The sequence below is a fragment of the Watersipora subatra genome, chromosome 1 (assembly GCF_963576615.1).
Source record: "Watersipora subatra chromosome 1, tzWatSuba1.1, whole genome shotgun sequence".
NCBI classification, from domain to species: domain Eukaryota; kingdom Metazoa; phylum Bryozoa; class Gymnolaemata; order Cheilostomatida; family Watersiporidae; genus Watersipora; species Watersipora subatra.
The window spans coordinates 40703048-40775136 of record NC_088708.1 but is presented as its reverse complement, the minus strand read 5'-3'; the positions used below and the strand labels follow the sequence as shown (position 1 = coordinate 40775136).

At 36.3% G+C, this 72089-nt stretch overlaps 5 protein-coding genes across 5 annotated transcripts; 3 read left to right on the top strand and 2 right to left on the bottom strand.

Moving 5' to 3' along the window:
* Positions 1-20766: 20766 nt before the first annotated feature.
* LOC137387591 (solute carrier family 13 member 2-like) lies at positions 20767-36689 on the top strand. The gene is made up of 9 exons (XM_068074061.1): positions 20767-20901; positions 21500-21626; positions 25435-25846; positions 27596-27724; positions 30532-30717; positions 32098-32305; positions 32620-32781; positions 33957-34094; positions 36534-36689. The coding sequence occupies exons 1-9, from the start codon at positions 20770-20772 to the stop codon at positions 36687-36689; spliced, it is 1650 nt and encodes a 549-aa protein (XP_067930162.1). The 5' UTR covers positions 20767-20769.
* A 6613-nt stretch (positions 36690-43302) lies between these two features.
* Positions 43303-44118, top strand: LOC137387581 (uncharacterized). Its single transcript, XM_068074050.1, has one exon. It carries the CDS (start codon positions 43303-43305, stop codon positions 44116-44118), a length of 816 nt encoding a protein of 271 aa, XP_067930151.1.
* A 3198-nt stretch (positions 44119-47316) lies between these two features.
* On the bottom strand, positions 47317-48483 carry LOC137387566 (uncharacterized). The gene has a single exon (XM_068074031.1). The coding sequence runs from the start codon at positions 48481-48483 to the stop codon at positions 47317-47319; it is 1167 nt and encodes a 388-aa protein (XP_067930132.1).
* Positions 48484-48566: 83 nt separating this feature from the next.
* LOC137387558 (uncharacterized) lies at positions 48567-49502 on the bottom strand. Its single transcript, XM_068074020.1, has one exon. The coding sequence runs from the start codon at positions 49500-49502 to the stop codon at positions 48567-48569; it is 936 nt and encodes a 311-aa protein (XP_067930121.1).
* Positions 49503-50838: 1336 nt separating this feature from the next.
* On the top strand, positions 50839-67200 carry LOC137387550 (solute carrier family 13 member 2-like). Its single transcript, XM_068074007.1, has 10 exons — positions 50839-50910; positions 53084-53233; positions 53832-53958; positions 54882-55293; positions 57992-58120; positions 59387-59572; positions 61022-61229; positions 63389-63550; positions 64880-65017; positions 67045-67200. The coding sequence occupies exons 1-10, from the start codon at positions 50839-50841 to the stop codon at positions 67198-67200; spliced, it is 1740 nt and encodes a 579-aa protein (XP_067930108.1).
* The last annotated feature ends 4889 nt before the right edge of the window (positions 67201-72089 follow it).

Genomic DNA, 72089 nt, shown 5'->3' with positions numbered 1-72089 from the left:
ACCCAAATGATTTATTGTGTTTTTAGCTCCTTCGGCTTTTGCCAAAGTAGGACACCGTAGCAATGCTCTTCATCCTATGCCACCCAACCTATGCTCGTAGTAAAGGTTGATAATGCAATCAATTTGGTTCAAGTTGCTAATTTGCTGTTGGCTGATTGTTGTACTGAACGGAATGAATAGTTGCCTCTATCACTAACAGAGCACTACAAATTCCTTGAAAACAACTAGCTCATTTCTAGGCTTGGCGAGAAACTTGTGGACCAGCGCATAAAATATTCATTTATGACAGACTGAGAATAAAAAATTTTACTAAACAATCTGGCCAGGCATGAGTAGTCTAGTGGACACAACACCTCTACAGATAAATTTCACATTCTCAAACTATGTTGTGAACAATAAAAATTGTTGAAGCAAACTATTTTCTACACTTGTTATATTAAAAATTGAGATTGTTTTTGTGACTCCAGTGCTTTATAATAATAATTTACAAACATATATTTTGTCATAGAGTATAATAACACAACTGTTGCAGGTTTTGGTGACCACATTTGAAAAGCTTGGATTACTTCCAACAAACAATATACAGTGAAACATGGATAACTCGCCCTCGGATATAGCGAACACATGGTTAACTCGACTGGATTTGCTTGGTCCGTTCCCACGCAATGATAAATGGCTCTATATAACTCGAACTCAACACTGTTAATTCGAACTGTTTTTTGCCCAACGGCTACTGAAACGGTTGCTATCGCCTTAGAAAATCACTTTATTTCAAGCCATAGAGGTAAACCTCAACTTTTCGTAATTCATAAGCGTCGTTACTACCTCCATCGGCAAAATATTTTGGTCAACGACTGTTCTAAAGGTTTGGTGAAATTTGATTTATACGTACTACTATACGATGAATAGCACGGGCTAGCCGGGTCACGGGCGCAAGGATTTTCGCCACGCACATACAAAACAAAAACAGCATGTTGTTTTTGTTTTGTATTTGCGTGGCGAAAATCCTTGAGTGCGTGACCCGGCTAGCCCGTGATGAATAGTTTTCCGACGTGGATTCCGAGTTGAATCAACGTCGGAATGTTGAATGTTTAAAACGTCTTAAAAATTGTGATTAAACGTATACGTTGTCTTAGCTAAAAAAAACTATTCATCGTTTGACCTAAACACAGAATACGTGTGTACATTCAATAAGTATCCATTCAAAAAACGTTAGTGATATACAATGTACCGTTAAACCTCGTAAAACTTTTAATTGAACTGCCTCGGAGTGTTGCTCTTAACGAATGCCAGGTAAAGTAAGGTAATCTTTGGATAAACTTCAAGAAAAATCGGCAAAATTGATCGTGGGTAAAACGCTCAAAAGAAAAAGATGTCTTTTCTTTTGAGCATTTCAGCAACGATCAAGTTTTGCCAATGTCAATCTAAAAAACGTCCTGGCAATAACATCACCTCAAACAACAAACCAATCTCAAGTGATAGAAAAATCTCTATACTTTTTGATAAAAAACGTTTTAAACTTTACATTAGAAGCATTTAATTTGAAACAAGCCATTTGTGCTTTTGATTTATATTATAGTTTGTATATGTTCATGTATCTACTAATAAATAAGTAAATACATGGACTTGTGACAGTGCTCTGATAACTTGAACACTCTGATAATTCGAACACTTTTGCTCGGTCCCTTGAAGTTTGAGTTATCCGAGTTTCACTGTATATATATAGCTATAGGTTACAGGCTACATGACGAAGCAAGCTAAATCATTGATTATATTTAAATTGTTTGCCTTTAGGTGAACCAAAAAGATGAGTTTGTAGCTCTTGGTCTTCCATATGCTTGATTGCTGGTTGTGGATACATGAAATTTATTGTACTACTACTATTTTTTACTTGATTCAATTGGAACTGAAGGAGCATGAAATAGTAGCCTATTTAGAGTAACAATTTCAAGGAAATGTTGCATACAACTAGCAAACCTAGAAGTTAAAAATGTCTTAATCCTATTTAATTACTTATATTGCAACAGTGGCGACTTTCAACCAATCGCTTAACAGGTAACGTCAAAAAGGATTTGTGCAAAGAGCGACGATTGTACGAAAACGAGACTTGGCTGGTCATTTCAACTAACAGTTGCTAGTTAAAGCATAACCAATGTCTAGAGAAAACGCAAAAGGTTTACACATTATCCGTTCATCAATTACCGTTACAACAATGCTTAAAAATACACTCGGCCATGTAAGTCTAGTGTATTGTAAGATCCAATAAGTAACATCAACTCAAGGCGTTAATAAGAAGCTGTTTGTTTAATAGAAGAATAGATAGACGAAAGTTGGTGAATATATGACTACACACATTTTCTTTTCATATTAGAACACTCGGTGAGTTTAAACGTAAACAACTTACTTTCTAGCAGACTATACACTACCATCTGAATCCGAAAAATCTTATATTAATGTAATTGCACAATCTTAAAGTAACACCACTAGAAAAGCTGCAAGATGTCTTTTTGCAAGTTAAGAGGAATAAAAGCACTCGGTGATAATTTTATGTGATGATCTGATACCTTGGGCAAATTTACAACCTACGGTGGATTATAGAACAAAATATAAATTTCTAACAATAATAGTAACCTCATGAATTGTCTTTTCCAATCAGCGTGAAAAAAACGGTGTCTTCGCTAAAACCATGGCTTAACGATGTGTGGTCTAGCAATCGCACGCGAGTTGAGACACTCGCTTTGACAACGCGTATTATTGGTCAATTTAGTAGCTTTTCACTCGTGATTGGTCATTTTTTCGACTCTCAAATAGTCAGTCGGCACAAGTAGCGGATAACTCCTTCCCCAAACCGTTGAGCGAGTACATCAAGCAGAAAAGGTAGCTCTGTGATCGAATCAACGCTACCTGTTAAATATCTGGCAGCAACTTTACTTTGTTGAGTTATCTAACTATTGTAAATGAAAATATAGCAATTCCATACACCAGCAAATAATGCTGACAGTGTTTGAAATGATTTTTTTGATTGTGATGTTTCACCATATCAACAGACAAAGCTAACACTGGCAGCTCTCTCAATAATTAATTAATTATTATCACAACTTTTTTGTTTAAGTGAAACAAAAAATAGATAATATTGTTACGTTCTCACAAGTACTTATATGCATTAACTGAACCAAGCGTACAACGGAAGGGTAAATGATATCCTACTCATATATTCAAAGGTAAAAAATTTGCTTTAATAGCCTTTAAGAAGAGCATTAGCTACATAAAAGCATTTTGAAAGCTCTAATGTAAAATGCAGCACTTTTACATGCACAAAATTTTTTGTAATCTATTGTAGTTTTCTAACAGATACTATCAACAGTTTTAGTAAACAAGACAAAAAACAGTGGATCTTTTGTTGAATAACTTTCATAAACTTTGCTGTCTTACTAAAACTAATGTTCAGCAAAAGAAGTATATAAAATTGTGTACAACAATTTTAGTTTTTACTTGTATATCAATAAATGAACAGCGAGCAAAAAGTTAGAGATTAAATTATGTCTCCAAATGTCAAATCACAGTTTGAAGAACAGATCAATATGTACTGTAGTAATTCTCCTTGCTGTTTAACTAAAATGCAACGCACTCTTTATAACATCAAACACAAAAAGCGATGATCGATCCTTTGACTGTTTGAACTTATTTAGGTCTCTATTCAGACTTGTGGCTTTATTAAATTTACTTTCCTTCACCGATAGCAAAATAATTTACTTTCCTTCACCGATAGCAAGATAATTTTAATCAGTAATATGAAAAGAATCATCACTGAAAACTAAAAATGGATCAAAGTGCATCAAAAACTTCTAGCCGAATATTCTTTACACTTTACAAAACTTGCATTTCCAGTTAAAACTTGAACTAGTGCCAGCTCAGAGAGCTGCAGAAATTATGTCATAACAGATGTGAGGATCTGCATTTCTTCTAAAGTTTGTATGTGTTAGCTCATCCTAGCTTTGTAATGGTTTTGAACACCAGGTTACTGGAACAGTCTACTAGGCAAATTGTTGGTCAATACCAAGCGTAGTCTTGGTATGAGATACACTTGTTAAGTTAACAAACTTTGAAAAAGCAGTAGTAAGATTGCAAAAATCTATATGTACTCGATAGAATTTAGAAAGTTATCCTTTTTCAACAGAATAACACTGTAATGTGAAGACAACTCTCAATAATAATTTTGAATACAGTTAATTAGTGCAGAATGCGTTCAAAGGGTGAGATTATAAATAAAAAACGATAACTGCAGCTGTGGTTCATTTTGCAGGAGATTTAGAAATCAACGTTAGCCTCAGTTCAGAGCTATTGCTTCTCTTTTTAATTCTGTTTGCATGAATGCAAACAGAAACACTTGCAAAATTTATATATTGTCTATTTGCTTGGCTCGCTGGAAAAAGTATGAAATAGTATTATAACAGCAGTTGCTATCACTGTTAACATAGTTATTATTAGCTAACGATTATGAATAGAGAGAAATGACTCGGAGCAAGAAATTGTAAAACAATTCTGTTTATTATGTTGCTCACGTGTTGCAACATCCTTGGCTTTCAAAGGTAAAATAGTTGTTGAGGCAACAATGCATCGGACAGTCAAGTATTTCTATTTTAAATAGTCAGTTTTCTGTATTATGTATTTGATCTTTTACAATTTACAGTTTTGACATGAATAAGATGACAAGCTTTGTTTCACTTGTCTGATAGGTACAGCATGCTAATAGTTTAGGCTGTAAGCCGAGCAGGCAAAAGAGCTCTAGAAAGGATGTTCCGTTGGCACTCCCCTTTCAGTGGCAACTTTTGCAATGATTTAGACTAATTTTGGTATGGAGAATTAAAAACTGAAGAGTTGCCGCAGCTGCCATTCCCACTTCTATGAGACATTTGATAAAAACCGATATTTTAGGGTTTATCTCTCATGTAAATAAGATTGCTTCCATAGAAGCATCAGATTTTTAACTCGTTATCATAAATATTTTGCAATGATTTAGGATGTCAATGGTGAAGTCAAAATTCATTTTCTATCTATTTTCGAACATTTCATATCCTACAGTTGTTACACGCACATGTAAACTATATACATGGGTATACATATATGTACATGTGTATATTATTGTATGGTTTAATAGCTTTATTTTACAAAAAAATTTTGAAACACTATAACTATGTTTTATAGCCTGACACTGATGAATCATAGAAACTAATAAGATACAAGATAAGCGCATTCCTGGTTTGAGCTTTGACATGACTTGTGTAGCCCACATACATGACTCTCAAGAAATTAGTTTGATAAACATTGACAAGCACACAGGTCAAACACTTAGTCACTGTCTAGAAAGCTGAAAAACACTTTTTAAAGAGCCTGAAAGGTCTGTTTCTAATGGTGTATGCCTTTAAATTGTCTGCAAGGGCTCCCAGATTCACAGAACATGTTATTAGAGACTGACCAACCACAGCAAAATTGAGCTTGCTCGGAGAAAACACAGTGAGGTGAGTGAGTAGTTTTTTAGACTTGTGATACTTGTGATACCAATCAAAAATTTAAGGTGAGTTAACTGGACTTATAATTATTATACAAAATAATTATTATGTCATTTCATTACATAATAATTATTTTATTATGTAATGAGATAATTGGGCAAGATAAACGAGGGCAAGATTACTGCTGCAATATGTCTTGACCTCGTTAGTCAAATGGACAAATCATGCATGTATTCACTCTAGTTTATTGGTCTAAGCTGACTAAGTGAGGATGATTTCTTCAGTCAATGTTGTCCTGGCATTCCTTTAGCCACAAGAAGAAAGTCGGAAGCCTGCTACTCAAAATACGCCTTGTCAAGATGAAGATGAGCCACCAAAGAAAATCACAAGATCTAAGTCTGCTGTCCAATTATATGCACCAAGACCTATATTTTAACATATATGCATAATTTTTGAAAAGAAGGTGCGGTACTACTCACACAAATCAACTACTCGCAAAGCTGTCCTTCATGTGGCCAAAACTGTGTTTGCTGGTATGTCCATTCATCCAGTAAATTAACCTAAGATATTATCTCTTCAGTTGTTTTGACTATGATTAACTGATAAGCAGTGCCCTGTATCGTCCAACTTGTACTGGTATGGTACCAATGATTGGCATCATATTGCCCTACAAGCAACTATGGCCTTCACAACTGATTTGAACTTCTATTGACATCTTCAAGCATCATTTCACATAAACAACTTGCTAATTTTTCGATCGGTGCACCTGTCTACACATGCAGATGGATTGGAGAATGCTGCTACCATCAAACAGGAAGAACATGTACTTTGTAGAGCTTTGATCAAGATGTGGTTGCTTTAGAGATGGCTTCTCATAACAAGTGTTATGACGAGTATATCTGCGTAAGGCTCGATACACACCTGAGTGGTGAAAATGTTGATCAATTTTGCCTCTACAGAGTCAATTAAGATTGTTCACTGCTTACCTATGGTATCTTGGAACTTTTTATGTAAGGGAACAAGCAGAGAGCTGTGCCTCTAACTGCAGTTTGTAGATATTACAGTCCAGGTTCCCTGAGGGCAACTGAGTTAGAAACCTTGTCAGAGGACTAGTTCATATCTATAGCTGACATGATCAAACTACCATAAATGCAGTGACTCCAAGCTATTGAGCATGTGGGGCCATCCTTGTGGATGCCATGGCACTTATCTAAGCCCTGCCTGTCAGTGCCATTCCTTCAACGTTTTGTCAACTTGTTGATACCATTCTTGATGTGCTTATTGCTCATGCTAAGAAGTACAAGGCTGTTTGTGTGGATTTTGTGATTGAAAACTATTGCAAGAATAGAGCTACTAAGGCTACCAAGCTCGGAGATGAACTTCCAATGTGAAAATCTCATAGGTTTGCATGGTTTCTCTGGCTGTGATGCAGTTTCATCCTTTGCAGGCAGAGGGAAAAGGAGTCATAGGAAACTCATCAAAACTGAAGTCGACTTTCAGCAGGCAATGAAAGGACTCTGAGGATCATTTAAGTTTCGGGACAACTTTATTCTCTCTGTGGGACCTACACAGCAGACTCTATGGCCAAGAAGATAGCACACAGAAAAATGACCCAGACTTCAACTGACTAAGGGACGGGCTTTTTGTGTCTAGGTCTAGGCCAGTCAGTCCCTCCCTACAATCGCTGAAAAAACATGCGCATTGTGTCAATTATGTAGCAGCTACCTACATGTATATGGAAAGAGTCAACAACACAACTTGCCAATGTATCATTTCCTTCTTTACATGGGTGGATACTGGGTAAGAAAAATGATGAGTATGCTTTAAAGTGTCAAACCAGAATCATCGCCCTACCTGATATTCTACAAGCAGTTCTATGGGAGTGTCAAAATTTCAGGTGCCAAGGAAACTGATGTGCCAGTATCACGGCAAAGTTGCCTTTCACAGAGCTTTGCAAATGCTTGCACTGAAACAAAACTGAAGCGAGAATAGCAGAGGATGCCGATGGGGAGGACAATGACTAAGAACTCAACATATCGAACAAATAGTTAGGATATGCGATATTTTGAAATATCTCAGCTCGTTTTGTAAAACTGTTTATATTAGCTACTAATAATACTACTAATAATAATGCTAATAATAATCACCATGCTCACACTGCTTGCATCGTTCTTATTATTTGCTATGATTCATCAGTGTCAGGTTATAAAACATAATTATAGTGTTTCGAATTTTCTTTGTACAATTAAGCTATTAAACCATACAATTAAATACACATTAACATATACGTATATACAGGTATATAGTTTACATGTGAGGGTAACAATCGTAGGATATGGAATGTTCGAAAATAGATAGAAAATGAATTTTGACTTCGCCACTGACATTCTAAATCACTGCAAAATATTTATGATAAAAAGTTGCAAATCTGATGCTTTTATGAAAGGAATCTTATTTACAGCAGAGATAAATCCTAAAATATCATTTTTATCAAATTTCTCATGGAAGTGGGAATGGCAGCTGCGGCAATTCTTCAGTTTTTAATTTTTCATACCAAAATTAGTCTAAATCACTGCAGAAATTGCTACTGAAAAGAGGTGCTAATGGAAATGCAAGATAAACTGCCTTGGCCCACGGCCTAGTTACTAAAACGTGAGAATCACCAAAAGATTGTTCTCAATTCTTGTAGCTATCGAAAAGAGGCATGTTTAATCATGAAGGAATCACGAAGAAATGTAACCTGCTCAATAGTGATGTGATCATATGTTCAGTTTATGCTATGCATGTACAAAACATGTAGTTTAGACATGGTATAAAAAGGAAACTCCGATGTATTTTGTCAAATTACAGACATTCAAGTTGTAGAAGTTTGTCACTCACTTTGGTGCTTTACAAGAAATTATATTGGTTGTTAGCGAATTACTTGTTTGAACAGTTTTTTTTACATATTTTCATGCCTCAATTCACTGAAGTAACGGAGCCAATTACAACTACGTACGCGCTTATTATAGTGGTAAACTATTAAACAATAAACCTTAAAAACAAAACCGTTTTTTTGTTAAAAATTTTGCTAGTGTCCGAGTCAAAATTGTGGCTTAGTTTGTTTTATTTTGGGGCACTAGACGGATGGCAACGTATGTTTTCTTACATTTTGAGCATCTTTTGTAAAATTCTATCTATTTCTGGATTAAGGTTTATGTCTGAAGCTTATTCTCAGTTGACTCTGTTGACTTGTAGTTTCGAATTATTTTCTAACAGAATGAGTATAACACTATTAGAGTATTATGATTTTGGGACAGATTGAGACATGTTCTGTACTGCTCTGACTGGCTTGTCCCAGTTTACATAGTGAGACCATTAAACGAAAAATACAAAAGAAACAGCAGCCATGTTTGAATAGGTTAGATTATTTTTATCTTCAGCTGAGTAGGTTTCAATAAATTGTTGTCAAGTTGAAGGATAATAGGACTTACTTGTCAAAATTACTTGGCATTTTACGTTAAAAAAAGGGGTTTTATGGTTACAATTGGTTTCCTAATCCGACTATCGCCTATCAATTTGCCATGTTTTATAATTATTTTAGTATTAGTGGCAGACTCATGAATATAATTATTTAAAGCTAGGTTGTAATACTTATTTTGTTAAAAGCTTGCATCCTCGTTAGGTTTAACCATGCTTGAAATTATTTTTTATTTTCGGAAAATGTTAGTTACTTTCTTATGTATTAGCGTGCTAAAGACAGGCTGCTGCAGAAAGGCAAGACATTTTTCTTGTTATGTGCTATGCGCTTGTTGAATCGAGTGACTGCTGAATCATTATATGGTTAATTTTTAGCAGTTGGTATGGTCAAATATGCTACATATAGAGCAAATAAAGCTCCGCTGATCAAGTGCAATGCGGTCTCAGAACTACTGACAGTGCTGAGTTCATTTTGACTCCATCTGATTGATCAAACCTAACAATTTTAATCTAAATGAGAAAATATCAGCTTGAATTGGAATGTTGATTGTATTTCTGTGAGGCATATTTACAGTAAATGCATTTATGTTTGATCTCATAAATTTTACTATTTTTGGGTTATGTCCACATACATATAATTCTCTTTCTTTTTTCACAGGAAGAAAAAGTGAAGATGAGAGAAAAGCTTAGTTGATGAGATTAGTGGGCTTTATTTGGTATTTCTTTCAGTAGATTGCGGTTGCTCGGCAACTCGTTGGTTTTTTGATATTGCTGGCTAAGCAGGTGTGTTGTCTGTCATGCCTGCTGTCAAAAATATTTAGTCAATCATGATGGGATTGAGCAAATGTTACCTCATTTAACCTTTTTTTCTGATTAATGTTCCGGGATAAAGAAATTATGTGGCTTAATTATGATGGGATTAAACAAATGTTACCTCATTTGACCTTTTCTCTGATTAATGTTCCAGGATAAAGAAATTATGTGGCTGGAAGAGTAACCAAAGCAAACTTTGACTATGATTTGTGTTCAGCCATTATAGTATGCCTTATAGTAATTGATTTATAAGCTACAGCTGGTAAAGTAGCTATCAGAGAGGAATCAAATAGGGTGAGAGAGAGAAACATCTTGAGAAAATTTTGGCATTTAAATTTGAAGAAATTATGGATAAATATAAGTCTATCAGTTAACTTAAGTTCTCATCTCAGCTGTTAAATAGAAGGATAAGATTTGACTAATGAAGGATATAAACTGCAATCAGTTCACAGCTGGTACAAAGTCTGCCCAAACTAGGTCACTCATCAACATTCTGTCACAATAGTTCAGGCATTTGCTTCATAAAAGAATAGATCGGTTCGGGTCAAGTGGTTGAACTAAAAGATTAACCTATGCAGAGCATAAGGCTCGTTGCTAGATGTGATTTGAACACTGCAGAAGTTCTGAAGATTTCCACAAATCTCAGTATTATCTCGCAACAGCGAGTTGCAAAAAGCTTAAAAGTTGACTTGCAACAAAATTCACATTACAGTTATTTGGCATCATAAGGTTCACCATGTCTTACTCTGCTGTTTTGTAGGTTTAAAATATGTCGAAATGTGATTACAAGCTTTTAAAAGCTCAAAAACCAAGAGGTAATTGCAGCCATCACAAAAATGTCGTAGGTTGGAATCCTTTTACTTTGATAACGTAGTCAACTCGACGTGGTTATTGTTTTGACACGTGATGTTATCACATGAATTGAAAGACCAATAAAAGGCTCAATATAAAACGTCTCGTAGCACTAGTTTATGACAAACACTTCGGGTTCTACTGGAACGCCCTTATCAGCCCTCGCTACTTTACAGTTTCGTTTAAGCTTTGTCTAATCTTCTAGTAGTAATCTGATCATGTGACCTATACTTCCTGCCAAATGGCGCAAACAATTTCTACAACATTTTTCTACTATAACAGGTGCCCAACAGGCTCGTCATGTTTATCAGAGGATGATATGCACTCCTTCGAGCTAAGGTGAAAAAATTATACTAACCTTTAAACAAGGTATTGAGATATCAGTGCTCAAAGTGTCAGCATTACAATGATGATGAAATAGAAGCTTAAGGACAATAGACATGGTTTTATTCAACGCATGAAATATATTTGTGAAAATATTTTGACGAATGAGGTTGCATGAAAGCTTCAGAAGTAGCAAATAATAAATCAACCACGCATTGATAAAAATGCATGACTTGCTGTCTTGAATAGCATTTGACAGCCGGAGCGGGTATGACGGAAGGAAGTATCAGACTACATGCGCTAGCCTGCTAGCGACTAGCCTGCTAGCGACTAGCCTGCTAGCGACTAGCCTGCTAGCGACTAGCCTGCTAGCGACTAGCCTGCTAGCGACTAGCCTGCTAGCGACTAGCCTACTAGCGACTAGCCTGCTAGCGACTAGCCTATTAGCGACTAGCCTATTAGCGACTAGCCTATTAGCGACTAGCCTATTAGCGACTAGCCTACTAGCGACTAGCCCATTGGTGACTAGTAGGCTAGTTTGGACATTTGGTTTGGTAACTATGGAAGGTAGCCATCAAAAAGCAAAACAAGAGCATATGAAAATATCGGTGATGTCAATGATTATTTGTTTTGATCTGCCTAATTCTCTCACAGCTAGTTTCCCTTGCTTACTAGCAATTAAAGACTATTGTTTAGAGCTTTACATTTGAGTCAATCCGGAAGGACAACTTCTGAGTGTGACCTATACATGTACTATACGTTTGTCTGAACCCTTATGACTGCATAAATGCATAACTTGGTTTTGAAGCAAATAAATATTAAAGACAAGAACAGTAAGGTACTCAGGCTCTCAGGAGAAGTCTATGATTAGGCATATGAGCTTTTGAAGAAGCATTTTTTCCTCTAGAACATCAAACTGTCATCCATCTGTTACAGGAAACACAATGACAAATGAATAGGTAATAATTTCAGACATGTGGATTGTTCCCAGAAGATTAAGTGGACAGTCACACATCAACCTATTGACTCAATAACTTCAGCCATCTTTCATGCGGCTCAAAGGCAGACATTACCAAACAGGCACTTTCAAACATGAAAGTGTGCTGGGCTTGTCTAAACGTTAAATACCCAGACAGGTTGACCGTTTACCAAATAGTTCATCACAGAAACAGAGTACGCATTTTATAAATATCAAGCTAGCGTGAAACCTTTGTTTGAATGTCACCTTTATTTGAACGTCACTTCTATTTGAGCGCCGCTCTGGGAAAAGGATTGAAAAATAGAGCACCACCCTTTAATTGAACGCCACTTCTATTTGAACGCCACTTCTATTTGACTGCCTCTTCTATATGACTGCCACTATTTTTGATCTTTACACACTCATAATAACAAGCGATCAGTAGAAAAGTGTCTACAGAACAGTACTAATAATGATTCGATTACATCAATAACAATTAAGTAATTTGTTGTTTCTGTTCCTACTGAAGTCCGTTTTCCAACTTCAAGTCGTTGCAGCTTTTTAGTTCAAAATTTAAAAGCAAGACCATAAAAATATTTAGTAACAGTATCAGGCTAATAGTAGTTCCTTGTTTAACACAGTCTGATTACGTAGATATATGTGAAGAAAAGTTTGCGCACTAACTATGGAATCTGTGCTAATACTTAATTTGAGGCTAAAATTTTGAGACTATTCTGATTACATGTGGTTTCTCTTTATTTGCGCAAGAAGTGTATATGTATTTTAAATTGTATCACATAAAGATTTTGATCGGCTAAAAGATTATTTGGACGCTGATATCGACTAGCTTAGCTGTTCAGAAGATGATTTGAGGTCAGAAGAGACTGGAAGAAGTTGAATAGCCAGAAGAGTATGAAATTGTTCCAAATAAATACAACAATCAAAACGGAACCGCCAAGCACATGATGTAAAGTAAAGAGTAAGAATGTTCATCCAATCTCGGTGTTAATGCAAAAATAAAAAGGAAATGTGCAAACTACTGCTAACAGTTGACGACGACCTTGTTAACACATTTAAATTGTAGTTTGATAAACGAGTCAGAAATGTATCTTTAAAAACTGTGTGCTACTACTTTACTAAAACATTACATGACATTGCATTCCTATAAACTGTGCATTCCAACAAACACTACATTACTAAAAACTGTACATTACTAATAACTGTACATTACAAAAAACTGTGCATTACAAAAATTGTACATTACTAAAAAATGGTCCATTACTAAAAATAAACTGTACATTACCAAAAACTAGAAACTACAAAAAAAATTTATTACTGAAAAATGTAAATTAAATTTGTACATTATAAAAAGCAGTACATTTCCAAAAATTGTACATTACTAAAAACTGTGCATTACTAAAAGCTGTACATTACTAGAAACTGTGCATTACAAAAACTGTACATTACTAAAAAACTGAAAATTACAAAAAAAATACATTACTGAAAACTGTAAATTAAATTTGTACATTATAATATTCAATACATTTCCAAAAATTGTACATTGCTAAAAATTGTACATTACTAAAAACTGTGCATTACTAAAAACTGTACATTACTAGAAACTACATGACTACATTACTGAGAAATTATACATTATTAAAAAGTGTAGATTACTAAAATCGGTACATTCCCAAAAATTGTACATTACTAAAAATTTTGCATTATTAAAACTGCACATTCACATTACTGAAGAATTGTCTTCTGTCTTATTGAGTTGAGCTTTATCAATGTTAACAAACAGACCGTGACCTGAGCTAAATGATTGTCCAATGAACTCGAACTCAACGTTCAGCTGAACAAGAAAGGTATAAAAGATTGGTAAATTATTATCTGGCATTTTTCACATATGGTTTTAAGATACAAGTTCATATAGTGTTACCGGCAGCTTTCACCACTGAAATATAGTTTTCCTATTTCATCAAGTTGGAAAACGATTCAAGCTCCACTTTCACACATCATAAAGTTATATTACAGCAGAAGAGATCTTGTAAGTACATATATACATGTACCTACAGTGTTTGTTATATAAATATTTGAATAGGCTTGTGCTTAAACATGGAGTTTATATGCAGAGGTTTTTAGTGAGTACTAGTGCTTGCATGTTATATGAAAGCAACTGCATATCTCTTAACCTAATCATAGATTTATAAAAACACATAACTTGGATTACACTTTCACAACAGTATTTAATCTCAATTAGTGTAAGTGTTTTCATAAAAGAGATAAAGTTGCTGCTTTTAGTAAATATGCTTTTCGTAAGTTCTAGAACCTATACTGTACCTGTAATTTGTGTTTGTTTTTGTGTTGCTTTACTACTAACTACTAACTCTTCCTTTATTTGTACCCTACAAGTTTACAAAGTTTGTACTCTAGCAAAAACATTTTATACTTATAATTGACAAATGATTGTTAGTCTAAACATGCCAGGTTTGTACCCTGTTTTATTGGATACATTGTAACTGTGTTTATCAGCTATTCCTAACGTATATTGCAGCCCAATTTATGTTATTTTCACTCCTTTATTAGATTGTGATAATAATATTTCTGCTCTTGTACTAGTTGGGTGTAATTTATACTCAAATATAACTCTGCACTACCTGGATTACCTTAGAAACTTACAATAGAGTTATTTAATAGAAAGTTATGATACAAGTTATGGTTGCAGCGTTCAAGTCTAATATAAACACTGTATACTGTAAATGTAAGTCAGTTCAAATATGAAAATCTAAAAACAGTGTAATTTGAAAGAAAGTCTCTTGTCATGACCATTTGTGGAAATATTTTAGTTAACAATATAAGTAGGTAGTTGGATAGGTAAATAGGTGAGTTGGTCAATCGGTTGGTAGGTAGGTTTGTGCGTAGGTCAGTAAGTAGGTATGCAAAAAGGTACGTAGGAAGGTAGGTCAGTAGGTAGGTAGGTCACTAAGTAGGTAAGTTAGTAGCTAAGTAAGTGGACAGGTAAGTAGATAAGAAAGTAAGTAGTTACATAGGTAAGTAGTAAGATGAGGGCACTCAAAGTAATAGAATACATAAAATAGATGAACAATATGTAAGTACAGTAAATAGGTATACATGTATGTGTTGAGAGGAAAGAACCCAGTTTTATGTTTGTCAAATAAGTTTTGTGGAATTAATCCAGACGTCTGCTCTTTTTTAGAGAATCACTAAAATTACTGTAAAATGAACATACCTCAAAATAGGCAAGAGAGCCAGTAGTAACCTACGGTTATACTTCTCCAGATAAACAACAAAACCTATTTGTTAGACAATTTGACATTTTAACTTTAGTAAATGTCTGTAGCATACCTTGACGTTTTTCTTCTCACTCATGTTTGGCATATAAAGATGCTTGTATTTCTTAAACTAGCATTACTACAGGCTAAAAACAATTTAAACTTTTTAAAGAAAGAAAGAGGGTTAAATGGCAGCCAACCTGCTTTAATGTCAAGTTGTTTTGGTATCAGTAAAAGCAGTGTATCAATTTGCGTTGAAAGTCTATACGCACGCTGCATGATTTCTGATTAAAAATGGAAAGCGATTCTGAGCAAGAAGATATTACATTTTATTGGTTGGTAAGGTTCGGCTTCTTCATACAAAATTAGCTGTAGGGGATATACTGTACATGGAATAGGTAAAGTTCTGTGAACGAGTTGAGCTCTAAAGTATGAGTTGAATTATGCATTGCCAGCTGAAACAAGTCAGGTTAGTTGAGCCTGATAAAATATGCTGAACAATAGTTGATAACAGAACAATGGTTGATAATAGAGATGCGATAAGTGAAATGAGTAAACTAATTTGAAGTGATTTGAACTTTGTGGAATGAGTTTCACTAAATGACGTGAGTGATGTGTTATATGTAACCCTTCTAGCAAGTTGAAATTTGATCGGTGAATTGAACTTTGTTGGATGAGTTGAACTTTGAGGGATAGTTGAGCTACATATAATCAGTCGCAGTATACAAGATTAGTGGATGAGTGAGATCTGATAGGAAGTATGAGCAAAATTGCTTAGAATGCATCACTCGAGGCCACGTAATGATAAGAAAGCAATGAAAACTTGTGTGCAAGGAATTTTATCTCCCTTGGTGTTATCTAAACAGGCTGATAACAGCTAAGCGTCTGATATTTCCAGTCTCATAAGACACAATATAAATCAAATATAAATGTGATAAATCATAGTTGAAATTGTTGCTTTTATACCATTGTCTCTTTTGTGTAATAACCAGAGATGAGTTACATATTGAATATTATAGAGAATTAACAGATTGTTTGAATCTTCCATCAACAGACATGCAGTGCTTATAGAGGTTCCTGGCAGTTGTCTTGTTAAATACGACTTCATCATGATTACTTTGAAGATATCTTACGTGTGATATTGATCAGAAGCGGTGGTGGAATTAAACGTAATGATATGAAGTGGTAGTGTGATCGTTTCCGTTGATCAAGAAAGATTTTGCAGTCAGAGTCTTTAGTGAACAAGTATGGGAGAATCAGAGTGAGCTAGAAAAGATGGTTTATTTTGAAAGCTACAAAAGTAGTTGGAGCTTTTAAAGTTTTGTTAAAAAAAGTTGGTTGGTCGAAGTTGTTGGTTAATATTCTGTAATCAAGATCATTGATCAGAAAAGTTGTTTAGTCAAAACCTTTATGGTATCACGAGAGACTTTAATTAGAATAAACAGTGCAATGGGAGAGCTGGAGGGATGAAAGGGATGAGAGAGGTAGATAGATGGGAGAAATGAGAAAGACGGAAAGTTGAGAGGAAAAGGAGAGATGGAGGAATGGAAGGAATGAGAGGGTCAGGCCCGTGGTTACAAAATTGTGCTATCAGATGCTCTAATTAGAAAGAGGGAGCTGAATAAAGATGGGGAAAGATGTTGTGATCAGGTCATTTATCAGAAAATACGCAGGAAACAGACAGCTTTAGTCAGAAAAGGTGATTTGCTCAAAATCTTTGATTAGATGGTTTGTTTCGAGTCTTTGGTTATGCCAAGCAAACTAACAACATTGTTTGTAGACAGCTTTACAAACCTACAACTGCTTCAGTTGAACTACCTTGGAGTAGACATGGAAAGGGTTTTTTATTTTTGAATAATTTTATGTTTGTTTATAGGGCTTGTTACAGATAATGCTAACCAGAATGCATTCTGTTACATGTAAATAAATACTTTTTTCATGTAGGAGATTGTACGGCATACAATACTAATATACCAGATTTTATTGTCATTTGAAAACAACGCATCACAATCGATGTGTTGGAATGTTTAACGTAGGGATGATTAACTTGTCGTAATCATGAGCAAATACAGAGATTGCTCAAAGTCTAATTATCAGATTATAGTGCCATATTGTGATTACAAAGAGCCCTGAGAGTGATGATAAAATTTTTGTATTATAACCTGCTGTATGTCATGACTTTACAGGCCGTGTTAGGTTTGGTGATTATACATAAACAACATACTAAGTAAAAGTATACATTAAATCAGATTTTGTTATCTAGCGGCAGTCTCAGCCAGAATAGATCAATTTTGATGAGAATGAGGAAAATTAAATTTTAGTACGAGTAGAATGTCTACATTACAAAAAGTTGGAGCGAGAGAAAAAGTTATAAATTTTGTCATTACATTTGTATTGAGTTATACACCCTGTAGCTACTGGCAGTTTGTCAAGTTTAAACAGAAACATTTTAAACTAAAAGGTTTATTTCAACAGGCTAAATTAGGTTTAGAGACATTGAATATCATGTTTTATTGTATTTCTATACAATCATCAAATTATGGTTCTTGTGCGCAAGCATGTTATATGAAAGCAACTGCATATCTCTTAACCTACTAATACATGCTGCTGTTTCTTGGAAGTGTGTCAACCAGATTTTTTAAAAACTCAATAACTTTTACAAGTGCATTGCCGAAAACCCTGATTACACCAACTTTGCTGATGTAAAGCTCTGTTCACAGCCCTAATTATAATATATTTCCTGATCGGATAGTTTGCCACACAATCTTTGCTAGTTGAAAGTAGAATTTGAATGTATAAGCTTCACAGAACAGTTATAGGGCCTTTCAGGATACTTTCAGGATATGTATTGCAGGCATATACAAGTGTGCAAGTACTGTAATTTGGAACAAAAACATTTTGGGCTTTAATATAATCATATGGTTAGAGAATCATAGTAATTAAGGGGGGGGGGGAGAATATAGGCTCTTGAGGGTACTATTTTCATTGTGAAAAGAATTTGCCAACACCAGTGATTTTAAGAAATCATCTGCTGCTTCTACATGACCAACTATAGACATCTAGTTAGCTCCCCTACTCACCTTCGACAGCCTCCTATAATTTACTATCATTCTATGACATATGATAGTCTTAGTTACTCAAAAGTGATGTGACTTTAAGTGATAATAGTTAAACTGATTGAAACACAGACTACTCCTTTTACAGCGGTCTCCTAGCTATCAGATAATTATCATGAACGCAATTGGTTAGTAGAAAATGATCTTTACTACCAACTTCTTCACCTTGTTACTACCCTATTGTAGAGCCTCCAATCTTAATTTACTTGTAGCAACTTTTAGATTAGTAATAACAAAACTTACCAGCTTTTAGCAAGTCTGTTCTTTTTATAACCCGTCATTCTATGGGATTGCCAACTATTGTAAAATGTTGTTCCGTCCTGTTCCAGTAATAAAGGGTTAATTATTTGAAGACAAGCCACAATACAGTTACAAAAGTACTACTAGTGAAGCTAATATTCTCTCTGAATCAGCCAAGAATACTCCACTCACACTCAAATCATAGTTCAAACCAAACATGTATCATCAAAATAGTTTTCCGGTTAATTGACCGGACTCGAACAATTTACTTTACTGCGTTCATGTCTCTTAAGGCAGATTTGTTTCACCCCCAGCAAGTTAACATATTAGCGCAAATACTTCACATGTTGCTAGATCGATCTGATGGTAAAAGCTTAAAGAGGAGGCAATGGCTCCAGCTATACTCAAGAAAATATGGTGGTTTCGCTCAACAATCATTATGCTAGCCACTCCTGTACTTCTGGCACTGCTGCTTCCCTTCTATAAAGAGATGGGTCTTACTAAGGAGGTAAAATATTATGACTTCTGTGTCAGAGTACGAACTATCAACTAAGGTTGGTATAAAATATTAAAATGTTGACATCACCTGGCTGATAGTATGAGCGTAACGCTATGAACTAAGATATGGATAAAATATTAAAATGTTGATATCACATGGCTGATAATATGAGGGTAGCTCTATAAACTAAGATATGTATAAAATATTAAAATGTTGACATCACCTGGCTGATAATATGAGGTTAACTCTATGAACTAAGATATGGATAAAATATTAAAATGTTGATATCACATGGCTGATAATATGAGGGTAGCTCTATAAACTAAGATATGTATAAAATATTAAAATGTTGATATCACATGGCTGATAATATGAGGGTATAACCCTATGAACTAAGATATGTTTGAAATATTAAAATGTTGACATCACCTGGCTGATAATATGAGGTTAACTCTATGAACTAAAATATGTATAAAATATTAAAATGTTGACATCACCTGGCTGATAATATGAGGTTAACTCTATGAACTAAGATATGGATAAAATATTAAAATGTTGATATCACATGGCTGATAATATGAGGGTAGCTCTATGAACTAAGATATGTATAAAATATTAAAATGTTGACATCACCTGGCTGATAATATGTGGTTAACTCTATGAACTACGATATGCATGAAGTATTAAAATGTTGACATCTCATGGCTGATAATATGAGGTTAACTCTATGAACTAAGATATGGATAAAATATTAAAATGTTGATATCACATGGCTGTTAATATGAGGTTAACTCTATGAACTAAAATATGTATAAAATATTAAAATGTTGACATCACCTGGCTGATAATATGAGGTTAACTCTATGAACTAAGATATGGATAAAATATTAAAATGTTGATATCACATGGCTGATAATATGAGGGTAGCTCTATGAACTAAGATATGTATAAAATATTAAAATGTTGACATCACCTGGCTGATAATATGAGGTTAACTCTATGAACTAAGATATGCATGAAATATTAAAATGTTGACATCTCATGGCTGATAATATGAGGGTAAGTCTATGAACTAAAATATGTATAACATATTAAAATTTTGACATCACATGGCTGATAATATGAGGGTAATTCTATGAACTAAGATATGTATGAAATATTAAAATGTTGACATATCATGGCTGATAATATGAGGGTAAGTCTATGAACTAAGACATATATGAAATATTAAAATGTTGACATCACCTGGTTGATAATATGAGGTTAACTCTATGAACTAAGATATGTATAAAATATTAAAATGTTGATATCACATGGCTGATAGTATGAGAGTAACTTTATGGAGATTTGCATAAAATAAAGGTTATCTATGTGATGTTAGTAAAATAACTCTATGAATTGAGATAGGTGTAAAGAGAAGTTCCTGATGAATCAGGAGCACAAGTGATCATTAAAACATGAATAAAAACTTCAATGAAAACTATTTTGTTGGCAATGAGAAGTAGCCTGTGGTCTCTACATTTAGTACAAAGCTGGAAAATACCATTCAAGTGTCTCAAGACCTTCCTATCGTAAAAAACCTGAATCATGCGCTATAAAGATTTGGTCTATAAATTCATAAACTAGATCCAGAAACCACTAGAGAGAGCATGACAACTATTCGTAAGCTACTACTGTCTGGTTGCAGGCATGTAACTGCCTCTACATGTTACTGCTCATGGCTGTCTATTGGTGTACAGAGACATTACCTCTGGCTGTCACCTCCCTAATACCACTATTCCTTGCACCAGTGCTTTCTATTCTAAAGGCAGGAGACGTGGCTAAGGAGTACTTGAAGGTATTATCAAGTTTTTATATTTAGCTTTTAGCTTATGAATTGTTTGCCACGATATCATGTTTACAGTTTATAAGATAGACCAATCATACATACGGTATGCTGATATATATATAATGCTGCCTTCATTGCATAGACGGAGTCGAGTTAATTTTTTATAAAACTGAGCCTTTTGGCAGTGCACTCCACTTGGTAGCAATTATTACGAATAGTACTTTTATTGGTTTCACATTCAAAGATAACTTTTGAAAATTAATGATTTGGTGGACTATCACTGCAGTGGCAGTGTCTGCCATGCGGGTGTTTGCATTTAGTCAACCCACCAGTTTATCTGTAACATGATGCTGTATTACTTTCGGCAGATCACTCAAATTGGTAAGAATTATTGTGGAAAATATTTTATTGATTTCACATTTGAAATAAATGTTGAAAATTAATGCTAAGACATGAATCCATTTTGTGTATGTATCGTTCATGTTCTACGCCTTAGTAATGTAATGTGAGGGGTTAGCAGTGCAGTGCTCACCATGTGTGTGGTCTGCATCTAGTTAATCCAGCAGTTGATCTACAGTATGTTACATACTATTGCATTGCCTTGCAGGATTTGAATGTCATGTTCATGGGAGGTCTCATGATTGCCGTGGTGATAGAGCACAGCCAACTACACAGGCGTATATCTCTGGGAATATTGCGAAAAATGGGAACAAATCCAAGATTTCTCATGTTAGGTAAAGTATTTGCATATGACATGCACGTAATGACACATCTTTGGAAATTAGAGAGGGTAAACTCTTTCTGTATGTACATTGTTTTAAACCTCCTTGAGTGCTTCATAACAACTTCAGTAAATGAACCATTTCAAAAACATTTGTGGAAGTAGTTAGCAAAGCATGTGGAAAGCGCTTGCAGCAATAATAGCAAATGACATTACACACAACTACTATATATACATGTATATATAGAGTGTATTTGATAATCTGTACTACAATACTATATATACTACGATAATCTGTCTGAAGCCACCATAGGAAAAAAAAATGCCTTCTGTGAGATTCGAACTCAAACCTCTCATAATAGTAGACAAACTGTTGACCACCTGCACCAATCACTCGCCTTGCTGTTGTGTGGAATAATTGTGCGGTTAATTATTACACCTGAGAATCTCACACAGCACAGGACTGCCTGGGTACTAGTCATGCATAATATGTGCTACACGCTTGTAAAGTGCATGTTATGATGAACTCTTTGTACCTTTTACAGTGAAGAAAATCCACAGCTTGTTTGCTGAACGCTTGAATCAAACAGCATTTAAGTATTTGTTCAGACAAGTATTTACTTACATTTGAGGAACAATGATACTCTTTCATGTGGAGAGTTGTCATTCTTATTAGGATGAAAGAGAAAGCAATTCTTACTTCTGAATGTGCGAGATCGTGTTTGTTTGTACAAGTGTGTACTCCCATGTTTATGATGTTTTCGAAGCACACTCGTTAAAGTGTTAGCCAAGTTCAGAGATGATCTGCCAAACTTGACAAATAAGTCTTAAATCTTGTTGTGCTTACAAAACATTAGCTTTCTTGGTACACTGAGACTACATCAAATAGCTGTAGACAGGTAGCTTAGTTTGCACAACAAATACAGTTTGACAGCTGCTGCCAGGTTACAGAAACATGTAATTATTTTAGATGACTCATACACAGAATTATCATTGGCAGCAGCATATCCTAGCCCTCAGAAGTTTAATGTTAACCAAGCAAACTATGGTACCCGAGAACATCTAAAGTATATGCATGCTTGAACACGACATAAATATTAAGAATTCCATTTAGCAATATGGATGCCAAGAATATATATTGGCCCTTTTAAAGTTAGGGATTACTACTAATCACTGGTTGTCATATAAAGCTTGTGATAGTCTTAGTATTAACAGTGCCAATTCTCACAATGATAATTACCAAGATGATAAAGTTTATAATGGTATTAATAACAATAATTATGACAATAATAATAATAAGGGAACAAGGTCGATGGCAGAAAATGCCGCCAGCTTAAACTGTGATAAAACTGATAATAATAACAAAGAAGACAAAACATCGTTGTAAAGGATAGAGAATGTAAAGACTGGTTGATAAACTATATCTTACCAGCAGCTAGGAAATCTAGTGAAACTGAGAGGGAGTAAAATAGCAAAATTTACTATGGGAAACCTGTTTAAATGCGGCACTATGCATTAGTGCACTATGCAGTAGTATGCATAGTGCACTAATGCAGTAGTATGCATAGTGCACTAATGCAGTAGTTTGCATAGTGCATTAATGGAGTAGTATACATAGTGCACTAATGCAGTAGTATGCATAGTGCCCTGATGCAGTAGTATGCATAGTGCACTAATGCAGTAGAATGCATAGTACACTAATGCAGTAGTATGCATAGTGCACTAATGCAGTAGTATGCATAGTGCACTAATGCAGTAAAATGCATAGTGTACTAATGCAGTAGAATGCATAGTACACTAATGCAGTAGTATGCATTGACTTGGAGCTGTAAGAAAATGTGAAGATGAACTGAAACACTTACTGGTTAATACCAAAAAGATCCGATTTGATTCACTACTAGGATCAGCTAGAATTTTAAGCAAAAATATAACTTAGTCAGCTAGTTGTTCATACATTGCTCAATAATTATGCTTACAACTAACGAAGCACCAAGCCGTGTTCACAAGCAATAGTACTCACTATTAGTTGAAGCACCAAGCTGTGTTCACAAGCAATAGTACTCACTATTAGTTGAAGCACCAAGCTGTGTTCACAAGCGATAGTACTCACTATTAGTTGAAGCACCAAGCTGTGTTCACAAGCAATAGTACTCACTATTAGTTGAAGCACCAAGCTGTGTTCACAAGCGATAGTACTCACTATTAGTTGAAGCACCAAGCTGTGTTCACAAGCAATAGTACTCACTATTAGTTGAAGCACCAAGCTGTGTTCACAAGCGATAGTACTCACTATTAGTTGAAGCACCAAGCTGTGTTCACAAGCAATAGTACTCACTATTAGTTGAAGCACCAAGCCGTGTTCACAAGCGATAGTACTCACTATTAGTTGAAGCACCAAGCTGTGTTCACAAGCGATAGTACTCACTATTAGTTGAAGCACCAAGCCGTGTTCACAAGCGATAGTACTCACTATTAGTTGAAGCACCAAGCTGTGTTCACAAGCGATAGTACTCACTATTAGTTGAAGCACCAAGCTGTGTTCACAAGCGATAGTACTCACTATTAGTTCAAGCACCAAGCTGTGTTCACAAGCGATAGTACTCACTATTAGTTGAAGCACCAAGCTGTGTTCACAAGCGATAGTACTCACTATTAGTTGAAGCACCAAGCTGTGTTCACAAGCGATAGTACTCACTATTAGTTGAAGCACCAAGCTGTGTTCACAAGCGATAGTACTCACTATTAGTTGAAGCACCAAGCTGTGTTCACAAGCGATAGTACTCACTATTAGTTGAAGCACCAAGCTGTGTTCACAAGCGATAGTACTCACTATTAGTTGAAGCACCAAGCTGTGTTCACAAGCGATAGTACTCACTATTAGTTGAAGCACCAAGCTGTGTTCACAAGCGATAGTACTCACTATTAGTTGAAGCACCAAGCTGTGTTCACAAGCGATAGTACTCACTATTAGTTGAAGCACCAAGCTGTGTTCACAAGCGATAGTACTCACTATTAGTTGAAGCACCAAGCTGTGTTCACAAGCAATAGTACTCACTATTAGTTGAAGCACCAAGCTGTGTTCACAAGCGATAGTACTCACTATTAGTTGAAGCACCAAGCTGTGTTCACAAGCAATAGTACTCACTATTAGTTGAAGCACCAAGCTGTGTTCACAAGCGATAGTACTCACTATTAGTTGAAGCACCAAGCCGTGTTCACAAGCGATAGTACTCACTATTAGTTGAAGCACCAAGCTGTGTTCACAAGCGATAGTACTCACTATTAGTTGAAGCACCAAGCTGTGTTCACAAGCAATAGTACTCACTATTAGTTGAAGCACCAAGCTGTGTTCACAAGCGATAGTACTCACTATTAGTTGAAGCACCAAGCTGTGTTCACAAGCGATAGTACTCATTATTAGTTGAAGCACCAAGCTGTGTTCACAAGCGATAGTACTCACTATTAGTTGAAGCACCAAGCTGTGTTCACAAGCGATAGTACTAACTATTAGTTAAAGCACCAAGCTGTGTTCACAAGCGATAGTACTCACTATTAGTTGAAGCACCAAGCTGTGTTCACAAGCGATAGTACTCACTATTAGTTGAAGCACCAAGCTGTGTTCACAAGCAATAGTACTCACTATTAGTTGAAGCACCAAGCTGTGTTCACAAGCAATAGTACTAACTATAAAATACTATCCATTATGCCTTAGAATTTTTATACCTTCTTCCAGCCTCACATCAACAGCGCTTTCACCTTGTTGTTTCCACACACAAGCTACTGCGTGATGCTCTGTTGACAAATTATTATATCGCTGACAGGCTTCATGCTGCCGACATGGTTTCTCTCTATGTGGATAAGTAATACAGCGACGACAGCCATGATGCTGGCCATAGTACAGGCAGTCATAGACCAGCTCAGTGCACAGGAACTTAATGTGGCAGAGCCTAGCGACGACTTACGAATGACGGCGTTAGAAGCGGGCAGAAAAGTGTCAAGTGGAATAAACAATAACGCTTTTGAGTCAAGCCATACGATGTCTCACGAGAATGAAATGAGCTCTCCGGAATGTTCCACCGATGAAAGTGAGAGAAAAAATCAAGTAACTAACTCTTCATGGGAATCCACTAGTAAGGCTCTAAGTCTATGCGTCTGCTATGCAGCAACGTGCGGAGGGATAGCAACTCTTACCGGATCAGCCCCTAATATTATTCTCGGCGAAAACGTCAATCGGTGAGAGTTATTTGAATTATGAAGCACTAAATGAATAACTTGAATTTTAAGACTCATCGATAAACTGTGGCTCTTTGTGTAGCCAGAGTCATTTCGAAACAAAACTGTTGGTCTGTGCCGATAAAGATAAAACTGACGCAACTGTGATTGGCTGAAATAGTTGTTTAGTTAACTGATCATGGTTTAATTTTATTCTTTTACAACCTAAGCTAGATGATATAGCACACTAGTCGCTTGCACTACTTGCAGAAAATGCTATAACTATTTATTGAAATGCTTCCAGCGGTCCTACACTATTTAGCCCCAAGGTAAATCTACTAGAGGAAACTTTAAAGTAAAATCTGCTTTTACACCGAGACAGTAGAAGTGTGTATCTACTACAATATTTCTTTAGCAATTGAGCTCTTTGACTCATTTGAATATACATGTATGTAGCGAACTTAAGGAAAGAATACTTAATTTGTTTCCTCATTCAATTATTTCTTTCATGTCAAGTATGCTAAAGTTTTAAATGACTTCATCTTGTGGTTCCAGAAGTAATAATTTTACACACGCCGAGCCATGCTTTTTCAATATGGCAGAGTCAAGATACATCAAATTTCTGTTGTCTAAAGTGAAGTGATATGTCAAAAAGATACAATTATGTAAAACATAGCAGAATCGATGCAAAAATCAAAAATGGGTGATAAGCGGTGCTAGAAGCAGCACCCAATCATGAACATAACACTATACTCTCTGCCAAATGAAAAATATAGTTGCCAATCTCAATAGTATGCAACGTGCCCATCTGAGATTCGAACAGATACTAACAGTGATTTTACCCTTCTCCAGTGCTTCCAAAAGTCAATCCTTTGTTATGATAATCATCAGCAAAGCCATGCAGTAATTGCACGCAAACATCAACATGATAATCTACTGTTTTTATCACATCACAAAAAGAACTTGCTAATCTGCAAGAAAGCAAAATGCTTTTAGGCTATTTTTACCATATAAAATGACAAACTTTACTAATAAGCTAAACTAAAAATAAACATAAAGCTTTGCTATGCTTGCACCATTAGCATTATTGATTAGCAAGTACATGGATTAGCGAGTACATGGATTAGCAAGTACATAGATTAGCGAGTACATGGAGTAGCGAAATAGATTAGCAAGTACATTAATTAGCAAGTACATAGATTAGCGAGTACATGGATTAGCGAAATAGATTAGCAAGTACATTAATTAGCAAGTACATGGATTAGCGAGTACATGGATTAGCAAGTACATGGATTATCGTACGAAGATTAGCAAGTATGTGAATTAGCAATCATGTGGATTGGCAAGTAGCCTACCATGGGTTAGCGAGTACATGGCTCGTATAAAATATTTTGTGATATATTTTTGATTTTACCTGAAAGAAAGGACTGCCACTGATACACATACAGTATATTTACGACAGAGCTCATTGTTGGTAGGATGATCTGAAGAAAACTGCAATGAATTTTGTGTTTATTAAGAGAATACATTGTCTAGGATCTTTCATATCAGCATGCACACTAAAGGGTAATCTATGTATAATTTTAGTTACAGAATTCCAGTCATTTTGTTTTGACCTGCCAACATTGGAGCTGAGTACATTTTATTGCTTGTGCTCTGATAAACTAGATTCTTCCCTGTTCAATTGGTTTCACTAGTAGGGTGACTTGAAGGTCTAGAGAGCAATGTTCCTCCATGAATTGCTGCTCTAGTTATGTGTCTGTGCTGTAGACTGTCTGAACAATATGACTACAACTTTGGTTTTGACTTCGTCTCGTGGCTGGGCTTTGGATTTCCCATCTCATTACTCATGGTTGTCACCACATGGCTTTGGCTCCAACTTTTCTTCATTGGATTCAGGTAGTATTTATACATATGAGAGGTGTGAGTATAATTATGTGAGTAGTATGTGTATATGTGAGAAGTGTGGTCATATGTGAGAGGTGTGGGTATATATGAGAGGTGTGAGTATATGTGAGAGGTATGGGTATATGTGAGAGGTGTGGGTATATGTGAGGGATGTTAGTATATGTGAGAGGTGTGGGTGTATATGAGAGGCGTGGGTATATGTGAGAAATGTGAGTATATATCAGAAGTGTGGGTATATGTGAGAGGTGTGGGTATATGTGAAAGATGTGGGTATATCTGAGAGGTGGGGGTATATGTGAGATATCTGGGTATATGTGAGAAGTGTGGGTATATGTGAGAAGGGTGGGTATATGTGAGAGGCGTGGGTGGATGTGAAAAGTTTGGGTATCTGTGGGAGGTGTGGGTATTTATGAGAGGTGTGGGTATATGTAAGAGATGTGGGTATATGTGAGAGGTGTGGGTATATTTGAAATATATGGGTATAGGTGAGAAGTGTGGGTATATGTGAGAAGCCTGGTTATATATGAGAGGTGCGGGTATATGTGAGAGGTGTGGGTATATATGAGAGGTGTGGGTATATGTGAGAGATGTGGGTATATGTGAGATATGATAGCTATATTTGATAGTTTGATATCATACTTCTATCATACTAGCATTGTCAGCGAAGATAAGAAGCTACTAGCAGTGTCAGCTGTTAGTAGTATCTACAGTAGCAGATGTTAGTAATATCTACAATATCAGCTGTTAACAGCATCTACAGTGTCAGCTGTTAGTAATATCTACAGTGTCAGCTGTTAGTAGTATCTGCAGTATCAGCTGTTAGTAATATCTACCGTATCAGCTGTTAGTAGTATCCACAGTATCAGCTGTTAGTAGTATCTACAGTATCAGCTGTTAGCAGTATCTACAGTACCAGCTGTTAGTAGTATCTACCTTATCAGTTGTTAGTAGTATGTACAGTATCAGCTGTTAGTATTATACGCAGCATCAGCTGTTAGCAGTATCCACAGTATCAGCTGTTGGTAGTATCTACAGTATCGCTGTTAGTAATATCTACAGTGTCAGCTGTGAGTAGTATCCACAGTATCAGCTGTTAGTAGTATCTACAGCATCAGTTGTTAGTAGTATCTACAGTATCACTGTTAGTAATATCTACAGTGTCAGCTGTGAGTAGTATCCACAGTATCAGCTATTAACAGTAGCCTATCCTTCTTTGTCTCTTTGGCTGATAATCCTATGATCCATGTAGTTTCATAGTTTCCTATGACGGACATTTTACAATAAGTAAAACAAATGTGTTTTTTCTTGAATAATCTAAACTTTGCCTCTTACTTTCATTCGTCAATCCAGTAACAGGATTTATTGTTTCCGTAGAAACTACTATATTGCTGGTAGATTTTTGGATTTTTGCCTTAAACCACACATGTCTGGTTTGAAAACTGAGTTTGAATATTAGAAATATTGACTTTTTGACAGATAAAAAATATTTTAAGATTGGCATCAAATATTGATCCATTACAATAAAATATTAATATGTAGAGCGTATCTCCAGATTGTATTACTTCCTTGACAAGCCACAGCAGATACGTAAGAAGCCATCTTCATGTCTATCTTTGTTTTACAGCTTCATGAACTTTGATTAATACGTATTCAAGACTAGCCAGCCTCAACTGCTGATCAAACCATTAGCTCATTTGTTGTTAGTGTTGCCCCGAGTCAGTTCTGTCATTAGTCAGCGCTGTCACTAGTCAGTGCTGTCACTAGTCAGTGCTGTCACTAGTTGGTGCTGTCACTGGTCAGTGCTGTCACTAGTTGGTGCTGTCACTGGTCAGCGCTGTCACTAGTCAGCGCTGTCACTGGTCAGTGCTCTCACTAGTCAGTGCTGTCACTAGTCAGCGCTGACACTGGTCAGTTCTGTCACTAATCAGTGCTGTCACTAGTCAGTGCTGTCGCTAGTCAGTGTTGTCACTAGTCAGCACTAACACTAGTCAGCGCTATCACTAGTCAGTGCTGTCAATACATATATTATACTGTCAGCGATTCTTGTTATCTTCTCATCTATCACTCCATCCCACCATCCTACCATACTGTATCTCTTGTCATAACATTTACTTTATGCTTTTCATTTTGCTTGTCATAACAAATTAGCATATTCGATAAGTGTCTACCCATATACCTCTCTCCTATCATCATGCGTCGAACTCCTAACTCTGATTTCATCCTTATAACTTTGCGCCAATATTTTTCACTTTCCTCGTATCTTCATTTTTCATTTCGTCATGATCAGTATTTATAAATACATTTCTTAGAGTCCTTTCCTTTCACTTTGGGTGACTGTCCCTTAGTCTAACATTACTTTCATCCAGCTCATTCACTCGGCTTGTATGCTTCTCTCTTCACCATTTCTTCCCAGCTGACTCTGAATAATTAAAACATTCCAATCCTTCCTCAGTGAAGCTCACCCAAGCCTCCAGTTGCAAAATCCTAACCACTCAATAATCAGTCTTGATCACACAACATCAGTTGTTGAGCACACAGGCTACATGATGTGCACTATGCAGTAGATTCACAGGCCACACAATGTACATTTGAAATAAATTCACAGGCTACATGATGTCCACCTTGCAGTAGGTTTACAGGCTAGATGATGTGCACTTTGCAGTATATTCCCAAGCTACACCATGCACATATTGAAGTAGATTTACAGGCTACATGATGTGTATTTTGCAATAGATTTACAGGCTAGATGATGTGTGTTTTGCAATAGATTTACATGCTAGATGATGTGTGTTTTGCAGAGGCAAGAAACAGAGTGAGAAAGAAAAGCTCCAGATAAAGACAGTGATAAACAATGCATATGAATCGCTAGGTCCATTCCAGTTTAAGGAAGTCCTCGCCTCTGGACATTTCTTACTACTAGCCGGTCTTTGGATCACTAGAAATCCTGGCGGTGTCGGGGGATGGGGCAGCTTGTTTGATGCTGGGTAGGTTCTTAGACTATAAGTTTCTCATATTCAACTCAGGTTTTGGTAAAAATTTGCTGAAACTGTCAGCTCGAACCTTATGATTGCTAGTACCTAGGTCTATTGCTATATGGTTACAAGTACCTAGGTCTATCGCTATATGGTTACAAATTCCTAGGTCTATTGCTATATGGTTACTAGTACCTAGGTCTATCGCTATATGGTTACGAGTGCCTAAGTCTATTGCTATATGGTTACAAGTTCCTAGGTCTATCGCTATATGGTTACAAATTCCTAGGTCTATTGCTATATGGTTACTAGTACCTAGGTCTATCGCTATATGGTTACGAGTGCCTAAGTCTATTGCTATATGGTTACAAGTTCCTAGGTCTGTCGCTATATGGTTACTAGTACCTAGGTCTATTTCAATATGGTTACAAGTACCTAGGTCTATCGCTATATGGTTCTTAGTGCCGAGGTATATCGCTAAATGGTTCCAAGTGCCTAGGTCTGTTGCTATATGGTTACAAGTGCCTAGGTCTGTTGCTATATGGTTAAAAGCTGTCGTTATCAACATTTTAATGGTTTTGTCAACTACATAGAAGGCAGTAATTATTAAGATAACCAAATAAACTCGTTTTCTTTAAAAATTGTTTTGCGTCTTTCTTTTCTACATACATGCAATGTTTTTTCTGAAATATTTCCGTTCTAGCGTTCTCTTCAGTTTTTTGATGAGATGATTTGATGTTGGACATGATAGCTCTTGCCTGGCTTTCCCATTACCTACCATAGCTGTGAGAGAATTTTGTTAGTTGCAAAATACTGCCCTAAAATTAATAGTAACGTTTGCAGCTGTTCCTATATTCGTTGGGGCATTAGGCTCACCAGTCTCAAATCTATAGGACAAACCGATCTAGTTAAATATAGACACAGTAGGATACTTAAAGCATTAATAACGATGCATTTACTTGGTAAATTTTGTTGAATTTAATCTGCAAATACCAAAAAAATTGTGCAAAAATATCTACACAACAGTCTTAACAACATTTGACTTTACGTAGTTCTATTAATCTACATTTATTTCGGTTAGCTGCCTCTATTTCCTAATGCTACATAGCGCTAATTTACTCTAAAAAACCATTTTGCTACCTACCACCTTAGCAGAATAGGTACCGTTGCTAAAGTCCACAGTCTATTCTACTCTGCTACATACCAATATTAGGGTACTGAGCTGCACAGTGTTATTTATATTTCATTTGACAGAAACGACACAATTTTTCCTAGCCTATAGTTCTACTGAGGGTGTGGGACGTTATCATAAATGGTACTCGGTTAATATTCAAGATAATGACAGCCTCTTTTGGTTTTGAAAGAAAACTCAAATAAATTAAACTTTTTTAGCTATGTATCAGACGCAACAGCTGTCATGTTTGTTGCTATCCTGGTCTTCATGTGGCCTTCAGAGCGACCAACCTTCAGCTGTTATTCTTTGGGTACACAAACTAAACAACGCAAACCTCTTGTAACATGGGAGGCAATCGTACACAAGGTTCCATGGGGTCTCTTGTTGTTGCTTGGAGGTGGATTTGCTTTGGCCAAATGTATAGAGGTAAGTGTGTACATGCAATGGTGGCTTCTTCTAAATCGTATCTTCAAGAGATATTTTTAGATCATTTGATCATCTCTGCAAGTGACCATATTATTTACTCTGGCATAATTAATAACAGTATTAATAGTAGCAACAATAATAAATATTTAAAAGAAAGTTCTGTCCAAGTTTAGTGGTTTTGAGAAAATGTGACATCTAGCAGAAATTGTGCAATCTCTCACTAGTAATAACACCTATAATAATAATGGTTATATAATAATTAAAATTCAATGTGATTTTGGATTTATCAATTACTTGAATGTTTTAATTTTTAGGTGTCAGGCCTGTCAAAGATATTGGGAGAAAGTCTGAACTTTTTTGCCGGCTGGCCTACCTGGGGAGTTGTCATGTGTCTCGGCTCTATTACAGCCTTCATAACCGAGATCACTAGCAATGCTACTATTTGTATTATATTACTGCCTATAGTTGCTAGTGTGGTAAGTATTTCATGACACCTTGTGAGATTGTGAGTTAGACATAGTAGGTCTGCCATGATACCTTGTGAGATTGTGAGATTGTGAGTTAGACATAGTAGGTCTGCCATGATACCTTGTGAGAGTGTGAGTTAGACATAGTAGGTCTGCCATGGTACCTTGTGAGAGTGCGAGTTAGACATAGTAGGTCTGCCATGGTACTTTGTGAGAGTGTGAGTTAGACATAGTAGGTCTGCCATGATACCTTGTGAGAGTGTGAGTTAGACATAGTAGGTCTGCCATGGTACCTTGTGAGAGTGCGAGTTAGACATAGTAGGTCTGCCATGGTACTTTGTGAGTGTGCGAGTTAGACGTAGTAGGTATGCCATGATACCTTGTGAGAGTGCGAGTTAGACATAGTAGGTCTGCCATGATACCTTGTGAGAGTGTGAGTTAGACATAGTAGGTCGGCCATGATACCTTGTGAGAGTGTGAGTTAGACATAGTAGGTCTGACATGATAACTTGTGAGAGTGTGAGTTAGACATAGTAGGTCTGCCATGATACCCTGTGAGAGTGTGAGTTAGACATAATAGGTCTGCCATGATACCTTGTGAGAGTGTGAGTTAGACATAATAGGTCTGCCATGATACCTTGTGAGAGTGTGAGTTAGACATAGTAAGTCTGCCATGATACCTTGTGAGAGTGTGAGTTAGACATAGTAGGTCTGCCATGATACCTTGTGAGATTGTGAGATTGTGAGTTAGACATAGTAGGTCTGCCATGATACCTTGTGAGAGTGTGAGTTAGATATAGTAGGTCTGCCATGATACCTTGTGAGAGTGTGAGTTAGACATAGTAGGTCAGCCATGATACCTTGTGGTCTTGTTTGTAATTAATAATTAGGTATTAGCTAAATCACACCTTTTTAGTTCTGCACAAAATATAGGTTTTTGTTACTATCAAATGTTATGTTTCAGAAGTTTTCAATTTTAAGAGAAATCTCCAAAATGATCTAACATTACTCGAATGTACTGTTAACAAACTATTTGTATTTCTAGCGCTCTAAAACTTACTATAGAATATTGTAACAATCAGTGTAAATAACAATGGCTGGGGTCACTATATTGATAGTTGCTTCTCAGTGTTAGTAAAATGGTTTACAAGCGTAACTCGTGTAGAGTTATCTGTTATTTGTAGACCAAGCAGCTAAATGTGCATCCTTTTTATTTGATGCTGCCAGTGACAGCCTGCTCTTCCTTTGCTTTTATGCTACCCGTAGCTACACCACCAAATGCGCTCGTATTTGCTACTGGAGTTCTTTCTATCAAGGATATGGTGAGCATCTTGCTGCCTCTAATATGAATCTTTTTATCAACAAATTTTGTTGAGCAATGAACATATGCAAGCAAATGCAGAAGATATGCTAATATCTGAAAATAAGCCCCTCTTTAAACTCAACGCAAAATTACTTCAACTGTCAACTACATATTTTAGCAACATATTGGCAGCATGCTGATAGCACAGAGTTAACATAATAGCGACGTGCAAAAGTCATAATGCCATATAAATGTAGAACAGCATTAATCCATGCTTAACTCAAGATCAAAATAAAAAAAGCTATATTTCTGGTTACTATACATGCAGATAACATACATGTAATGGGAGTATGACTAAAATGTGATCATGGAATGATAGTAACATGATAGTGATATCATTGTCACATGATGATGACATATTAGTGACCCAATGGTAACATGATGATGACATATGGATAAATTAATGAAGATCTCAGTGTATCATGAAGGTATCAGTGAAAGTGACATGTAGGTGTTATAGTGAGTAGGCTATATAGTAACAACATGGTCATGACAAGATAATGACATGATGGTGAGATAATAACAACTTCTAGTGATAATAAAGGGATCTCATAATAATTCTATATTGTTTGTTATGGCACAGTAACAACACAATATTAAATGTCTGATTTGATTAGGCCACAGTGATGCATACTGTTACAGTGGCAAGCACATAGAATATACTGATAATATAAAACATGTAAGTTGCTCACAATAAAATAAAAAAGTTGTTTGTAACACCATATTCATCTTATTCCTTTGTTTGAAGAAGTGTGTGAACTCAAATTATTTTTTACGTCAATTGATGTCAATGTGTCAATTGATGTCAATGTGTCAATTGATGCCAATGTGTCAATTGATGTCAATGTGTCAATTGATGTCAATGTGTCAGTTGATGTCAATGTGTCAATTGATGTCAATGTGTCAGTTGATGTCAATTGATGTCAATGTGTCAATTGATGTTAATGTGTCAATTGATGTCAACGTGTCCACTGATGTCAGCGTGTCAATTGAGGTAAATGTGTCAACCGATGTCAATATGTCAATTGATGATAAGTTCATCGATAGCAATGTGTGATTGAAAATGTCTATTTTTATCATTATATATACTTTGAAAAATAGAACTCACATTGGCCAATAAAGTTGAACCAAGGAGAAAAGCATAAGTTGTTTTGTACACTTTTAATTGTAAACTGTTGGATATTTTAGTGCGCACTTTAAAATGTTTTTTGAGAGTCAAATATGGAAATATTCTACTAAATACTAGAGGCACCGCACAAATATAAATGTTTTACTTGCAGAGGCAAGAATAGATGTGTTTTTAACACCTTAAACTTACAGATATTACGCTGTACAAGTAACTGTACTTACCTTAAACTTACAGACATAACACTGTACAAGTAACTGTACTTACCTTAAACTTACAGACATCACACTGTACAAGTAACTGTACTTAGCTTGAACTTGAAGACATCACACTGTACAAGTAACTGTACTTAGCTTGAACTTATAGACATCCCACTGTACAAGTAATTGTACTTACCTTAAGCTTACAGACATCACACTATACAAGTAATTGTACTTACCTTAAACTTATAGACATTACACTGCACAAGTAACTGTACTTACTTTAAACTTATAGACATCACACTGTACAAGTAACTGTACTTAGCTTGAATTTATAGACATCCCTCTGTACAAGTAACTGTACTTACCTTAAACTTACAGACATCACACTGTACAAGTAACTGTACTTAGCTTGAACTTATAGACATCCCAGTGTAGAATGCTTCACAATGATGAATAACTAATATTTATCTATTCCAAGAAGGTTTTTAAAAAACAATCGCGCAATAAAAATTAATAAGTTGGATTAAGATAATGCAATGGTAGCTTATAACACAAGGCTATAATACATTGGAAATATAATAATACACATAGGAATGATGCAGCAGCAACACAATGATAATACTGCGTCAATGCAATACTAATGGGTCATAATGTGGTAGTAATGCACTGATAACACAATGGCTTGGGAGCAGAAATACAACGGTACCACAGCGATTACGGCAATGGTAATACAGCAATAACACAATGGTCATGTAGCGATAATGCAATGGTAGTGCAGCAATAACACAATGGTCATATAGCAATAACACAACGGTCATGTAGCAATAATGCAATGGTCATGTAGCAATAATGCAATGGTCATGTAGCAATAATGCAATGGTCATGTAGCAATAATGCAATGGTCATGTAGCAATATTGCAATGGTCATGTAGCAATAATGCAATGGTCATGTAGAAATAATGCAATGGTCATGTAGAAATAATGCAATGATATTGCAGTTGTAACACAATGGTATTACAGAAGTAATGCAACGGTAATATGTGTATTGATAATGAATTTTGCATTTCAGGCCAAGGCTGGCTTTGCCTTGAACATCATTGGAATCTGTGTAGCCACACTGGCAACTATGACGTGGGGTTCAGCTTTATTCCATCTCGACAAGTTTACATACCCCCAGCTCAACATTACCAACACCACAACTAATAGCGAAATCCTGTCATTCTAAGGATAGACGAAGGCTGTCAATAATTTATGCTGCAGTAATACTGTACATATCCATTTACTTCATGCGTTTCTCACTAGATGTGCTGTAACACTGTCAGCATTCTCACTAAATATGTTAAAACACTGTCAGAATTCTCATTAAATATGTTATAACCTTGTCAGCATTCTCACTAAACATGTTATAAGACTGTCAGCATTCTCACTAAACATGTTATAACACTGTCAGCATTCTCCCTAAATATGTTATAACACTGTCAACATTCTCACTAAATATGTTATAACCCTGTCAGCATTCTCACTAAATATGCTATAACACTGTCAACATTCTCACTAAATATGTTATAGCACTGTCAACATTCTCACTAAATATGTTATAACACTGTCAACATTCTCACTAAATATGTTATAACACTGTCAACATTCTCACTAAATATGTTATAACACTGTCAACATTCTCACTAAATATGTTATAACACTGTCAACACTCTCACTAAATATGTTATAACACTGTCAGCATTCTCACTAAATAGGTTATAACCCTGTCAACATTCTCACTAAATATGTTATAACAATGTCAACATTCTCACTAAATATGTTATAACACTGTCAACATTCTCACTAAATATGTTATAACACTGTCAACATTCTCACTAAATATGTTATAACAATGTCAACATTCTCACTAAATATGTTATAACACTGTCAGCAAAAGTATGATTTTATTTTTGGTGCTATCTAGCTCTATGCAGGTCTCTGTAATGTAATGAAGATGTCATTTTGCTCAATAATTTTCTTTTACTTTTGGTCGCAAACTTGCTTATCAATATTATAATTTCTTATTATTATTAATAAGAATTATAATAATTAATAATAATAATTTTTGAATACCAGTCTTTATATAGTAACTTTTGACTATGTGATGTTATCTGTCTACTGTATGTTTAAGATGCAGTAGAAGTCCAACAGCAATAATGACAGATGTGTCGTGATATTTGACATGTTCCGCTATTTAAATACACATTGAAAGAATGTTTCAGTTGTATAACATTTGACTAGTGTTTGAAGGGTATTGTGTTGTAGTATAAAATAAAGTCAGGGATAATCATATTTTCAACTCACATACACAAGAGTTCTGTTGTGTTCTTGTTTTGAAATTTTATTTAATAGTATTTAGCATTTCCTGTTTTTCCATTCCATTTCCTGACGCAAACCTGATCTTAAACTATAATTATATAGCATTTTTAAGCCAATCAGAGCAAAGATGCAGGAGCTTTTTTGACATGATCGCCTGTAACTGAAGTCTCTTATGACATCATACCATCCATTGCCATTCATTTTAAAAATGTGTTACAAGCATTTTAAAAACATACTCGAAATGTGCAAGCTCTGCAATTTATCCTGGCATAGTATTCAATTCTTTGTTAAAAATGATGCAGAAAATATTTTTACAGCTTTGACTGATGAAATTGTGAAATGGTTGTAAATGTACACGCTATTTGTACACTAGCGACTAGCCTACCAGCGACTAGCCTACTAGCGACTAGCCTGCTAGCGACTAGCCTATTAGCGACTAGCCTATTAGCGACTAGCTTACTAGCGACTAGCCTACTAGTGACTAGCCCATTGGTGAATAGTAGGCTAGTTGGGACATTTGGTTTCGTAACTATGGAAGGTAGCCATCAAAAAGCAAAACAAGAGCATATGAAAATATCGGTGATGTCAATGATTATTTGTTTTTATCTGCCTAATTCTCTCACAGCTAGTTTCTCTTGCTTACTAGCCATTAAAGACTATTGTTTAGAGCTTTACATTTGAGTAAATCCGGAAGGACAACTTTCAAGTGTCGCCTATTATACATGTGCTATACGTTTGTCTGAACCCTTATGACTGTATAAATGCATAACTTGGTTTTAAAGAAAATAAATATTAAAGACAAGAACAGCTAGGTACTCAGGCTTTCTGGAGAAGTCTATGATTAGGCATATGAGCTTTTGAAGAAACATTTTTTCCTCTAGAACATCAAACTGTCATCCATCTGTTACAGGAGACACAATGACAAATGAATAAGCAATAATTTCAGACATGTGGATTGTTCCCAGAAGATTAAGTGGACGAATACATCAACCTATTGACTCAATAACCTAAGCCTTCTTTTATGCGACACAAAGGCAGACATTACCAAACAAGCACTTTCAAACATGAAAGTGTGCTGGGCTTGTCTAAACGTTAAATACCCAGACAGGTTGACCGTTTACCAAATAGTCCATTACAGAAACAGAATACACATTTTATAAATATCAAGCTCCTGTAAAACCTTTGTTTGAATGTCACCTTTATTTGAACGCCACTTCTATTTGAGCGCCGCTCTGAGAAAAGGATTGAAAAATAGAGCACCACCCTTTAATTGTACGCCACTTCTATTTGAACGCCACTTCTATTTGACTGCCTCTTCTATATGACTGCCACTATTTGACATTTTTGATCTTTACGCACCCATAATAACAAGCGATCAGTAGAAAAGTGTCCATAAAACAGTACTAATAATGATTCGAGTACATCAATAACAATTAATTAATTTGTTGTTTCTGTTCCTATCGAAGTCCGTTTTCCAACTTCGAGTCGTTAAGGTTTTTTTGTTAATAATTTATAAGCAAGACCATAAAAATACTTAGTAACAGTATCAGGCTAATAGTAGTTCCTTGTTTAACACAGTCTGATTACGTAGATATATGTGAAAAAAGTTTGCGCACTAACTATGGAATCTGTGCTACTACTTAATTTGAGGCTAAAATTTCGAGACTATTCTGATTACATGCGGTTTCTCTTTATTTACGCAAGAAGTGTATATTTTAGATTGCGTCACATTAAGATTTTGCTCAGCTAAAAAATTGTTTGGACGCTGATATCGACTAGCTTAGCTGTTCAGAAGATGAGTTGAGATCAGAAGAGACTGGAAGGAGTTGAATAGCCAGAAGAATATGAAATTGTTCCAAATAAATACAACAATCAAAACGGAACCGCCAAGCATATGATGCTGATATTTTTGTTTTAAAAGTGTTAATTTTTGTTTCTGAATGTATTATAAATATGGTTTGTTTATGTCAGCTGTTCTTAAATATATATTTGAAGCGTTTAATAGATTATTTTTATATAACTTATTAACTTGCCGATTTATAGCATATTATTTGATAGCATCATTGCAATAATCTGAACTTGGCTTACAATGGATCGATGCTCGTAACGCCTCTTCTATTGCACATAAAAAGCCAGTTTTGGTTGCAAACGGTAGCAAACATATCAATGAGTGCAATGAGCTTTTATGCAATATTTTTATATATTTATGCAATACTTTTGTGCCCAGATTTTAATCTTAAATATAGTTACAAAATGATAACATGCCTTCAAGCGTAGAATGAAATAAAAAGCTTGAAAGCTCCAACAAATTCCAACGCAGACTATAAGATCGTTGTAGGTTAATTGCAAGCAATAGATATCAACTAGTAGAGACATGTATCAGCTTCCCCGTGCATATTTATTTATAAATCTATGACAAGTTATTAGAGGTAAGTTAGCACATTTCTTGCATTCAAAAGGGTTAATGTCACTTTATCCGAAGCTGCGTGCAAAATATCAGCAACATTCATTTCGCCTTTGAAAGAGTTAAACATGTTTTCCCAAAATTCTGACGAGTTTGAAAAATAGAACGCCACCCTTTATTTTAGCGTCACCTCTAATAAAGCACTACTGTAGACCGCCATGGCATTCAAATAAAGGTTTTACGATAACTATTATTATATTAACTCAGAGCAAAGAACAATGAAGTATGTAGAATTTGACTGAAAAAGCGGAGACACAAAGCCTGGCAATGTTTGACATATTAGCAGATTTGTCTCTAGCTTAGTTTTTGTTCTGAAGTTTTAGGGTTTTATTAGTTTGAAACATTTTTTAATTAAATCTTGTATTGATACGTTTACTGAGTGTCAAAAAAACTAATAATTTTATTATCTTAGTAATGTATGAAGTCAACATGAGTGATAATTAATAAGTAAAAAGTGAGAATGCTCACCTGATCTTGGTCTACTGCTAATAGTTGATGACCACCTTTTTAGCATATTTAAATTATAGTTTGATAAACAAGTCAGAACTGTATCTTTAAAAACAGTGTGCTACTACTTTACTGAAACATTCCAACCAACCATACATTACTAAAAACTGTACATTACTAACAATTGTACATTACTAAATACTTTGTATCACTAAAAATTTTACATTACTAAAAACTGTGAATTATCAGAGGCTGTATATTACTCAAACTGTACATTACTAAAACTGTACATTACTAGAAACTACATGACTACATTACTGAGAAATTATACATTATTAAAAAGTGTAGATTACTAAAATCGATACATTCCCACAAATTGTACATTACTAAAGATTTTGCATTATTAAAACAGCACAATCACATTACTGAAGAATTGTCTTCTGTTTCACGCTACCATTGTAAAAAGGTCAATAACTCAACTTATTGAGTTGAGCTTTATCAATGTTAACAAACAGACCGTGACCTGAGCTAAATGATTGTCCAATGAACTCGAACTCAACGTTCAGCTGAACAAGAAAGGTATAAAAGATTGATAATTTATTATCTGGCATTTTTATACACGGTTTTAATATACAAATTCATATAGTGTTGCCGGCAGCTTTCACCACTGAAATATAGTTCTCCTATTTCATCAAGTTGGAAAACGATTCAAGCCCCACTTTCACACATCATAAAGTTATATTACAGCAGAAGAGATCTTGTAAGTACATATATACATGTACATACAGTGTTTGTTATATAAATATTTGAATAGGCATGTGTTTAAACATGGAGTTTATATGCAGAGGTTTTTAGTGAGTACTAGTGCTTGCATGTTATGTGAAAGCAACTGCATATCTCTTAACCTAATCATAGATTTATAAAACACATAACTTGGATTACACTTACACAACAGTATTTAATCTCAATTAGTGTAAGTGTTTTCATAAAAGAGATAAAGTTGCTGCTTTTAGTAAATATGCTTTTCGTAAGTTCTAGAACTTATACAGTACCTGCAACTTGTGTTTGTTTTTGTGTTGCTTTACTACTAACTACTAACTCTTCTTTTATTTGTACCCTACAAGTTTACAAAGTTTGTACTCTAGCAAAAACATTTTATACTTATAATTGACAAATAATTGTTAGTCTAAACATGCCAAGTTTGTACCCTGTTTTATTGGACATATTGTGACTGTGTTTATCAGCTATTCCTAACGTATATTGCAGCCCAATTTATGTTATTCTCACTCCTTTATTAGATTGTGATAATAATATTTCTGCTCTTGTACTAGTTGGGTGTAATTTATACTCAAATATAACTCTGCACTGCCTGGATTACCTTAAAAACTTACAATAGAGTTATTTAATAGAAAGTTATGATACAAGTTATGGTTGCAGCATTCAAGTCTAATACAAACACTGTATATTGTAAATGTAAGTCAGTTCAAATATGAAAATCTAAAAACAGTGTAATTGAAAGAAAGTCTCTTGTCATGACCATTAGAGGGAATATTTTAGTTAACAACATAAGTAGGTAGTTAGGTAGGTAAATAAGTGAGTTGGTCAGTCGGTTAGTGGGTAGGTTTGTACGTAGGTCAGTAAGTAGGTATGCAAAAAGGTACATAGGAAGGTAGGTCAGTAGATAGGTAGGTAACTAAGTAGGTAGGTTAGTAGCTAAGTAAGTGAACAGGTAAGTAGATAAGAAAGTAAGTAGTTACATAGGTAAGTAGTAAGATAAGGGCACTCAAAGTAATATAATACATAAAATAGATGAACAATATGTAAGTACAGTAAATAGGTATACATGTATGTGTTGAGAGGAAAGAACCCAGTTTTATGTTTGTCAAATAAGTTTTGTGGAATTAATCCAGACGTCTGCTCAAAATGTCCTCATGTCTCACATGTCTCAAAATAGGCAAGAGAGCCAGTAGTAACCTACGGTTATATTTCTCCAGATAAACAACAAAACCTATTTGTTAGACAATTTGACATTTTAACTTTAGTAAATGTCTGTAGCATACCTTGATGTTTTTCTTCTCACTCTTGTTTGGCATATGAAGATGCCTGTATTTCTTAAACTAGCATTACTACAGGCTAAAAACAATTTAAACTTTTTAAAGAAAGAAAGAGGGTTAAATGGCAGCCAACCTGCTTTAATGCAAAGTTGTGTTGGTATCTATTCATTTGAAATATAGAATAGAATTTCAAAAATAAATGGTAACACTTAATGCTTAAGCCTCTGATTCAAGTGGATATTTGTATCAATGAACCTCACTGTGTCATTGTGTGTAGGCGTGTGCGTATGTGTGTGTGTGCGTGTGCGTGCGTGTGTGTGTGCGTGTGTGTGTGTGCGTGCGTGTGTGCGTGTGTGTGTGCGTATGTGTGTGTGTGTGTGTGTGTGTGTGTGCGTCTGTTTGTGCATGTGTGTGCATGTGGGTGTGTGCACATGCATGTGTACAAGTATGTGTGCATGCGAGTGTGCATGCAAGTGTGCATACGAGTGTATGTGTGTGTATGTGGGTGGGTGTGCATGTGGTTGCAGGTGTGGGCGGGTGTGTGTGCATGTGTGGATGTGTACAAGTGTGCATGCGTGTGTGTGGATGTGTACAAGTGTGCATGCGAGTGTGTGGATGTGTACAAGTGTGCATGCGAGTTTGTGGATGTGTACAAGTGTGCATGCGGGTGTGTGGATGTGTACAAGTGTGCATGCGAGTGTGTGGATGTGTACAAGTGTGCATGCGAGTGTGTGGATGTGTACAAGTGTGCATGCGAGTGTGTGAATGTGTACGAGTGTGCATGCAAGTGTGTGGATGTGTACAAGTGTGCATGCGGGTGTGTGGATGTGTACAAGTGTGCATGCGAGTGTGTGGATGTGTACAAGTGTGCATGCGAGTGTGTGGATGTGTACAAATGTGCATGCGAGTGTGTGGATGTGTACGAGTGTGCATGCGAGTGTGTGGATGTGTACGAGTGTGCATGTGAGTGTGTGGATGTGTACAAGTGTGCATGCGGGTGTGTGGATGTGTACGAGTGTGCATGCGAGTGTGTGGATGTGTACAAGTGTGCATGCGAGTGTGTGAATGTGTACAAGTGTGCATGCGAGTTTGTGAATGTGTACAAGTGTGCATGCGAGTGTGTGGATGTGTACAAGTGTGCATGCGAGTTTGTGGATGTGTACGAGTGTGCATGCGAGTGTGTGGATGTGTACGAGTGTGCATGCGAGTGTGTGGATGTGTACGAGTGTGCATGCGAGTTTGTGGATGTGTACAAGTGTGCATGCGAGTGTGTGGATGTGTACGAGTGTGCATGCGAGCATGCTGAGCATGTTGAGCATGTTGAGGGATGAGTTGAACTTTGAGGGATAGTTGAGCTACATATAATCAGTCGCGGTATACAAGATTAGTGGATGAGTGAGATCTGATAGGAAGTATGAGCAAAATTGCTTAGAATGCATCACTTGAAGCTACATAGTGACAAGAAAGCAATGAAAACTTGTGTGCAAGGAATTTTATCTCCCTTGGTATTATCTAAACGGGCTGATAACAGCTTAGCGGCTGACCTTTCCTGTCTCATGAGATCCAATATACTTGTGATAAATCATAGTCGAAATTGATGCTTTTATACCATTGTCTCTTTTGTGTAATAACCAGAGGTAAGTTACTTATCAAATATTATAGAGAATTAACAGATTGTCTGAATCTTCCATCAACAGACAATGCAGTGCTTATAGAGGTTCCTGCCCAGTTGTCTTGTTAAAAACAACTTCATCATGATTATTTTGAAGATATCTTACTTATGATACTGATCAAAAGTGGTGGCGGAGTTAACGCTATTGGTAAGAAGTGATAGTGTGATTGTTTCCTTTGATGAAGAAAGATTTTGCAGTCAGAGTCTTTAGTGAACTAATATGGGAGGATTAGAGTCAGCTGGAAAAGATGGTTTATTTTGAAGGCTAAAAAAGAAGTCGATGTTTTTAAAGTTTTGTTAAAGAAAGTTGGTTGGTCGAAGGTGAAGGTTAATATTCCGTAATCAAGATCATTGATCAGAAAAGCTGTTTAGTCAAAACCTTTATGGTATCATGTGAGACTTTAATTAGAATATGCAGTACAATGGGAGAGCTGGAAGAATAGAACAACTAGAGGTAAAGAGATGGGAGAGATAGAGGCATGAAAGAGATGGAGAGATAAATGAGATGAAGGGATAGGAGAGACGGAGGGATGGGAGAGATGGAGGAATAGGAAAGATAGAGGAATAGGAGAGATGAAGGAATAAAAGGGTTAGGCCTGTGGTTACAAAATTGTTCTGTCAGGGGCTCTAATTAAAAAGATGGAGCTGAGGAAAGATGGTGTGACTATGGCCATTTATTAAGAACTATTCAGGGAACAGACCCTTTGGTCAGAAAAAGTGGTTTTTTCAGAGTACTTGGTTATGCCAAGCAAACTAACAACACTGTTTGTAGATAGCTTTGCAAACCTACAACTGCTTCAGTTGTACAACTTTGCAAGAGACATGAAAATGATTTTTGGTTTTTGAATGACTTTATGTTTGTTTATAGGGCTTGTTACAAATAATGCTAAGTAGAACGCATTCTGTTAGATGAAAATAAAAACTTTTTTCATGTAGGAGATTGTACAGCATACAATAATATTATACCAAATTTTATTGTCATTTGAAAACAACGCATCACAATCGATGTATTGAAATGTTTAACGTAGGGATAATTAACTTGTTGTAATCAGGAGCAAACACAGAGATTGCTCAAATGTAGGGTTATCAGATTATAATGCCAGATAGTGAGTACAAAGAGCCCTGAGAGTCATGATAAAACTTTTGTATTATACCTGCTGTATGTCATGGCTTTACAGGCCGTGTTAGGTTTGGTGATTATACATAAACAACATACTAAGTAAAATTATACATTAAACCAGGTTTTGTTATTTAGCGGAAGTCTCAGCCAGAATTGATCAATTTTAATGAAAATGAGAAAAAGTAACTTTTAGTACAAGTAGAATGTCTACATTACAAAAGGCTGAAGCAAGAGAAAAGTTAAATTTTGTCATTACATTTGTAGGGAGTTATACAGCCTGTAGCTACTGGCACTTTGTCAAGTTTAAACTTTCAATAGGCTATATTAGGTTTAGAGACACTGAATATCATGTTTTATTGTAATTCTATACAATCATCAAATTATGGTTCTTGTACGCAAGCATATTATATGAAAGCAACTGCATATCTCTTAACCTACTAATACATGCTACTGTTTCTTGGAAGTGTGTCAACCAGATTTTTTTTAAACTCAATAACTTTTAAAAGCACATGATGTAAAGCTCTGTTCACAGCCCTAGCCACACCATATTTCCTGATCAAATAGTTTGCTACACCATCTTTGCTAGTTGAAAGTAGAATTTGAATGTATAAGCTTGACAGAAAAGTTATAGGGCCTACATTCAGGATATGTATTTTAGGCATATACAAGTGTGCAAGTACTGTATTTTGGAACAAAACCATTTTGGGCTTTAATATAATGATACGGTTAAAGAATCATAGTAACTAAGGGGGGGGGGGAGAATAAAAGCTCTTGAGGGTAATATTTTCAGTGTGAAAAGAATTTGCCAACACCTGTGATTTTAAGAAATCATCTGCTGCTTCTACATGACCAACTATAGACATCTAGTTAGCTCCCCTATTCACCTTCGACAGCCTCCTATACATGTATTTTATTATCATTCTATGACATATGATAGTCTTAGTTACTCAAAAGTGATGTGACTTTGAGTGATAATAGTTAAACTGATTGAAACACAGACTACTCCTTTTACAGCGGTCTCCTAGCTATCAGATGATTATCATGAACACAACTGGTTAGTAGAAAATGATCTTTACTACCAACTTCTTCACCTTGTTACTGCCCTATTGTAGAGCCTCCAATCTTAATTTACTTGTAGCAACTTTTACATTAGTAATAACAAAACTTACCAGCTTTTAGCAAGTCTATTCTTTTGATAACCCGTCATTCTATGGGATTGCCAACTATTGTAAAATGTTGTTCCGTCCTGTTCCAGTAATAGAGGGTTAGTTATTTGAAGACAAGCCAAAATACAGTTACAAAAGTACTACTAGTGAAGCTAATATTCTCTCTGAATCAGCCAAGAATACTCCACTCACACTCAAATCATAGTTCAAACCAAACATGTATCATCAAAATAGTTTTCCGGTTAATTGACCGGACTCGAACAATTTACTTTACTGCGTTCATGTCTCTTAAGGCAGATTTGTTTCACCCCCAGCAAGTTGACATATTGAATACTTCACATGTTCTCAGATCGATCTGATAGTAAAACCTTAAAGAGGAGGCAATGGCTCCAGCTATACTCAAGGAAATATGGTGGTTTCGCTCAACAATCATTATGATAGCCACTCCTGTACTTCTGGCACTGCTGCTTCCCTTCTATAAAGAGATGGGTCTTACTAAGGAGGTAAGATATTATGACTTCTGTGTCAGAGTATGAAATATGGACTAAGGTTGGTATAAAATATTAATATGTTAGTACCACATGGCTGATAGTACGAGAGTAACTCTAGGAACTAAGATATGGAGGGATGGGAGAGAAGGAGGAATGGATGAGATGAAGGAATGGGTGAGATGGAGGAATGGGGGAGATGGAGGAATGGATGAAATGGAGGAATGGGTGAGATGAAGAAATGGGTGAGATGGAGGAATGGGTGAGATAGAGGAATAGGTGAGATAGAGAAATAGGTGAGATGGAGGAATGGGTGAAATGAAGGAACGGGTGAGATGGAGGAATGGGTGAGATAGAGGAATAGGTGAGATAGAGAAATAGGTGAGATAGAGGAATGGGTGAGATGGAGGAATGGGTGAGATGGAGGAATGGGTGAGATGAAGAAATGGGTGAGATGGAGGAATGGGTGAGATAGACCTATGGGTGACATAGAGGGATGGGTGAGATGGAGGAATGGGTGAGATGGAGGAATGGGTGAGATGGAGGAATGGATGAGATGGAGGAATGGGTGAGATGGAGGAATGGGTGAGATGGAGGGATGGCAGAGAAGGAAGAATGGGCGAGATAGAGGGATGGGTGAGATGGAGGAATGGATGAGATGGAGGAATGGGTGAGATGGAGGAATGGGTGAGATGGAGGAATGGATGAGATGGAGAAATGGGTGAGATGGAGGAATGGGTGAGATGGAGGGATGGCAGAGAAGGAAGAATGGGTGAGATAGAGGGATGGGTGAGATGGAGGAATAGATGAGATGGAGGATTGGGTGAGATGAAGGAATGGTTGAGATGGAGGGATGGCAGAGAAGGAAGAATGGGTGAGATAGAGGGATGGGTGAGATGGAGGAATGGGTGAGATGGAGGAATGGGTGAGATGGAGGGATGGCAGAGAAGGAAGAATGGGTGAGATAGAGGGATGGGTGAGATGGAGGAATGGGTGAGATGGAGGAATGGGTGAGATGGAGGAATGGATGAGATGGAGGAATGGGTGAGATGGAGGATTGGGTGAGATGAAGGAATGGGTGCGATGGAGGAATGGGTGAGATGGAGGAATGGGTGAGATGGAGGAATGGGTGAGATGAAGGGATGGGTGAGATGGATGAATGGGTGAGATGAAGGAATGGATGAGATGGAGGAATGGGTGAGATGGAGGAATGGGTGAGATAGAGGAATGTGTGAGATGGAGGAATGCATGAGATGAAGGAATGGGTTAGATGGAGGAATGTGTGAGATGGAGGAATGGGTGAGATGGAGGAATGGGTGAATGGAGGAATGGATTAGATAGAGGAATGGGTGAGATGGAGGAATGGGTGAGATGGAGGGATGGCAGAGAAGGAAGAATGGGTGAGATAGAGGGATGGGTGAGATGGAGGAATGGATGAGATGGAGGAATGGGTGAGATGGAGGAATGGGTGAGATGGAGGAATGGATGAGATGGAGAAATGGGTGAGTTGGAGGAATGGGTGAGATGGAGGGATGGCAGAGAAGGAAGAATGGGTGAGATAGAGGGATGGGTGAGATGGAGGAATGGATGAGATGGAGGATTGGGTGAGATGAAGGAATGGGTGAGATGGAGGGATGGCAGAGAAGGAAGAATGGGTGAGATAGAGGGATGGGTGAGATGGAGGAATGGGTGAGATGGAGGAATGGGTGAGATGGAGGAATGGATGAGATGGAGAAATGGGTGAGATGGAGGAATGGGTGAGATGGAGGGATGGCAGAGAAGGAAGAATGGGTGAGATAGAGGGATGGGTGAGATGGAGGAATAGATGAGATGGAGGATTGGGTGAGATGAAGGAATGGTTGAGATGGAGGGATGGCAGAGAAGGAAGAATGGGTGAGATAGAGGGATGGGTGAGATGGAGGAATGGGTGAGATGGAGGAATGGGTGAGATGGAGGGATGGCAGAGAAGGAAGAATGGGTGAGATAGAGGGATGGGTGAGATGGAGGAATGGGTGAGATGGAGGAATGGGTGAGATGGAGGAATGGATGAGATGGAGGAATGGGTGAGATGGAGGAATGGGTGAGATGAAGGAATGGGTGCGATGGAGGAATGGGTGAGATGGAGGAATGGGTGAGATGGAGGAATGGGTGAGATGAAGGGATGGGTGAGATGGATGAATGGGTGAGATGGAGGATTGGATGAGATGGAGGAATGGGTGAGATGGAGGAATGGGTGAGATAGAGGAATGTGTGAGATGGAGGAATGCATGAGATGAAGGAATGGGTTAGATGGAGGAATGTGTGAGATGGAGGAATGGGTGAGATGGAGGAATGGGTGAATGGAGGAATGGATTAGATGGAGGAATGGGTGAGATGGAGGAATGGGTGAGATGGAGGGATGGCAGAGAAGGAAGAATGGGTGAGATAGAGGGATGGGTGAGATGGAGGAATGGATGAGATGGAGGAATGGGTGAGATGGAGGAATGGGTGAGATGGAGGAATGGATGAGATGGAGAAATGGGTGAGTTGGAGGAATGGGTGAGATGGAGGGATGGCAGAGAAGGAAGAATGGGTGAGATAGAGGGATGGGTGAGATGGAGGAATGGATGAGATGGAGGATTGGGTGAGATGAAGGAATGGGTGAGATGGAGGGATGGCAGAGAAGGAAGAATGGGTGAGATAGAGGGATGGGTGAGATGGAGGAATGGGTGAGATGGAGGATTGGGTGAGATGAAGGAATGGGTGAGATGGAGGGATGGCAGAGAAGGAAGAATGGGTGAGATAGAGGGATGGGTGAGATGGAGGATTGGGTGAGATGAAGGAATGGGTGAGATGGAGGGATGGCAGAGAAGGAAGAATGGGTGAGATAGAGGGATGGGTGAGATGGAGGAATGGATGAGATGGAGGATTGGGTGAGATGAAGGAATGGGTGAGATGGAGGGATGGCAGAGAAGGAAGAATGGGTGAGATAGAGGGATGGGTGAGATGGAGGAATGGGTGAGATGGAGGAATGGGTGAGATGGAGGGATGGCAGAGAAGGAAGAATGGGTGAGATAGAGGGATGGGTGAGATGGAGGAATGGGTGAGATGGAGGAATGGGTGAGATAGAGGAATGGATGAGATGGAGGAATGGGTGAGATGGAGGAATGGGTGAGATGAAGGAATGGGTGAGATGGAGGGATGGCAGAGAAGGAAGAATGGGTGAGATAGAGGGATGGGTGAGATGGAGGAATGGGTGAGATAGAGGAATGGGTGAGATGGAGGAATGGATGAGATGAAGAAATGGGTGAGATGGAGGAATGGGTGAGATGGAGGAATGGATGAGATGGAGGAATGGGTGAGATGGAGGAATGGGTGAGATGAAGGAATAGGTGCGATGGAGGAATGGGTGAGATGGAGGAATGGGTGAGATGGAGGAATGGGTGAGATGAAGGAATGGGTGAGATGGATGAATGGGTGAGATGGAGGAATGGATGAGATGGAGGAATGGGTGAGATGGAGGAATGGGTGAGATAGAGGAATGTGTGAGATGGAGGAATGGATGAGATGAAGGAATGGGTTAGATGGAGGAATGTGTGAGATGGAGGAATAGGTGAGATGGAGGAATGGGTGAGATGGAGGAATGGATTAGATGGAGGGATGGGAGCGAAGGAGGAATGGGTGACATAGAGGGATGGGTGAGATGGAGGAATGGGTGAGATGAAGGGATGGGAGAGAAGAAAGAATGGGTGAGATGGAAGGATGGGAGAGGAGGAATGGGTGAGGTATAGAGGGATGGGTGAGATGGAGGAATGGGTGAGATGGAGGAATGGGTGAGATGGAGGGATTGGAGAAACTGAGAGGTGGAGGAAGGGAAGGGAAAGAAAAGACGGAGGAATGGGAGGGTTAGGCCTGTGGTTACAAAATTTTGCTATCAGAGGCTCTAATTAAAAAGATGGAGCTGAGTAAAGTTGGTGTGATTATGGCCATTTATTAGGAAATATTCAGAGAACAGACCCTTTGGTCAAGAAAAGTGGTTTGTTCCAAGTCTTTGATTAGGTGGTTTGTTCCAAGTCTTTGGTTATGCCAAGCAAACTAACAACATTGTTTGTAGCCAGCTTTCCAAACGTACAACTGCTTCAGTTGAACAACTTTGGAGTAGACATGGAAAGGGTTTTTGGTTTTTGAATGATTTTATGTTTTGTTTATAGTGCCTGTTGCAAATAATGCTAAATAGACAGCATTCCGTTAGATGAAAATAAAAACTTTTTTCATGTAGGAGATTGTACGGCATACAATACTAATATACCAGATTTTATTGTCATTTGAAAACAACGCATCACAATCGATGTGTTGGAATGTTTAACGCAGGGATAATTAACTTGTTGTAATCATGAGCAAATACAAAGATTGCTCAAAAGTAGCATTATCAGATTATAGTGCCAGATAGTGATTACAAAGAACCCTGAGAGTCATGATGAAACTTTTGTGTTATAACCTGCTGTATGTCATGGTTTTACAGGCCGTGTTAGGTTTGGTGATTATACATAAACAACATACTAAGTAAAATTATACATTAAACCAGGTTTTGTTATCTAGCGGCAGTCTCAGCCAGAATAAATGGATTTTGATGAAAATGAGGAAAATTAAATTTTAATACGAGTAGAATGTCTACATTACAAAAGCCTGATGCAAGAGAAAAGTTATAAATTTTGTCATTACATTTGTAGTGAGTTATACATTCTGTAGCTACTGGCACTTTGTCAAGTTTAAACTTTCAATAGGCTATATTAGGTTTAGAGACATTGAATATCATGTTTTATTGTATTTCTATACAATCATCAGATTATGGTTCTTATGTGCGAGCATAAGAATACATGCTACAATTTCTTGAAGCTCAATAACTTTTTAATAAAAGCGCTTGGCCAAAAATGATGGTTGCATCACCTATGCTGATGTAAAGCTCTGTCTACAGCCCTACCTACACCATATTTCCTGATCAAATAGTTTGTCAACATAATCTTTGCTAGTTGAAACTAGAATTTGAATGTATAAGCTTGACAGAAAAACTATACTTTCAGGATATGTATTGCAAGCATATACAAGTGAGCAAGTACTGTATTTTTGAACAAAAATGTTTTGTGCTTTAATATAATGATATGGTTAAAGAATCATAGTAACTAAGAGAGGGGGGAGAATAAAGTCTCTGGAGGGCATTATTTTTAGTGTGAAAAGAATTTGTCAACATTAGAGATTTTAAGAAATCTGCTTCTTCTACATGACCAACTATAGACATCTAGTTAGCTCCCTACTTACCTTCGACAGCCTCCTATATTTTATTATCATTCTATGACATATGATAGTCTTAGTTACCCAAAAGTGATGTGACTTTGAGTGATAATAGTTAAACTGATTGAAACACAGACTACTCCTTTTACAGCGGTCTCTTAGCTATCAGATAATTATCATGAACCCAATTGGTTAGTAGAAAATGATCTTTACTACCAACTTCTTCACCTTGTTACTACCCTATTGTAGAGTCTCTACTTTTAATTTACTTCTAGCAACTTTTAGATACTACATATCAAAACTTGAAAAAGAAATTATTGATGAACCAAAAGCACAAGTAATAATCAAATTATAAGTAAACAACTTCAATGAAAACTATTTTGTTAGCAATAAGAAGTAGCCTGTGGTCTCTACATTTAGTACAAAGCTGGAGAATACCATTCAGGTGTCTCAAAACCTTCCTATCATAAAAAACCTGAATCATGCGCTATAAAGATTTGGTCTATAAATTCATAAACTAGATCCAGAAACCACTAGAGAGTGCATGACAACTATTCGTAAGCTACTACTGTCTGGTTGCAGGCATGTAACTGCCTTTACATGTTACTGCTCATGGCTGTCTATTGGTGTACAGAGACATTACCTCTGGCTGTCACCTCCCTAATACCACTATTCCTTGCACCAGTGCTTTCTATTCTAAAGGCAGGAGACGTGGCTAAGGAGTACTTGAAGGTATTATCATGTCTTTATATTTAGCTTTTAACTTATGAATTGTTTGCCATGATATCATGTTTACAGTTTATAAGATAGACCAATCATACATACGGTATGCTGAGATATATATAATGCTGCCTTCATTGCATAGACGAAGTCGAGTTGATTTTTTATAAAACTGAGCCTTTTGGTAGTGCATTCCACTTGGTAGCAATTATTACGAATAGTACTTTTATTAGTTTCACATTCAAAGATAACTTTTGAAAATTAATGATTTGGTGGACTATCACTGCAGTGGCAGGGTCCGCCATGCGTGTGTTTGCATTTAGTCAACCCACCAGTTTATCTGCAACATGATGCTGTATTACTTTCGGCAGTTCACTCAAATTGGTACGAATTATTGTGGAAAATATTTTATTGATTTCACATTTGAAATAAATGTTGAAAATTAATGCTAAGACATGAATCCATTTTGTGTATGTATCGTTCATGTTCTATGCCTTAGTAATGTAATGTGAGGGGTTAGCAGTGCAGTGCTCACCATGTGTGTGGTCTGCATCTAGTTAATCCAGCAGTTGATCTACAGCATGATACATACTATTGCATTGCCTTGCAGGATTTGAATGTCATGTTCATGGGAGGTCTCATGATTGCCGTGGTGATAGAGCACAGCCAACTACACAGGCGTATATCTCTGGGAATATTGCGAAAAGTGGGAACAAATCCAAGATTTCTCATGTTAGGTATAGTATTTGCATATGACATGCACGTAATGACGCATTTTTGGGAATTAGAGAGGGTAAACTCTTTCTGTATGTACATTGTCTTAAACCTCCTTGAGTGCTTCATAACAACTTCAGTAAATGAACCATTTCAAAAACATTTGTGGAAGTAGTTAGCAAAGCATGTGGAAAGCGCTTGTAGCAATAATAGCAAATGACATTACACACAACTACTGTATATATATAGAGTGTATTTGATAATCTGTACTACAATACTATATATACTACGATAATCTGTCTGAAACCACCTTAAAGATTAAGAAAAAAGATTGCTTTCAATGATATTCGAACTAAAACCTTTCATAGTAGTAGACAAACTGTTGACCACTTGCACCAATCACTCTTCTTGCTGCTGCGTGGAACAATTGTGCGATTAATTATTACACTTGAGAATCTCACACAGCACAGGACTGCCAGGGTACTAGTCATGCACAATATGTGCTACACGCTTGTAAAGTGCATGTTATGATGAACTCTTAGTAGCTTTTACAGTATCCATGAAGAAAATCCACAGCTTGTTTGCTGAACGCTTGAATCAAACAGCATTTAAGTATTTGTTCAGACAAGTATTCACTTACATTTGAGGAACAATGATACTCTTTCATGTGGAGAGTTGTCATTCTTATTAGGATGAAAGAGAAAGCAATTCTTACTTCTGAATGTGCGAGATCGTGTTTGTTTGTACCAGTGTGTACTCCCATGTTTATGATGTAAGCACCAAGCTGTGTTCACAAGCAATAGTACTAACTATAAAATACTATCCATTATGCCTTAGAATTTTTATACCTTCTTCCAGCCTCATATCAACAGCACTTTCACCTTGTTGTTTCCACACACAAGCTACTGGGTGATGCTCTGTTGACAAATTATTATATCGCTGACAGGCTTCATGCTGCCGACATGGTTCCTCTCTATGTGGATAAGTAATACAGCGACGACAGCCATGATGCTGGCCATAGTACAGGCAGTCATAGACCAGCTCAGTGCACAGGAACTTAATGTGGCAGAGCCTAGCGACGACTTACAAATGACGGCGTTGGAAATGGGCAGAAAAGTGTCAGATGGAATAGACAATGACGCCTTTGAGTCAAGCCATGCGACGTCTCACGAAAATGAAATGAGCTCTCCGGAATGTTCCACCGATGAAAGTGAGAGCAAAAATCAAGTAACTAACTCTTCATGGGAATCCACCAGTAAGGCGCTAAGTCTATGCGTCTGCTATGCAGCAACGTGCGGAGGGATAGCAACTCTTACCGGAACGACCCCTAATATTGTTCTCGGCGAAAACGTCAATCGGTGAGAGTTATTTGAATTATGAAGCACTAAATGAATAACTTGAATTTTAAGACTCATCGATAAACTGTGGCTCTTTGTGTAGTCAGAGTCATTTCGAAACAAAACTGTTGGTCTGTGCCGATAAAGATAAAACTGACGCAACTGTGATTGGCTGAAATAGTTGTTTAGTTAACTGATCATGGTTTAATTTTATTCTTTTACAACCTAAGCTAGATGATATAGCACATTGGTTGCTTGCACTACTTGCAGAGAATGCTATAACTATTTATTGAAATGCTTCCAGCGGTCCTACACTATTTAGCCCCAAGGTAAATCTACTAGAGGAAACTTTAAAGTAAAATCTGCTTTTACACAGACAGTAGAAGTGTGTATGTAACCCGTATGTAATTAGGGTTGCACGATAGCTTGATATTCGATTACTATAGTCGGTAGTTGTCTTCTCGATATAGATATGTTGCTTATTTTTAACCTATCAAAACATCCGAAACTTTTATATCGTTATCGAATAATAAAAAAAGAATATAACCCGATAGTTTTGCAGATACAGTCAAACTCGGATAACTCGCTCTCGGATAGGTCGAACGCATGGTTAACTCGAACTGTTTTTTGCCCAATAGATATTGCGACAGTTATTATCGCTTTAGAATATCACTTTATTCCAAGCCATAGAAGTAAACCTCGACTTTTAGTAGTTCTTAGACGCCGTTATTACCATCACCGGCAAAATATTTTTGTTAACGACTTTTCTAAAGGTTTGCAAAAAATCAAAATTTACCAACTATCCGCTTAGCGATGGCCCTCCGAAGGCAAGGAAAAGTGAGGTGACCTTCAAATAAACTTAAAGAAAAATCGGCAAGCTTGATCTTGGTTAAAACACTAAAAAAAGATGTCTTTTCTTCTGAGCATTTCAACAGCGATCAAGTTTTGCCAATTTTAATCTAAAACGTCCTGGCAATCACATCACCTAAAACAACAAACCATTCTCAAGTGATAGAAAAGTCTCTATACTTTCTGATGACATTTTTTTTAAACTTTACAGTAGAAGCCTTTTAATTTGCAACAAGCTATCTATGCATTTGATTTATATATACATAGTTTGTATATGTACATTTACCTACTAATAAATACATGGACTTGTGACAGTGCTCTGCTAACTTGAACGCTCTGATAATTTGAACACTTTCGTTCGGTCCCGTGAAGTTTGAGTTATCCGAGTTTGCCTGTAGTTTTTGTCATTTTTTCTGCAGATATTTTTTGCAGTTTTTCCTTTTCCTATTCCTTCCTATAATCCTCGATCTTTTCAGGCATAATAATACGATAGTTTTACCAACTGCCAAGTCACACGATAACTATCGGTGAACTCTGTCTGCTCATTGATAATTCGATAGTTTTCGCTATCGCTGGGACAACTCCAACGATAGTTGATAACACCTTTCCAAGCCACAAATGCCATCCCTATATGTAATACAACATTTCCTTAGCAATTAAACTTTTTGACTCATTTGAATATATGTGACGAACTTAGGGAAATAATACTTAATTTGTTTCCTCATTCAATTATGGTTCATGTCAAGTATGCTAAAGTTTTAAGTGACTTCATTTTGTGGTTCCAGAAGTAATAATTTTACACACGCCGAGCCATGCTTTTCCAATATGGCAGAGTCAAGATACATCAAATTTCTGTTGTCTAAACTGAAGTGATATGCCAAAAAGATACAATTATGTAAAACATAACAGAATCGATGCAACAATCAAAAATGGGTGATAAGCATTGCTAACAATCGCACCCAATAATGAACATGTTACTATAATACTCTATCCTAAATATAAAATATAGTTAATTACTTTTCTCACTGTAGACCAGCAGTACAGATTAAACTTTGTAGACAATTTTTCTACATTAGCTACCGATCTCAAAAGTATGCAAAGTGCCTTCTGAGATGCGATCAGACACGGGTTTCACCCTTCTCCACTGCTTCCAAAAGTCAACCTGTTGTCATGATAATTATTAGCGAAGCAACATCACCATGATAATCTATTGTACTTGTCAACTCATAAAAAAGACCTTGCTAATCTATAAGAAAGCAAAATGCTTTTAGGTTATTTTTACCATATAAAACCACAAACTTAACTAATAAGCTAAACTAAAAATAAACATAAAGTTTTGTTCTGCTTGCACCATTAGCATTATGGATTAGCAAATACATTGATTAGCGAGTACATGGATTAGCAAGTACGAGGATTAGCAAGTATGTGAATTAGCAATTATGTGGATTGGCAAGTACATCGGTTAGCGAGTACATGGCTCATATAAAATATTTTTTGATATATTTTGTTTTTACCTGAAAGAAAGGACTGCCACTGTTACACGTACAGTATATTTACGACAGAGCTCATTGTTGGTAGGATGATCTGAAGAAAACTGCAATAAATTTCGTGTTTGTTAAGAGAATACTTTGTCTAGTATCTTTTGTATAAGTATGCATACTAGAGGGAAATCTCCGTATAATTTTAGTTACAGAATTCCAGTCATTTTGTTTTGACCTGCCAACATTGAAGCTGAGTACATTTTATTGCTTGTGCTCTGATAAACTAGATTCTTCCCTGTTCAATTGGTTTCACTAGTAGGGTGACTTGAAGGTCAAGAGAGCAATGTTCCTCCATGAATTGCTGCTCTAGTTATGTGTCTGTGCTGTAGGCTGTCTGAACAATATGACTACAACTTTGGTTTTGACTTCGTCTTGTGGCTGGGCTTTGGATTTCCCATCTCATTACTAATGGTTGTCATCACATGGCTCTGGCTCCAACTTTTCTTCATTGGATTCAGGTAGTATTTATACATATGAGAGGTGTGAGTATATGTGAGTGGTGTCGGTATATATGAGAGGTGTGGGTATATGTGAGAGATGTAGGTATATGTGAAAGGTGTGGGTATATGTGAGAGGTGTCGGTATATATGAGAGGTGTGGGTATATGTGAGAGGTGTCGGTATATGTGAAAGGTGTGGGTATATGTGAGAGGTGTGGGTATATGTGAGAGGTGTGGGTATATGTGAGAAGTGTGGATATATGTGAGAGATGTGAGTATACGTCAGATGGGTATACTAGTCAGTGCTGTCACTAGTCAGTGCACTAACTACTCAGTGCTGTCACTAGTCAGTGCTGTCACTTGTCAGTGCTTTCACTAGTCAGTACTGTTACTAGTCAATGCTGTCAATAGTCAGTGCTGTCACTAGTCAGTGCTGTCTCGAGCCAGTGGTGCCACTCGTCAGTGCCGTCGCTAGTTTGTGCTGTCACTAGTCAATGCTGTTACTAGTCAGTGCTGTCAATACATATATTATACTATCAGCGATTCTTGCTATCTTCTCATCTATCACTCCATCCCACCATCCCACCATTGACCATATATCTTGCCATAACATTTACTTTGTACTTTTCATTTTGCTTGTCATTACAAATTACCGTTAGCATATTCAAGAGTGTCTACCTACATACTTCTCTCCTATCATCATGCGTCCAACTCCTAACTCTGACTTCATCTTTATAACTTTTGCACCAATATTTGTCACTTCCCTCGTATCTTCATTTTTCATTTTGTCATGATTAGTATTTATAAATACATTCTTTAGCAATCTCATCTGTGATCCTCTTCACCTGCTTTTCTGTTGCTGCTATAGTTTCCATACCTCGTATCATTGATGATTTAACAACAATCATAGAGTCCTTTCCTTTCACTTTGGGTGACTCTCCTTTAGTCTAAAATTACTTTTATCCAGCTCATTCACACAGCTTGTATGTTTTTCTCTCTTCACCATTTCCTCAAACTTTTTTTTCTTTTTTTCTGCTGACTCTGAATAAATAAAACATTCAAATCTTTCCTCAGTGAAGCTCACGCAAGCCTCCAGTTGCAACATCCTAACCACTCAATAATCAGTCTTGATCACACAACATCAGTTGTTGAGCACACAGGCTACATGATGTGCACTGTGCAGTAGATTCACAAGCTACACCATGCATATATTGAAGTAGACTCACAGGCTACACAATGTGCACTTTGCAGTAGATTTACAGGCTAGATGATGTGTGTTTTGCAGAGGCAAGAAACAGAGTGAGAAAGAAAAGCTCCAGATAAAGACAGTGATAGACAATGCATATGAATCGCTAGGTCCATTCCAGTTTAAGGAAGTCCTTGCCACTGGACATTTCTTACTACTAGCTGGTCTTTGGATCACTAGAAATCCTGGCGGTGTCGGGGGATGGGGCAGCTTGTTTGATGCCGGGTAGGTTCTTAAACTATAAGTTCCTCATATTCAACTCAGTTTTTAGTGTAAAATAGCTGAAATTGTCAGCTCAAACCTTATGATTACTAGTTCCTAGGTCTATTGCTATATGGTTACAAGTGCCTAGGTCTATTGCTATATGGTTACAAGTACCTAGGTCTATTGCTATATGGATACAAGTAGCTAAGCCTATAATCGCTATATGGTTGCAAGTGACTAAGTCTTTCTCTTGTACATACATATTGTGTTTTCTCTGAAATATTCACGGTATAGCATTCTTTTCAACTTTTTGATGAAATGATTTGATGGACATGATAGCTCTTGCCTGGCTTTCCCATTACCTACCATCGCTGTGAGAGAATTTTACTAGTTACAAAATACTGTTCTAAAATTTAATGGTAATGTTAGCAGCTGTTCCTATAGTGGTTGGGGCTGAGTTTAAGATTAAAAGAGTTTAGATAATGACGTCATAGCCGAAATGCCAAAGAAATGCCAACTAAATGCCACGCATCCAATTGATAACTTATTACTGAGACACTAACTTTTACCTTCCACAAACCCACTTTTAAAAGTAGTTAGGGTTACTTAACCACAACAATCCTACTTCTCCATTCTTTACTTTGTTGGTGATTTCCATATATTAGAAGTTTTCCTTTTCTAAATGTTTCAAAAAAGAACTCCAAATATGTATATCAAATAATTGGTAAAATCCATTTTTGAATAATAATTAATTCTTTAATTATTATTTGAATTTAAACTTCTTTGTTAGTTTAGACTAATATAAAAGTCTTCCAGTCAATATTTATTTTTTAACACTGGTTTTAAGCTTCAAAAAGTGTAAAATAAATACAGCTCAATGCAAGTGTATGCAAATTTTCTGAACTTACGCCGCCAGAAGTGAGGCTTTATATAAAACAATGTTTACATGATTGTCTATACTCTTCTATGTTCTACTCAGGGCTGAGGCATTTGGCCCACCTGTCCCAACTCTATAGGACAAACCAATCTAGTTAAATATAGACACAGTAGGATTCTTAAAGAATTAATAGCGATGCATCTACTTGTTAAATTTTATTGAATTTAATCTGCAAATACCAAAAGAATTGTGCAAAAATATCCACACAGCAGTCTTAACAGCTCTTAACAGTCACAGCAGTCTAGTTCTATTAATCTACATTCATTTTGGTTAGCTACCACCCTAGCAGAATAGGTACCGTTACTAAAGTCCACAGTCTATTCTACTCGGCTGCATACTAATACTAGAGTATTGAGATGCACAGTATTATTTATATTTCATTTGACAGAAACGACACAATTTTTCTTAGCTTATAGTTCTACTGAGGGTGTGGGACGTTATCCGTTACCATGAATGGTAATCGGTTGGTATTCAAGATAATGGCAGCCTTTTTTGGTTTTGAAAGAACACTCAACTGAATTAAACTTTTTTAGCTATGTATCAGACGCAACAGCTGTCATGTTTGTTGCTATCCTGGTCTTCATGTGGCCTTCAGAGCGCCCAACCTTCAGCTGTTATTCTCTGGGTACACAAACTAAACAACGCAAACCTCTTGTAACATGGGAGGCAATCGTACACAAGGTTCCATGGGGTCTCTTGTTGTTGCTTGGAGGTGGATTTGCTTTGGCCAAATGTATAGAGGTAAGTGTGTACATGCAATGGTGGCTTCTTCTAGATCGTATCTACAGGAGATATTTGTTGATCATTTGATCATCTCTGCAAGTGGCCATGTTATTTACTCTGGCATAATTAATAACAGTATTAATTGTAGCAACAATAATAAATATTTTGAAAAAGTTCTGTCCAAGTTTAGTGGTTTTGAGAAAATGTGACATCCAGCAGAAACTGTGCAATCTCTCACTAGTAATAACACATATAATAATAATGTTTAAATAATAATTAAAATTCAATATGGTTTTGGATTTAGCAGCTTCTCATTTTCTTGCTACCATAATAATAATAATAATTAAATGTCATGATCAGCCAATATCATAAATGTTTTGTTTTGAATATTGCACCTTATGTTATTACTACTTAAATGCAGACTTCCTTTTATTCAGATTACCTTAGCAACAGACAAAGTTTTAGACTATTTACTGAATGCTTGGTTTAAAGAGTTTTTAAAAGATATTGGGAACATCGTACTATTTTAAATTTTGAAATTAGGAGTTGTAACTTCTTTTTGTTAAATACTCTAAGAAAAAGAACAGACAACTTTTTATATAGCTGAGTTAAATTTATTAGCTGTTCAGCAAACTCGCATGAGCAATTGTTTCATCCTTAATATGTCAAAATGTTTAGTAATATCATAATAACAAATAGTAACATGATGGTGGCCTCATGGTAGCATGATGGTATCATAACAGTGACATAATGATAACACAATGGTATCGCAACAGTGACATAATGATAACATGATGGTAACATAACAGTGACATAATGATAACATGATGGTATCATAACAGTGTCATAATGATAACACAATGACAACATAACAGTGACATAATGATAACGCGATGGTAACATAACAGTCACATAATGATAACATGATGGTAACATAACAGTAACACAATGGTAACACGATGATAACATAACAGTGACATAATGATAACGCGATGGTAATGTAACAGTGACATAATGATAACACAATGGCAACATAACAGTGACATAATGATAATGCGATGGTAACGTAACAGTGACATAATGATAACACGATGGTAACATAACAGTAACATAATGATAACATGATGGTAGCATAGCAGTGACATAATGATAGCACGATGGCAACATAACAGTAACATAATAATAACACGATGGTAACATAGCAGTGACATAATGATAACACGATGGCAACATAACACTAACATAATGATAACATGATGGTAACATAACAGTAACATAATGATAACACGATGGTAACATAACAGTAGCATAATGGTAACACGATGATAACATAACAGTGACATAATGATAGCACGATGGTATCATAACAGTGTCATAATGATAACACAATGGCACCATAACAGTGACATAATGATAACGCGATGGTAACATAACAGTGACATAATGATAACACAATGGTAATATAACAGTGACATAATGATAACACAATGGTAACATAACAGTAACATAATAATAACACGATGGTAACATAACAGTAACATAATGATAACACGATGGTAACATAACAGTAACATAATGATAACATGATGGTAGCATAGCAGTGACATAATGATAACACGATGGCAACATAACACTAACATAATGATAACATGATGGTAAAATAACAGTAACATAATGATAACACGATGGTAACATAACAGTAGCATAATGGTAACACGATGATAACATAACAGTGACATAATGATAGCACGATGGTATTATAATAGATAAATAATGTTAGTAACAAGATGGCTAACTGAGCAGGTCAGGAGTTTTTCTGATACCTCATTGTGAGTGTTTACTTAGATTTAAAGTTACATGTATGGTTGAGATATCGATGTGCAGCATATTGACCAATAATCTATAATCTGTTCAAGAAATAGGGAAGGAAACACAAATTTGCCAGTTTTTTCAGAGTTGTCTGTCTTTACTTTGAAGTAACATTCAGTGATCCTGAAAATAAACGACTGAAAGTGAGATTCTATGAGCAAAATTCAATAGATTAAATGTAATTAAACAGTTAAGATATTTAAATCTTGGAGCTAACTTTTCTCCATAGGGTGCGCGTGCTTTCCTTATATCCAACTCACCTCATATTACTCAAGCCTATACAGCTACTTGAATGTTTTAATTTTTAGGTGTCAGGCTTGTCAAAGATATTGGGAGAAAGTCTGAACTTTTTTGCCGGCTGGCCTACTTGGGGAGTTGTCATGTGTCTCGGCTCTATTACAGCCTTCATAACCGAGATCACTAGCAATGCTGCTATTTCTACTATACTACTGCCTATAGTTGCTAGTGTGGTAAGTATTTCATGACACCTTGTGAGAGTGTGAGTTAGACATAGTAGGTCTGCCATGATACCTTGTGAGAGTGTGAGTTAGACATAGTAGGTCTGCCATGATACCTTGTGAGAGTGTGAGTTAGACATAGTAGGTCTGCCATGATACCTTGTGAGGGTGTAAGTTAGACATAGTAGGTATGCCATGATATCTTGTGAGAGTGTGAGTTAGACATAGTAAGTCTGTCATGATACCTTGTGAGAGTGTGAGTTAGACATAGTAGGTATGCCATGATATCTTGTGAGAGTGTGAGTTAGACATAGTAGGTATGCCATGGTACCTTGTGAGAGTTAGACATAGTAGGTCTGCCATGATACCTTGTGAGAGTGTGAGTTAGACATAGTAAGTCTGCCATGATACCTTGTGAGAGTGTGAGTTAGACATAGTAGGTATGCCATGATACTTTGTGAAAGTGTGAGTTAGGCTCATAACTGTTAAATGGTTTTATTTATTTGCGTCATGCATTCTATACATATAATGTAGATGTACATTTATTAAAGTTCCAGTTTTACAAGAGGCGAGATTGTGCACACATTTACCTAACAGACGACTCTGCTTGAATTTCAAGTTATGCGCTTTTAAAATAATCGTTCAACTGTTTGCATACTAAGGATTCTTTGGTACGTTTATATTACATGGCTTTACAAGGCCTTGTGTGTAATCAATAATTATTAGCTAAATCACACTGTTTTGGTTCTGCACAAAATATAGGGGTTGTGTTACTACCAAATGTTGTGTTTCAGAACTTTTCAGATTTAAGAGAAATCTCCAAAATGATCTGACATTACTCAAGGGGACCACTATTAGTATATCTAGCGCCCTATAACTTACTATAGCATATTGTAACAACAGAATCTGTTTTGTTCATAGATATATATAAGGTTTATATATCTATGGTTTTGTGTAATACCACAGATTCTTCGGCAGTAACAATTAAATTTATTTTAGTAACAAAAAAACATTCATTTAAATAAATATAACGCATTATGCGTAATATAATGAAAAAATAAAATTATTAACAGGATGTAAAGCTAAAAAGACTTTTTCTGTGTTTATTACCATTATTGTAACAAGAAATTAACTGATTAGGAGTTGTTCTATCAACGTAAAATCACTGGCAATTCTTGGTTAAGAAGAAGAGATGTGCTCTTTAGAAAGTAAAAATTACTCGATGTCTATGCATCGGTGTAAATAACAATCGCTGTGGTCACTATATTGATAGTTGCTTCTAATAGTGTTAGTAAAATGGTTTACAAGCGTAACTCATGTGAGGTTATCCGCTATTTGTAGGCCAAGCAGCTAAATGTGCATCCCCTTTATTTGATGTTGCCAGTGACAGCCAGCTCTTCCTTTGCTTTTATGCTACCCGTAGCTACACCACCAAATGCGCTCGTATTTGCTACTGGAGTTCTTTCTATCAAGGATATGGTGAGCATCTTGCTGCCTCTAATATGAATATTTTTATCAACAAATTTTGTTGAGCAATGAACATATGCAAGCAAATGCAGAAGATATGCTAATATCTGAAAATAAGCACCTCTTTAAACTCATCGCAAAATTACTACAACTGTCAACTACATATTTTAGCAACATATTGGTAGCATGCTGATAGCACAGAGTTAACACAATAGCGACGTGCAAAAGTCATAATGCCATATAAATGTAGAACAGCATTAATCCATGCTTAACTCGAGAGCAAAATAAAAGAAGCCTTATTTCTGATTACCAAACATGCAGATAACATAATGGGAGTATGACTAAAATTTAATCATGGCATGATGGGGACATGATAGTGACATCATCATCACATGATGGTAACATAATAGTGACATCATTGTCACATTATGGTGACATATTAGTGGCCCTATGTTAACATGATGATGACTTATCAATAAACTAATAAACTAATAGAGATCTCAGTGTATCATGAAGGTATCAGTGACAGTAACCTGTAGGTGTTATAGTGAGTAGGTTATATAGTAACAACATGGTCATGACAAGATAATGGCATGATGGTGAGATAATAACAACTTCTGGTGATAATAAAGGGATCCCATAATAATTCTATATTGTTTGTTATGGCACAGTAACAACACAATATTAAATGTCCGATTTGATTAGGCCATAGTGATGTATACTGTTACAGTGGCAAGCACATAGAATATACTGATAATATAAAACATGTAAGTTGCTCACAATAAAATAAAAAAGTTGTTTTAACACCATATTCATCTTATTCCTTTGTTTGAAAAAGTGTGTGAACTCAAATTATTTTTTATGTCAATTGATGTCAATGTGTCAATCGATGTCAATGTGTCAATTAATGTCAATATGTCAATTGATGTCAATGTGTCAATTGATGTCAATGTGTCAATTGATGTCAATGTGTCAATTGATGTCAACGTGTCAATTGATGTCAACGTGTCCACTGATGTCAGCATGTCAATTGAGGTAAATGTGTCAACTGATGTCAATATGTCAATTGATGATAAGTTCATCTATAGCAATGCGTGATTGAAAATGTCTATTTTTATCATTATATGTCTTTTGAAAAAATAGAACTCACATTGGCCAATAAAGTTGAACTAAGGAGAAAACCACAAGCTGTTTTGTACACTTTCAACTGTAAACTGTTGGAAATTTTAGTTAATTATAGTTAATAATAGTTTAAAATGTTTTTTGAGAGTCAAATATGGAAATTCTACTAGATACTAGAGGCACCGCACAAATATAAATGTTTTACTTGCAGAGGCAAGAATAGATGTGTTTTTAACACCTTAAACTTACAGACATAACACTGTATAAGTAACTGTACTTAGCTTGAACTTATAGACATCCCACTGTACAAGTAACTGTACTTAGCTTGAACTTATAGACATCCCACTGTACAAGTAACTGTACTTAGCTTGAACTTATAGACATCCCACTGTACAAATAACTGTACTTAGCTTGAACTTATAGACATCACACTGTAGAATGCTTCACAATGATGATTAACTAATATTTATCTATTTCAAGAAGGTTTTTAAAAAACAATCGCGCAATAAAAATTAATAAGTTGGATTAAGATAATGCGATAGTAGCTTATAACACAAGGCTATAATACATTGGAAATGCAATAATACACATAGGAATGATGCAGCAGCAACACAATGATAATACTGCGTCAATGCAATACTAATGGGTCATAATGTAGTAGTAATGCACTGATAACACAATGGCTAGGGAGCAGAAATACAATGGTACTACGGCGATTACGGCGATGGTAATACAGTAATAACACAATGGTCTTGTAGCGATAATGCAATGGTTATGTAGCGATAATGCAATGGTCATGTAGCAATAATGCAATGGTCATGTAGCAATAATGCAATGATATTGCAGTTGTAACAAAATGGTATTACAGAAGAAATGCAATGGTAATATGTGTATTGATGATGAGTTTTGCATTTCAGGCCAAGGCTGGCTTTGCCTTGAACATCATTGGAATCTGTGTAGCCACACTGGCAACTATGACGTGGGGTTCAGCTTTATTCCATCTCAACGAGTTTACATACCCCCAGCTCAACATTACCAACACCACAACTAATAGTGAAGTCCTGTCACTCTAGGCATAGACGAAGGCTGTCAATAATTTATGCTGCAGTAATACTGTACATATCCATTTGCTTCATGCTTTTCTCACTAAATATGTTATAACATTGTCAACATTCTCACTAAATATGTTATAACCCTGTCAGCATTCTCACTAAATATGTTATAACATTGTCAAATTTCTCACTAAATATGTTATAACACTGTCAGCATTCTCCCTAAATATGAGTAGTATGTAGAGAGCAGATCTACACAAAAAAGTGACGGATCCAGCGGGGGGATAGAAAAAGGGGGTTGCGAATTAAATTGGCTAGGGGTGTAGATTGAATTGCGTGGAGTTGAATGAGATGTTGGGGTTTGGGGGGAAATTGTGGTGTAGAGTAGGGGGTTGAATTCGAGGGGGTATGGATCCGCTCCTGGCGTAATCGGCGGATTATCTGTGGATGAGTCATCCGATTAGTGGGGGATGAGTCATCCGATTAAACGTGGATTATCGCGGGATTAGTCGGGGAATCGTTGCGGATTAGTCGGCCGAATCGTCGCGGATTATCGGTGGATTAGTGGGGGGTGAATATCTGGGACATCGAGGGCTGGTTGGTTTTCCGGAGTGGATCTCGCGGATTATCGAGGAGAGCGAGAGATTACTGGATGAGTGAGGGGGTTAATATCTGGGACACCGAGGGGTTGATTTTCTGGAGATTGTTATATATTTGAAACATTGAATATATATGAGAAAGTGTTTATGTACAAAGTTATTTTTTGAAGATTTGATGTTTTTGTAATGTTGAAGCTCTTGAATGGTTAAGAATTTTAAGGAATTTATTTTTTGGTTTTTTTTTTGTATTTTTTTTTGTATGTAAGATTGAAATTTGTTGGAGAAATTAATATGTTGAATGAAAGATCAGTTTTATTACAAAATTATTCACTTTAAAAGATATATTTATATGTATTATTCATTATATCCATCATCATTTTGTTTCAATAAAAATAAAATAGTTTATGTTTAACTTGAAATATATGAAAATGTTCAAGTAGATAGGTCACAATAAAGATAATATAGTATAAATGAAACATTGAATATATATATAAGAAAATGATCATGTACAATCTTTAAAACGAAGTTTGTATCGAGTTGTTCATCAATCACTCATCGTCATCGGAAATATCTATGATAGCAGGATCCTTTTTGCATTGTGCCGAACTCTCGTAAAATCTGCTTGCTTCTTCATGTCCCATGACTACTACACCGTAGTATTCGCGAGTATTGTGAGATGTTACTAGTCCCTTGTATATAATGATACCCAGATAATTTTCTTTCAACGAAAGGGCATATCTCGAAGGCATCGTTAAAGTTCCTTGAACTTCCTCTCCATCAACTTTGGTTGAAAATGCTACAGTTGGTACCACATTCACCTTGCCTTCAGCATCTTTGTATTCACTTGTTCCAACATTGTGATAGTAGAAAATAGATGGTGCTTTGAACTCCTTGAGATGACGAGTCTCGAAAAGTTGTATAAGTTTTTCAAGTCTCTTCGTTCTCAGATTGGCTAGAGTGCGTTTCATGTCCAAGGGAGTTGAGGTTCCTTCTGTTACTCGTCTTAAGTCATGGTAACTTCCCTGTCCATTACTCTTAGGTTTTAATCCAAGATATACCATAATACTTGGATAAGACAGCGATTCATCTAGAAATCGTTTTGGAGCAAATACAGCAGTAGATTTACTAATCCCATTTTCCACATAGTTGAAGTGAATGATACAGCACGCTCCATGGATCGAATGAGCTTCTTCCGTTTTTGTCACCTCCATAATCAATCCTACTGAAAGGTCTGTCATTTTCTGCAGTGATTTTGCTTCCATTAAAGTATCCTTACTTAATGTTCTTAACTTGTCTGCCACATCTTTTGCCCTTTGCTCCAAATTCGTTTCGATTTGGTTGGATTTCTTCTTCTTCGTTGGAGGAGTCGTGTTAGAAAGAGTTACAGGTGAAATTTTCTTTTTCGACATCTTCACTGAACTATTCGATCCAGGTTTTATCACTCCAGATTGAGTATTATCCTCCATAGTTGTGTAGTGTGTTAATTCTCTGAGTTTGAATGAAGAATTGATATCGTTTTAGTAAAATTCTGCTGGTTATATACAATTCTCCTCATCAAATGATTAATGAGTTTTGATAAATTTAGCTGCATCATCCATAATATCAGAAGACTTTTCGCGAAATTGAAAAACGCGAAAATCAATTTCGCGAAAGTTGACTTTATAATATATAATGTGTAATTTCGCGAAATCCAATTTCGCGAAATTCACTTTCGCGAAATTCAATTTCGCGAAAGTTGACTATATAAGATATATGTGTAATTTTGCGAAATTGGATTTCGCGAAATTCACTTTCGCGAAAGTTGACTATATAATATATATAATGTGTAATTTCGCGAAATCCAATTTCGCGAAATTCACTTTCGCGAAACTCAATTTCGCGAAAGTTGACTATATAATATATATAATGTATAATTTCGCGAAATCCAATTTCGCGAAATTCACTTTCGCGAAATTCAATTTCGCGAAAGTTGACTATATAATATATAATGTGTAATTTCGCGAAATCCAATTTCGCGAAATTCACTTTCGCGAAACTCAATTTCGCGAAAGTTGACTATATAATATATAATTTCGTGAAATCCAATTTCGCGAAATTCACTTTTCGCAAAATTCAATTTCGCGAAAGTTGACTATATAATATATATATAATGTGTAATTTCGCGAAATCCAATTTCGCGAAATTCACTTTCGCGAAATTCAATTTTCGCGAAAGTTGAGTGAGACAAGATGGATTAGAAGTGATTTATAGCTTTTGTCCGGGTTCCACCTCCTTGAACTTGACTAGTATAAATACAGCCAAGTTTGATGGGCTCACCATTATCGAGACTTTTTTTTTTCCTGGAGTTATTATACATGAAATTCTCAGAACTTCGAACTATTTCTATACCTAACTGGACTATATATTTCACAAAAGTTTGGATTAATTCTACAATTTGGATATCTACGTATAATCTTCTCTCAGAACTTTGGATTATATTTCTCCGAACTAACTGGATTATATATCTCACAAAAGTTTGGATTAATTCTACAATTTGGATATCTACGTATAATCTTCTCTCAGAACTTTGGATTATCTCTGTTTCACTGGATTATATTTCTCCGAACTAACTGGATTATATATCTCACAAAAGTTTGGATTAATTCTACAATTTGGATATCTATGTATAATCTTCTCTCAGAACTTTGGATTATCTCTGTTTCACCGGATTATATATCTCCGAAATTTGAATACAACAAGGAAATGTATCCGGCATCTTCCCATTCAGAAGGAGACTGGAGCAAATCTGATGCGGTAAGTTGATTTACAATAATTGGTGGAAAAAATTTTTAATGAATGAATAAATGTAGAGAGAATAGTAAAATGAGATTTTTAATTCTTGGCAGCTGGAAAACTTCCTCAAAGATGTTCAAGCTTTCACGAGAGCATAATTTAATTTCATCGGAAAATTCTACTCCTTCCACTTCAATTGATAATAGAGAAAGAAGCAGAAGTAGGGAAAGAAGTGCATCATCCGTTTCAGCTAATAAATATATCTGCTTAGAATGTTCGACTTCATTTAACAAAAAATCAATCCTCAAAAGACATGTTAAACACATTCATCTCCAATCGAATGAAAGTTCAGACCTTCATTTTATGAATGGTGAATCATAATCTGTAACTTCGACTTATAACCGAATAGAGCATTTGCAAAATCTCGAACGCCACTTCAAGATATACTTATTTCAGAATTTTATCAATTGGATTTGTTATCAGCTCTGACTCATTTAGTCTCCCAAGTAGTTCAGTGTCAGTGCATGGAACTAGCAAGTCTACTAGTTTAATCTAATTAAAAGATCTATGGGTGCTTTACTACTTCATGGAATAATTCTCAATGTACTGATTACTCATGATGATCTCTCACAGTGAATGGAACTAGCAAGTCTACTAGTTTAATCTAATTAAAGGATCTATGGGTGCTTTACCACTTCATGGAATAATTCTCAATATACTGATTACTCATGATGATCTCTCACAGTGCATGGAACTAGCAAGTCTACTAGTTAAATCTAATTAAAGGATCCATTGGTGCTTTACCACTTCATGGAATAATTCTCAATATACTGATTACTCATGATGATCTTTCGCAGTGCATGGAACTAGCAAGTCTACTAGTTTAATCTAATTAAAGGAACTATGGGTGCTTTACTACTTCATGGAATAATTCTCAATATACTGATTACTCATGATGATCTCTCACAGTGCATGGAACTAGCAAGTCTACTAGTTTAATCTAATTAAAGGATCCATGGGTGCTTTACCACTTCATGGAATAATTCTCAATATACTGATTACTCATGATGATCCCTCACAGTGCATGGAACTAGCAAGTCTACTAGTTTAATCTAATTAAAGGATCCATGGGTGCTGTACCACTTCATGGAATATTTCTCAATATACTGATTACTCATGATGATCTCTCACAGTGCATGGAACTAGCAAGTCTACTAGTTTAATCTAATAAAAGGATCTACGGGTGCTTTACTACTTCATGGAATAATTCTCAATATACTGATTACTCATGATGATCTCTCACAGTGCATGGAACCAGCAAGTCTACTAGTTTAATCCAATTAAAGGATCTATGGGTGCTTTACCACTTCATGGAATAATTCTCCATATACTGATTACTCATGATGATCTCTCACGGTGCATGGAACGAGCAAGTCTACTAGTTTAATCCAATTAAAGGATCTATGGTGTTTTACCACTTCATGGAATAATTCTCAATATAATGATTACTCATGATGATCCCTCACATGGCATGGAACT

Bases quoted from the DNA above. Each gene is read 5' to 3' on its own strand.
- LOC137387591 (XM_068074061.1), top strand. From the start codon at position 20,770: ATGTTACTGCTCATGGCTGTCTATTGGTGTACAGAGACATTACCTCTG. The intron at 30,718-32,097 runs GTAGGTTCTTAG...AAACTTTTTTAG, and splicing joins GGCAGCTTGTTTGATGCTGG to CTATGTATCAGACGCAACAG. The intron at 32,306-32,619 runs GTAAGTGTGTAC...TTTAATTTTTAG, and splicing joins CTTTGGCCAAATGTATAGAG to GTGTCAGGCCTGTCAAAGAT.
- LOC137387581 (XM_068074050.1), top strand. From the start codon at position 43,303: ATGTGGTTGCAGGTGTGGGCGGGTGTGTGTGCATGTGTGGATGTGTAC.
- LOC137387558 (XM_068074020.1), bottom strand. From the start codon at position 49,502: ATGCATTCCTCCATCTCACACATTCCTCTATCTCACCCATTCCTCCAT.
- LOC137387550 (XM_068074007.1), top strand. From the start codon at position 50,839: ATGGGTGAGATGGAGGAATGGATTAGATGGAGGGATGGGAGCGAAGGA. The intron at 50,911-53,083 runs GTGAGATGGAGG...GTCTGGTTGCAG, and splicing joins TGGGTGACATAGAGGGATGG to GCATGTAACTGCCTTTACAT. The intron at 65,018-67,044 runs GTGAGCATCTTG...TTTGCATTTCAG, and splicing joins TTCTTTCTATCAAGGATATG to GCCAAGGCTGGCTTTGCCTT.
- LOC137387566 (XM_068074031.1), bottom strand. From the start codon at position 48,483: ATGCATTCCTCCATCTCACACATTCCTCTATCTCACCCATTCCTCCAT.